Source organism: Gymnogyps californianus, chromosome 1, assembly GCF_018139145.2.
Source record: "Gymnogyps californianus isolate 813 chromosome 1, ASM1813914v2, whole genome shotgun sequence".
Classification (NCBI taxonomy): Eukaryota; Metazoa; Chordata; class Aves; order Accipitriformes; family Cathartidae; genus Gymnogyps; species Gymnogyps californianus.
The window spans coordinates 156,925,525-156,997,613 of record NC_059471.1 but is presented as its reverse complement, the minus strand read 5'-3'; positions in this window follow the sequence as shown (position 1 = coordinate 156,997,613).

Sequence of the window (72,089 nt, the reverse complement as noted above, 5' to 3'; positions counted from 1 at the left end):
CTAGTCAAGGTGACAAAGATCATTCCTAGATGCCTTTCTATAGTCATAGGAGATTTGATTATGCAGGAGTAGTATCTGTAGCTGGCACATACTCAGACATATAGTAATTATAATGAACAGCATATTTCTCATTGTGGGAGTATGTGGTGCAAACTCTAATGCTTCCACCTAGTTTTGCAAGCCATTAAGGTTCAAGACAGGTGAGCACTCAAATTGAAAGCGGTGATAAGTTTTATACTAGCTAAACTTTGACAAGATCATACTATTTCACATACTCCTATATATCCATGTGCTGTTACAGATCAATGGGAATGAGCAGGTCTTATGTAATTTAGACCACAGATCCCCCGCTGCTGTATATTGTCTCACCCCATGAGGATGATCTACCCCTATGAACTTCTAAAGCAGCATTGGAAGAGTACATCTGCATGGCTGCAACCCCTGCTCAGATAGCTGATGCTGTGTGGAGGTTTTCTAGGAAGTGATCCGCTTTAGGGTAGTTTTGGGCATGGAAATACAGCTCTGCGCTGAATGTTGGATAGGACCTGAGACCTTCAGAAAATATGCTTTGGGAAAGACCGTCTTTGATTCAGATGTAAAACTGGGTCCTGACTTTTTCTGTAGTTCAAATTTCGCTTGAACTTATCCCAGAGCAGATATGAGACTCTGCCCTGACCAAATTGCTTTCTAGCTAACAACATTCTTTTGTCTCTACCAGAGGTAGTACATTTTAACTTCTGGTCTCCATAACTGTTGTACGTTATGTTAATTCATTAGCACGATTGGTATCTCCCGCCCCAGTTGTGGCTGCATTTCGATAGATGAAACAATTCCTAGATGAAATTTCCTACAGTGAAATGTTTTAAAATGTTGTATTTTGACTTACAAGGGTTCGGTAATCCTGATTATGCTAGGTTATCCAAATGCAAACATGTGTATGTGCATGCGTGTACAGTGTCTTTTTGCAGATATTTAGAGATAAGTAATATTGAATAATATCTCTTGTCTTGCTTTATAAGGCTCTGCCTGCCAAAAAGATTTGGCTATTTGAAGTTATATGTCCATAACAACTAGGCTGTATTTCATATTTTGTTTTATAAAGCGTTGGCTCATCTTTGTTTGCTATCACTTCTGCCATGGTAACATGAAGGCCTGGAGATCCTAGGAGCATTTGAGCTGGAGCTATAGCTCTTCTGAGGGCTCAGGAAACAAAATATCTTGTATTGTTTGCATTGATATCCATCAACGGCCTTCCTGTTTTGCCTTATTAGACCTTTAAGGGACTTCACAAATATATTGAACAATAATCGTGATGAACATAGTCCTGCTGGACACCCCAAGCACAATGGCTCTTTACAGTTATAAAGAAATTACTCCTTATTGGTAACTAAACCTTGAAAGAACACATTTGCCCTAATTATAAATGGTGTGAAAAAGAGTCCCCAGAGTGACCGTGCAGACTGCTGTTTGTCAGACATTGCAGATAATTTAAAAAAAAAAAAAACCACAATATAGTTAAAATGTAATTGACTCTTTATAATGTTCCTGTCAAACAAATTACAATGTGAAATAAGATGAGAGAATTTATGCAATGAAAGACAGTAGATTGTATTTATTGCTTAATGAAAGTATTTAAGTGTCAGTGCTGCATCAGAGGACATTATCTACTCCCAGTTAATGTTGGTAGTCTGGTAGTAATGATGGTCAGGATTAGGGTCCTGTATCAGCATAACAGCTAAGTGTGTGTTACGTATGTTGTTTGATCTCTAACAGGAGTAATTAACAGTGCTTAAGGTCAGAATTATTCCCAAGAGTATATCTCATATGTTGAAAGTCGAATGTGTGCTGTGGGATTTTTCTGAATCATTTCTACTGACATCCCAGTTTTCATCAGCCCCCTCTCTGTCTGCTCAGCACTTTGCACGACTAAACTTCAATGAAAGTGCCGAAATGTAGACATGTCCTGGGGTTGCTCATTGGGCAAAGACAGCTGAAATGGCTGCTAGAGGCAATATGGAAAAGCGTTGTGGTACCTCAAGTCTTTTGTGGGTGGCTTTAGAACACACGTATGATGGATTCCTGGATTTGGCCTGGAAAGTGAAAGGTGAGCAATTAATACTGACATAGGGCTTTAACCTACTATAAGAATAAAAGTGAGTTAAGTCCCAGGTATCTGATTTTACTTATTTACAATTATTTTGAGCGGGTCAAGAATGTCAGCCAATATATGATGGGGAAATCTCATGCTTTGTCTTTCCAATGGACTTGGGGAGTGGAAATTGCAGTTAAGGCAGTCTGGTTTTAAATGATGTCTAGCCCTAGATGATTTAATTTCTAGTAAATTATCAGCTGAGTGTTTGACTTCAGAAACTGTTTAATAGTGTGACATGTACAGAGCTGAGAAGTCAACCAAGGAAATCTGATAATCTCAGATCCATACTGCCATACTGCAGACCTGCATGAGGCAAGACTAAAATATGAGCTAAATCCAGTTGGTGGCCAGTCACAAGTGGTGTTCCCCAGGGCTCAGTACTGGGGCCAGTTCTGTTTAATATCTTTATCAATGATCTGCACGAGGGGCTCAAGTGCACCCTCAGTAAGTTTACAGACAACACCAAGTTGGACGGAGCTGTTGATCTGCTTGAGGGTAGAAAGGCTCTACAGAGGGATCTGGACAGGCTGGATCGATGGGCTGAGGCCAATCATATGAAGTTCAACAAGGCTAAGTGTTGGGTCCTGCACTTGGGTCACAACAACCCCGTGCAACGCTACAGGCTTGAGGAAGAGTGGCTGGAAAGCTGCCTGGCAGAAAAGGACCTGGGGGTATTGGTCGGCAGCTGGCTGAATATGAGCCGACAGTGTGTCCAGGTGGCCAAGAAGGCCAATAGCATCCTGGCTTGTATCAGAAATAGTGTGGCCAGCAGGACTAGGGAAGTGATCGTCCCCCTGTACTCGGCACTGGTGAGGCTGCACCTCGAATAGTGTGTTCAGTTCTGGGCCCCTCACTACCAGACAGACATTGAGGTGCTGGAGCATGTCCAAAGAAGGGCAACGAAGCTGGTGGAGGGTCTAGAGCACAAGTGTTAGGAGGAGGGGCTGAGGGAACTGGGGTTGTTTAGGCTGGAGAAAAGGGGGCTCAGGAGAGACCTTATCGCTCTCTACAACTACCCAAAAGGAGGTTGTAGTGAGGTGGATGTCAGTCTCTTCTCCCAAGTAACAAGTGACAGGATGAGAGGAAACGGCCTCAAGTTGTGCCAGGGGAGGTTTAGATTGGATATTAGGAAAAATTTCTTCACTGAAAGTGTTGTCAAGCATTGGAACAGGCTGTCCAGGGAAGTGGTAGAGTCACCATCCCTGGAAGTATTTAAAAGACATGTAGATGTGGTGCTTAAGGACATGGTTTAGTGGTGGACTTGGCAGTGCTAGGTTAATGGTTGGACTTGATGATCTTAAAGGTCTTTTCCAACTTAAACGATTCTATGATTCTAAAATTTCTGTTGTGCCACCTGAGAGTCTCCTTAGATCTGTTATACCTTTGAAATTTCTTTTTGAAATCTGTTCTAGAAGCGATATGCTCAGCCTGCAAAAACAGAATAAAAATAAACTAAACTACTTTTTAAATACATTGCAGGCTGTCCCTTATTACACAGCCCATGTGAGTGCAATATCATGGGTTAGAGATGTTAACTGCTGTGCTGTACGTACAGTCTCACAACTGCTGTGTTGCATTCAGTATGGCTTTGTGTGCTCTGCTCTACTGGTACCAGTCCTCTGTTCACAGAGGGTTGTTTGGCTTTTCAGTGCTCTTCCCTGATGACCATCCTGCACAGAAATAGGGACGGCTTGTATTTTTGACCCTCTCATTCTGCTGCAAGGAGGAGAAAGACCCCCAGTAGCAAAAAGTGTAACCTGTAGCCATGCATGGTAACTCAGTATCATTGCTGGCAGCTGGGGAAGAGTTGGCAGGGGCAGGTAAGGGTGAGATACCAGGGCACCTAGAAGTCCTGCACTGAGGGACAGAGCTTGGCATGTAGCGCAGGGAACTCATGGAATAGCACAGCTCATCTCTGCCAGATGAGCCAGACCTACAAGCTGACAGCAAGCAAACATCCAACAGGAAACACCATCCTAGACTTACCTTTTCCACCCACAAAGTTAACCAATTTTTAACTCTTTTTAATAAGTGCTATTGCCACATCAGTAGTACACAGCATATCCAAAATCCCCATCATAATGGTGGGAGATGTTTTTGCTTATTTTTTGTGTATACTTCATTTCTTGTGTAGTTTTTAGGAATTTCTGTTCTGATGAGGCTTGGAGCAAGTGTTCTCATGCTGTTGGATGGCTCTTGATCTTCTGACTGATTAAATAACTCCTTTTCCACACACAAGGATTATAAAGCAACACAAAACAACAACAAATAAAACCTCACTTGGTGTAATCTTTAGTACTATTTCTAGTACTATCACCTTTTGCATTTAATGTGCTATTCAGATGACTCTGTGAAGAATATTTTAGGAATACATAGATGTTGAAGCATTGATTTTATTATTCATCTGCTGTGTAAGAATCAAAATCAGCTTTATAGGTGCAATTTTCTCTTCACTAGAGGTACAAAGCACAAAAATTACAAGAATAATTTCATCTTTCTCTTTCAAATAAAAATAAATAGATGAGTTCATCAAGGAAATTGCTGACCTGTTACATTTTTTTCTTTCATTTGCTAATGATCCCCTTTTTCAGTGAATGAAGCTTGAGCCTGGTGATTTTTCCTGCAATGTGTACATGTATATCTGGTAAATTAATGTCAGTGTGCTGGGGAAGATGGTAGCCATAGGCCAGGGCTTTCCGTTGCCATGGATCCATTGCAGACCTCTCTGATTGTAGCTTGTTAGGGCTTTGTTTAAACAAGTAGGAACTGGGGGAAAAAAAAAAGGTTTTCAGCTATTTCTGACATTTACATTTTAACTGTTCTAATTGTCCTAATTTCCTTCCTATTTACGATGAATTGTTAGGGGAGTAAGCCTTCAGTGGTGACTACTACACTCTTCAAACTCAGGCCACACACTTTGTCCACATTTTTTTCCCTGTGCTATTCTGGCATGGAAAGGATTTAGCCTGCCTCGGTCTGCCTGTAGAAGACAACATGCTGTACCTTAGATTCATACATACTCATCACCTATAAAATATTGTGTGAGAACTGACAGCGCTTTGAGCATTAGTTTTAGAAAATAGTGCTCAGTTGCACCATGCTCCCTGATTTGGTCAACTGTGGCACTTGCTTGAATTCACCAGAGTGTTTTAAATAGAGAAATACACCCTTTAATATTTTCCATTGCTGTTTGTATTGAGACCAGGTTTATGCTGAACACAGGTTGCTGCGTGTGAAGACCAGCGACCTGCTCTGAGCACAGCAGCGGGTACCCGCCTGTGCTGCAGCCGCTGCTGTTGTGCCAGTGTGGGGTACGGTCGTGGTGACAAAATGTCAGTCGGCATCTGGCCTTGTACGGATGGTAATAAAACGTCTGTGTCCGAACGTGTCCCCCAGCATGGCCTTCCCATGGGGTCCGCAGTGAAAGATGGGAAATGTGTGAAATTCTGCAAGGGTCTGAAGAATCAGATTTTTGGTCCATAGTCTGCTGCTGGTCTGAACTCCACCTCCACCAGAGGACCTGTGTTATCTCTGCATGTTTCCTCTCTGTGTCCATGTTAGCTATGCCTGTGCAGAAGTGCGTCCCATCTCTTTCTACAGACCTTTTCCTGTATGAATAGAGAATTATTGTGTATCAGAAGAGCCGCTAGACCTTGTTTTCATTGCAGCTAAAGTCCTTTTTACCCTACTAAATGAAGAAAATTTAAGGTGACTGCGACTGATGTACATCCAGTTTACTGTTACTTTAAAATCCTTTTTTACTCATCAAGTGGGTGTATTTGCTTTAATGTAGATGAATCCAGCTTGTTTCTAAATTTGAGAGTGGTATTTTACCCTGAGGATGAGTATTGCGACTTTGCTGTGGTTGGAGATGTTTAAGGTTGTTACCTTAGAAGCAATATTTAGCAATGGTGCCAAGATAAGGTTGATAATTATTATCCACTGACTATGCATAATGATATAATTAGTAACAGTGCTAATAATAAAAGCCAATTTGTTGGCTGGCTTTTATTTATTCAAGTCTGTGTGAACTGGCAAGTGGGACCCAATCTTTTTCTCCTTTCTTTTGTTCAGCTGTAACACGCAGCTCACTCAATGACAGCATCTAACCTTTTTAAGATTGCGTGTAATCCAAAAGACTCAGGCTGGCCACAGAAAGTGGTCCAATGAAGTGTCCCAACACTGTAGAAGGAAGAGACAGGATTAGGGCTACAGTTATGCCATTTTCTTCCTCTTTTCTCATGACAGTCCCAAACTGTGGTCACCTTCTGCATTTCTTCAGCCATGACATTTTTAAGGCGGAGGCAGTCAGGAAATAAAGCTGGTGGAGCAGCTGATGAAACATCACATAAGATGCTATTCCACTACCTTTTGCAAACATCACTGTTAATGTTACTTGTGATGGTGCTGAGGCAGTAGTTGTTCCTGGCCTCTTGGCTTTGGTGTTCCTTCAGCCTGGCCACAGACCTTTCTCCCTGGCTGTGTTGTCTATTTAGGCTGTGAGGGTTTTGGGGCAGGAACTGTCATCTGTTTTCTGTGCAATGTTGCGCATGGTAGATCTCAGTTGTTCTTGTCCCTCAAGCTGTACGGTTATAAAAATTGTAGTCACAAAGATGACAATCTGTCTGGGAGAGAGAGGAAAGTAGATGGACTGATGAAGTTTAGCCTAAGGAATTATCTAGTCAACATTTGCCTATATGAATTCAAATCGCTATTCCAGTGGGCTCACGCTTTTATTTGGCCAACATATGGAAGATTCCTCACTTGCCTTTCTGTCACCATACATTTTTTTCCTCTGCAGTACAAATAATCCAGGTGTTTGTGGCAGCTTCTTCACATTGCATTTTCCTCTGCTATAAATGGCTCTTAAAGCAAGACACATCGTTTTCCTCTTCTCTTCCAGATGTCTGGGCACGCAAAAGTAAAGTCTGCAGTCTTACAGCCCTGAGGTGTGCAGTGTGCTCCTAGAGTCAGCAGTGGGTGTGTGCAGAGGTTTGCAGGGCTACCTTGGTAATTTAAGTCCTGGCTGTCTAACAGCACCTAGGACAAAATAATTTCTCGCTGGCCAAGGTATGCAGGAGCTTGCAGGCTCTCAGCGCGTTTCTCCATAATGCAGCAGCTCAGGAATGTCACTCCGGCTGACTGCAGAGCTGCGGGGAGGCTGCTGGTCCCTGATGGGCAAAACCTGCAGGTTTTGGTGCAAATTCTGACCCTGGCAAGGGAAGAGGGGAGGCAGGCGGTGCTGGTGTGCCTATGGCAATATAGATATACTGGTAATACCCCCTAGTGGAGACACGAGGTCCGCCAGCGAAAGGAGAGGGTTTGCCAGCAAATTTAAACGCCAACTTGAACAGCTTCGGGACAGCTTTATCAAATAACTGTATGGCTGCTGTAGGTTTGTGTACAGGAAATATTTTACTAGTACATTTGCGCTAGTTAGAGAAAGTAATTTATTTCTGAGACTGAACTGTTATTAGACAGGCAGAGCTGTGTAGAGTAGACCAATCTTTCGCTACATCGTTCTTAGTGTTATACATTTACATGGGGCTAAAGCATTGTATTTCTAATTAAGTAATTTACACTCTGTATTGCATAACTACACAATATAGAGGCTGTCAGCACTTTTTTTTTTTAAGTTGTGTGTTCCTGATGACTGCACGTAGCAGAGGTGAGAATTTGTTGTGTGCTGTTTCTCGCTGCTATTACTCCTCTGCTTCTCTGCAAACTCCATGGGAACACTGAAATTTCTGCTGGTGAAATAGAAAGAGAAATATGGGAATTCAGCTGAATAAATAAGTAAGTAAGTGATCAACACCAAAACTTTCTTCTTTTCTCTAAGTCATTTGCATGTGGAAAGTTGCACAGTATGTTGTCAAGATTTATAGCAATGTTACACTGGGATGACTGGATATTTTTCAGTAATTATTACTCTGGCATATCTTCTGCTTCTGTTATAAACCACATTGATTTTAGTAGAAACAGAACTAAGACATGTTGCTCTTCTGTGATGTCTCTCTTTTGTTATGAGACAGTATCAGTGTTGTGGAGGAGCCTCAAGAAAGGGCCAGTATACATGAACCAAAAAATCTCTAGTCTCTGCCTTGAATAATTTATCACTTAGGTAAAGTATATTGCTTCAAATTGGAATATGTTATGTTGGAGGAAGAAAATATGTTGGAGATCTATGCTATTTTGCTTCTTGAGGAATTTTACAAGTTACCTTTCATTCACAAAAGCGACATGAGATTGTTTATTTAATAATACAATAAACATAATTTTGCTATTATTTTACAAGATTTTTGACAGTGTTGCAGATAGGGAAGCATTTTAACATAAAATATGCCAGTGATTATATTATTTTTTTAAAAAAAATGGAAATCAAACTGCTGTAGGTATTGCAGAATCAAAAATAATAGGAAAAGAGCAATGCTGATCATTTAGTATCAATGCTTAACATATCAAGGCTTATACTGTAATTAGCCTTTTGATTTGATTACCCAGTTAAGTGAGAAAAGTTTCCATGACTTTGGATTTTGGATGTCTTTTGTATGCAAAGACCAACCTTTACTTCTGCTTGTATCATTCTGTTTTGCACACAACTGGAAAGGATATAAAGTACAACCTGGTTGTCCACACCCTAAGATAGTTCAGTGGTCTAGAAGTTTGCTTTCCAAGGTGAAAGTACCCAGGATCCAGCTGGGACCTGGTGTAATTTTGCTGACTTCTGAGGAGTGACTCTAGATTCACACCTCTGTAAACGAAAAGCTTAATTAGGCCTGTTGTGCTGCCTGCTTAAATTCCTATGTGCTCAGCTTTTAAAATTGCTTCCTAGGGTTTTAGTCAAGCTCAGATAGGGTGGCATTTAAAGAAAATGCTTACTGTTGGCTTAACACCGCTTCCTTTGAAATTAAGTGGAAGTTTTGAAAATCCCATCAGCGCTGTCTGATTGCTGAAGCCAATGTGATTAATTATGCATAAGTGCGTTGGCACACTAGATTCGGCATCTTAAATTTGTGTGAATGCAACATAAAACCAGGAGCCAAGGTTACTTTCTGAACAGTGAAGCAGCTATGTCGGGTTAAGACGTATTGATTAAGACACGCTGCTGAATGAGACAACGGCACATTGCTGGAGCAGCTCTGGAGTGATGAGCTTGCAGATGGCTTGTTTACTCTCTGTGGAAAGCTTCTCTTCAAGGGAAAAATCACACCTCTAAAGATAAAATGATATGAAATTGCAGTTTAGGATTGTGTGAGGCTATTATATATTATAAGGTGTGAGGGGGATAAACGGCAGGGAACAAGAGGCACAGCGGCAGAACTGCGTAATCTTCCCTCCAGGTATAAGCAACTTAAATTCACCTACCAGGCAGGTCCTCTGAGGCACTCCCATTTGCAGTTGTGCTCTGGAGGGAATTATTTCGGCTGTGATCTGAAAGGCAGCCAACCTGCAAGGTGCCGGCCTGCTAGCGGTTCACACGTTTTTATCACAGATTTCCAGAGTTTGGTTTTGCGTTATTTTTATTAAGAACTACAGAACAAACGCCAGATCCTTGAAATTAAAGGACATTGGCAAATAGCAGTAAAACATTTGCCTATTTTTCATTTACCATTTTGAAAGGAACTCCTTTTTCCCCTAGAACTATACAACTTGTCAAGCTCAGACAAAGTACGAAGAAATTAATCTGCGGTGATTTTTTTTGTTTGTTTGTTTTAAAAAGCTGTTAAAAAATGAAATGGTGAGCAGAAGAGGAAGGGCAATTCAGCTTTCAGTGGAGCAGTTACGTTGTTTGCCCTGAATCCCTGTGTCCTTGCACAGAGCAGTCGTGGCCAAGAGCTAAATGGATGGGTGGAAATGTGGGACCGTCTCTCTCCTGTGGGCAGCACATCGCTCTGGTCTCCTCATCCCGCTCTGGAATGATGCTGGGCCTGGACCACGGCTGCTGCCTCGGGGAGCTTACGGTGCAGGACCAAGCGTGGGAGGGCAGTGCCAGGAGGCAAGGACACAGGGGAGGCAGCGTTTAGCACACCGCAGTTACCATAGCAAAAATTGTGAAACTAACTACAATATATGATTCAGACCAAGACACAAAAATAGCCCCAAATCCTTCTTTTTTGTATATAAAATTCTAAAGGAGTAGTAAACCGTGTTCTGTATGATGCCAGCTGTAGAGAGAAAAATGCAGTAAGTTCTCCTGGTGTTTTTCTTTCTCTGTATACAAAGGTATGTTTTCTCTCACAAGAACAGTCTAAATATCCCATTAATGCCTTACGTGTAATATTAGCAAAACCCCTTTCAAGATAGATTACAGTATTTTGATTCATTACTCATCAGTATGTATAATTATCGTTTAACAATGTTATGAAGGACTGATGAAGGGAAGCAGGTGTTTAAACATGCGATACCAGTAGTTTGACACAGCATTTAATTCTCTTTATTTGCGCTTTTTAAAGACATCTATTCAAGGAGGAAAAACAATGAGGCACTATATAGTCATGAGTGTTTGCAAGAGAAAGAAAAAAGATGTTTAGTCAATTTTTTGAGCAAGTATTTTTTAATTAGTAAGGGTGAGCTTTTAATGGTAGTATAACATTGTATGAAGATGGTGAAGGTAATGAGGTGTGTTACAATTTTAGATAGCAAGAAATTGATATCCTCAGATGGGCTTTAGACCCATAAAATGTTTCTGGGTATTAGGGTAATGAAAAGTACAGCTTGGTCCTGAAAAGCCAAGTATGGTTTTTGAAGTCCACACACTGGAGGGTGCTGCTGCCAGGAGGTGGCTACCAGGGCCACGAGGAGGGCCAGTGTGGCCCCACGGGTGATGCCCACCCTGCCTGCCCCACGCTGGGCTTAGCTGTGTCCATTACCTCCGAGGGGGTCAGCATCCCTGCTGGAGAACACCAGGGGGGAAAGAGCCACCTCTTCAGAGCTTTACGTGTCAGAAGTTGGGATCTTCAGGACCAAAGAGTACTGTGAACTTCTGCCCAACCATCTCCTTGAATGAGAAAACTCTCGTTTACCTCCAGGTAATGCTTTCTGGGAAGAGGTGCTTGAAAACCTCCATGGCTATGAGCTAACCTTTACCAGTAGCAGTGGTCTCCCTGGCCATCGCAGTTTGTCTTCTCATAATTTTTATTATTTAGCTACCAAGTTTTAATTAATATAGGTTAATAGAACCTTTAAAAATGATCTTTATTTGGGTTAAAAAGATGTGCTCTTTTTTTTTCTCTCAGCAGATTTTTGTCTAGTGTCCAAAATAAGCCAAAATGAACTATTTTGCCTTCTGAAGCAGCAGTTTTTGTATGGAGGTCTAGCAGGCACTCGTGTAGCCAGAGTAGGCTGTTTGAAACAGTTCTGTAATGCAGCAGTGCCAGTGATGATCTTCCTTTGAACAGCAGTGTAGCACACTTGGCTGTTTCTTCTTTGTCTGTGGCAGACAGGCTGAAGTCTTAGGAGGTGGTTCAGGACACCTATATTTAGTTTTTTGCTCTGTTTTATTGTGGAAGACCAGTTTCCACATCCTGGGTGAGTACGGTGTTAATGCTGCAGCCTGACAGTTCTTCCAGGGGAGACTTTCCTGCCTGTTGATGAACCGTGCCCCCCTCCAGAGAAAGCACAGTCCTATTGCTACTCTGGTGACTTCATTCTGTTTTTTATCATTCTCCAACTAATATTCATCTGGTTCTGTGGTGCTTTACTTGCTCTGTTTCCAAAGAACCATCCTCTGCATGGAAGAAACCTATGGTTACAAACCCAATGATTGCTCTTCTGAGAGGCAAAAGGATTTTTGCATTAGCAATTGTGCTATTGCCATCGTGACTTGCTTTAAAGGTGCGAAATCTATGCTCTGCCTTATGGTGAAAGTCATTGTAAGTGATCCTAATGATCCCTGTCAGCCATAAAATGCACACATAAAAAATAAACATAAGATGGTGTTTCATGATTATACCTGTGTTTCTCTCTGCCTGATAATTTTGTTTTCCCTGCACAATATTCTATTATTCATGACAATGGTGTCTTTTTAAAGTTACTTACTTTATAGGCAACCTTAATATTTCTTTTTGTCTATTTACTTTGTCTCCTAATTGCTGTTACATGTCATTAACAGAGAGGCTAGAATTATTGCACCTGCTGGGCCAAATAAGCTGACTTTTTTCTTTCATTTCTCATTGATCACCTTGTTCAAATTAGTTCTCAGCATGCTTGACAGGCATAGAAATCTTCCACCTTGCTTGTGCTTTGCTTTCATTAGGCAAATTTATTTATTATTTCAAGGGTAATGCTTATGGTGAACCGAATTGCAACTTTGAGCAGGTGTGACTGTTCGTATTGAATCAGGCCCTGGGCAGAGCCAGTTCAGAGACTCTGTGTCAGCTCTTATCGTTTGTCCTGCAGATTCATCTCTCCTAGCTTTTAGCATGACAGACAACCTGAGCAAGGTGTTATTCTGCTCAGCAATCAGTCCCTTTAGCTTTCAATAAGTTCAGCGTGAATGCCCTAAGGATGAGGCTGTAGGGCTGTAGGGATAGGGTCTCCCCCAGGTCTGCCCCTGCCAGAAGTAAAATGAAGTAAATATAACAGTGTAGGCTATCTGTGTTTTATAAATGTTCCCTAGTTGCTAAGGACTTTTCCTTGTTAATATGGGTGTCAAATGCTTTCATCGGGGAACTTCTTTGCTCTGCACATGCAGTTGGCTCGCTTTTCACCTCTAGCGTACATCGTGCCTAACCAAGCCTTTCAGCTATCATAAAGCACTCTACAGAATTTGCATGCGGAGGTGGCTGTGTAAATGCCGACTCCTTTAAAGGCTGTATTTGAGTTAAGGAAGGGGTTTGGGGATAACTACAGGTGGTCAGCAATGACTTTGTCCAAGGGACCTAACCCCTGGCTCACCAGGTGGCAGGTGCTTGGGGCTTGGATCTGTGCTAATATTTTGCTGAATTGCCTTCTATTTTTCATGGCAATTTGAAGACTTAAAGAGTGTATTCCTACAGACTTCAGTGTTGGTAGCTGGCCTGTTATTTCCCAGTGGGGTAGGTAGGGCCTTGCTGCTGCTCGGGCACAGAGATCCCCCCTGAAGCTCCTGGGGCTCATGCCCACAAGGTGCTCAGCAGAGGGTGGTTTTAGGGGAGCAGCTGCTGCAATTTCGAGCATCCAAGTCAGATCCCTGTTCTGAATCCTCTGCCAGAGATGTCTCTCTCTTTTGGTTTATATCATAGGGAGTTTAGGAAGCTAAGCCTCCTTATTTAGGCAGCTAAATATGCACCCTGCTGCTTAATTTCCTGAGGTTTCTGTCAAAGACAGACCCCTGCTACATGCATGTTGTGGGACCCCAGCAGGGTTGGCGTGGCTTCCAGCTCCCTCCCTAGGGTGCCCTGCCGCCTGCAGTGCCGGCACTGCCTTTGCCCGCCACGCTGCCTGCCCCTCCTGGCCAAGGGGCTTTTCCTTCCCCCCGAGTACCTTCCAGCCTGTTGAAGACAGTGAGTACGAGTTCAGGTCCTTCCTTCAGATGACATCCACTACGTTGTACAATGAGAAGTTATGAGGGCGCAGAGCTCGTTTGACACATCATGTCAGTGATGCGATACCCAGAAAATCACCAGCTTTTGTGTTGAAATATTACCATTTTGTCAGAGGGCTCCAACACTTAGAAATTAACTGGGCTGACTTCAGCGGGAGCGGAGGGCTTTGGGCACTCCCCGGACACTCAGCCCAAAAAGCAGATCCTGCAGCGATGGGCTCGATGTCGCTTTAATATGGCTTTTGTGTCTTCATAAAAAAATGTAACTTCTGGTGTCAGTTGCATGAGAGTTGATGTTTAACTTTTTGGCCTTTAAGAAATTATAGTTTGACATTAAGTTTAACTTTCCTGGCTAATGAAATTATCATGATGGAACAGCCCAAGTAAATAATAAATACAATAACTCTTCTTTGCCTGTTGTGTGCTTTTACTATTCATAATTTTTAGGACCATAGATATTAGATACACTTACGTAAGACTTAACGAACAGTAATTATCTTTTAGCTAAAGAAAAAGCCCAAACGAATGCTAAGCTGCATTATCGCTTGGCTTCTGACATGAGCTGATAATCAGATTTTCTTGCTTAAATCCATGGTGCTTGAACAATGCTACCCACTGTCTGTCCTTCCCGATATTACCCTTAATTAGAAAGAACAGAAACACAAATCTGAATTATTTCAAAATCTGGTTTCCATGGTCAGTGGTTGGAAGGGCTTAACTTTATTACAAATAAACCTGGCTTTATTTACTAATGAAATCTGAAATGCTAGGCCTGTAATAGTAGATAGTCTAATAGTATGATGTTTACATGCTGAAAAATCTTGTGTGGGCGAAGTATTTTGTAATAAATCATTAAGTAATTGAATTATGATTCTTTTATCCAATTAATAAAGCAGAAAAGGAGACCCATATGAAGCCCTATACCATAGTTTAGGGCAAGCAATGACACATTGTTCTCTAGCCTTGCTCTTTGTATGTCAGACTTTTTTTTAAGATGCATTTGGCGAATGCCTGTTTCTGTCTTTCCATGCATTTGAGATTTTGATTTGTCTTTTTTCCTAATCCTTTGTATTTACTGGCTCCTTGTTTCTGAACACTTGACACAGTAAAAACTTTTTTATTTTTTATTTTTTATATATGTAGCTGGGGAAATCATTGTATTAGGTTCTTTTTATTTCTTTAGAGGATTGGAAACCCCTTTTTCACCACTAAATACAATCTTTTAATTTGCAGCGATAACTTTTATTCTCTGTAAAACACCAGAAAGGTTATTTTATGCTACCTGATCTCTCTTACTCCACTCTGATATAATTGCAAATCTGCTTCCATAGTTACTGTTGTGGCAAAACATAACTTTAGCAAAATGTGACTTTAAATCTGCCACAAAACCAGAAGAGTAAGAGTACATACATAATTTATTTAGTGCATGCTTTTTGTTTCATAGCATATATATATGTCACACTTTTTAATGTACCAGCATACATACAAACCTTATATCAATAGCTGGAGTTTTCTGCAGCGTTTTCAAGCTATCTTCCTTTTCTAGTAAAATACTGTACATCTTCAATAGATATTTTGTGCATAATAAATAGCTACTTAAGAGAAATGCCAGGAAGAAAACCGCAGTGTTCTTGGCAAGCCAACAATTGAAAAGTACAGGTGCTAGGAGTGGGTATAGGCCTAAAGTAAATAGTTATGTTGGTTTTTTTTTTTTAATCAAAAGAAGGTACCTTTCATTCTGAGAAATTTATTTCTTTTAAATATTTGCAATCCACAACCGATAGCACATAACGCCACTTTTCTTTCTTCCTTGACAAAGGGAATAGCTTGTGGTAACAAGCAGATGCTTGAGTGGGCTGTGTGGCATGAGGTGTACCATCAGCCAAGAAAATCAATATTTACTGTTCTAGTATCTTTGTGGTGTGGGAGTTTGCCTTGTTTAAAAAGAGGATTGTGTATAATATATAAGGCCTTGCTTTTAGTTAATCAAAAGAGGGGTATTATTGAAAAGGGCACGTTCTCTACAATGAGTCACACTTAACCCTCCATGTCTTATAGTCCTGGTCTGTTCATTTATTATGCAAAAAAAATCAAACCAAAATCAGCTGAATGGTTAGATCCGAGAGGTGTTTGCAGTCATTCTCTTATTTAAAAGTATTTGTTGGGGCATTATAAATATTCTTAATAACAACGGTAAAAATGGTATTTGTTCATTAGCAGGGTGAGTCCCCAGCTGCCAGTGGAGACCCCCGGACCACTGCCTCATCATGGTTTGCGAGAGCGCAGTTCTCCTAGCAGGGATTGCAGCAAGGGCCAGCGGAGGATGCATCCAACCCGCGGTACAGAGAAGTGCTGAAATACAGGTCTATGCACTACTTGGGGAAATAAACTTTTCCCCTCAAGGAAACACTTGTTATGAATAATACAATTAAGAAATCTCAGAAACAGTTTCCCAGTAATAACGGTTTACTTTTCGAGATTACATTTTACTGGAAAGACTCAGATCTCTGTTTTGCATTGATTTCCCTCCCCCTCCCCGCCTCTTTTCACTCTACATTATGAAAAGAGAGTTTAATCCATTGTGATAAATTCTCATGCTACCTTTTCCTGCACTGAGCCTTTCATCCGTAATTTTTTAATTCATAGTGGGGCAGTATAAACAAGGAAAACAGATGCTAGAGATGGCTATAGGGAAGCTATGAAGTTTGCGGGCCAATTTGGTGAAACGGAAAGGTACGTACTCATGGAATGGAAATTATTGTTCATTTCACTGTTCAGCTTTGCTCTTCTCTCTCTTCCGTGGTTTGTTAGGCAGATGCTGTTTACGATGCCACACTGTAACCTCTGTTTATGGGTTTCAGTTATGCAGGAGCATAAACCTCTACTTTGTAAAACTCTTGATCCTGTGGAAGGCTTTCAAATCTGTCAGAAACTATGAGTGCTGCTTATACTTTAATGAAACAAAGGAGTGGCGGAGAGTAGACAGAGTTCCTAAATCAGCCCCCTTGCTGCTTTTCACTGCACTCACTTTTCTTTTGTCTTCTTTGCCAGGATTGCAGGATTTGGGAATCCAGAGGGGAAGAGGGAGTCTGTATGCAACTGAAGGGTGGAAATGTTTTTGAACATGTTATACACAGAGAATGAGAGCCTGCGGAGAAGGGTGCTAAAGGAGCGTGTTCAGTCTCCCAGGAGCTCGGGAGCTGCGTTACCCCAAGTCCTGAACCTGGCTCAGAGACCAGGACTTGGCTTTGGGGGCTGGTGGAGGGATGTCTCCCACTGAGCTACTTCTTCCCACTAACTCCCTGTGAGGCTCACCCCCTGATGCTGTCAAAACCTCCTCCCTTGGCTTTTCATGGGGTTCACTGGCTTATCCAGGAGATTGGGGTTAAGTGCCCAGGGTGAATACTGTAGAGCTGCCATGCGTAATATAGGCAAGAAATTTCTTTCAGTCATTGATGCCTCTCTTGACAGCTGGTCGGTTGAGCAGCACGGAAGGATGCGAGGGGAGGTGAAGGGCCAGGCTAGCATGCACGGGGGACTGGCCAAGGTCACAAATGCTCACCTGGGTCCCAAAGCTGTGGAGGAAGGACTCGGTGAGAGCTGTGGCAGACACAGGAGGGCTGACACGCCAAGTTAACTGCACAGTTACTGTGCATCTGATAAACATTAGTTCTGCATAAACCAAACAGATTCTCCAGTAGTCATCATGCTGTGATGTTTAATCGATCTCTGTGTAGCTCCTGGGAGTCTGTGGGCCTTATCTTGCCCAGCTTCTGCTGCTTAGCCTTAAAAAGCCCACCTTAAAAAACAAAAACGAAGTTACTTGTTTGAAAATGAATGTGAGAAAACAAGAAGCGAAAATGAATGGAAAAGCCCATCTAAATTTCAAACTGTATCAAAGCAATATATATCTCTCTCTTCCTTCTCTTTATAAACTGTTCATCTTCATATGCCTGGAATTTAAAAAAGACAGATTATGCTGGAAAATACTTCCTACACCTCCACTTCAGTGCTGTTGCTCTGGGGTAGTAGAACAGTGTCTCATGCAACATACACAGAGATGGGTGGAATCTCACTGCTGTTTCACTTTACACAATACTCACAGAGGAGGAGCCTTTGCTGCCTGGCCCCAGACTTGCAGCACCTTTGAGGATGTTGTGTGGTCCTGGGGTCAGCACTGAGCTCCAGGGCCTTCCAGCTGAACAGGGGAGTCAAACCCGCAGGGGGGGTGTGTGTCCCATTCTCAGAAGAATACATGTGAAAAATCCAGGCAAAAAATTTGTGTTTTCAATCAAGGGAGGCTTAGGACGTGGAGTTGTCAGTGTTATAATTGTGAAGCTTTGCTGTTTGACTGTTTTTAAGAAGAAAATAGAATATCAAAGAGAAGTTCAGATGTGTGCTGGTAGTGTGGGCGCACAAACACATATCATACACAAAAACATTCAGTGTTTAGTGTCTAATAGGACTCAAAGTGGAGAGGAGTTATTTGGTATAACTACACTTGTACAATAAAATTATTCTTGCATTGCATGTGGTAGCATCATCTTGTGACATAGACATACAGTAGAATCAGACCACATGCCCTCTTTATGGTAAATTTGTAATTTTCATCAATTGTAAGTGGGTAAAAAATATCATATGGCAATGAATTCCTCTTTCTTGCTTATTATTAGCAGCATAAAGGCATCATGTGTTGCTTATTGCATTACTTTCTTGCTGCAGAAGATCTATTTCAATTATCTGGCTTAATCTTCCTCATAGTCCAGAACAGGTCACCTGGTGGATGGCAGTAGCATTGAAGCAGAGCAATCCAATCTCTGTTTAAAGAGTTCTCGAGAGTGAGGAGGCTGCTCACTCTGGAGGTATTTCCCCCAGCCCAACTGTCCCAACAGCTACATCATCCTCAGCACCTTATACTTTTCTACATCCACCTTCCCACTTTTGGATAATACTGTGCATTTATTGCTCTCTTCAAGACAGTCATCTTCAAGATAATTTTTGCAGGTAGAAATTTTGGCCTTTCGCTCCTGCCATGTTGCAGTCCACAGGTGAAGAAAGCTTTCATTGTGGTTTCTCTTTTCTGTGTTTCTGTATGATTCTGACGCAAAATTCCACTTTTTTCCAAGATGGGCTGGAAGTGCACCAGAAACATGTCATACTGATTTCCATGAATACCATATTCTGTGTCTTGGAAAGAGCCATGACTACACCTTGGCATGCAGAACCTACTTAAGAATATTGCCTTGAGTTGTTAGGACTCAGCAGGAGGGACTGTGTAACCTTTTAGTTTACCCTGAAAAGCAGAAGGTCCAGTTTGTTCCTTCCCAGTAGTCTAGGGTCAAATGTTTACTCAGTGGGGAGCAAGACATTTTCTGTATAGTCTCCAGCTTCAAAGGAGAATTGGTGTGAGGCCAAATGCCAAGCGCTTTGGAAATTTCTCCCAATAGACTAAGGGCTACAGTTTATCTCAAATAATTGCTGAGAGAGAGCAGAGTTTCATCACGGGGTGTCTTGATAAGAAGCTCAAATTTAGGAACTGCCTCAAATCCTTAGCCATAGGTGTTTGGAAAGATATGCTGAGAGTAAAGGGGGGGAATTTCTCTGGATTTTTGTCTTCTAGACTTAGAGATTGGAGAATTTTCTGAAATGTATTTTGAAAATGACAGAGCAAGTGTGACCTAGGCATATAACTTCCAGCAATATATGGGGCAAAATCAAGATATGTTCTTTGTGTTAGGTTGCAAGATTGTTTGGCATTAATTCATAATGTATTTAAGTGTTCTCAGACTGCATCTTTGTATAGATTGCAAGTTGAATGTCTGACACAGAGAAGACTGACATAAACAGATATGAAAAATAGTTGATTTATGGACATCAAAAAGAATATTGGGAAAATAGACAAGTTGGAGCATTCTGAGCGTTTTTCAAATTTTTACATGGACTAACTTCACCCTATGTGTGTCTGTAAATAAGTTGTAGTTCCCAGAATAAGAGGGAAAATATTTTATTGATATATAGATTATTGGATATTGCTGCTGCAATTTTTAATCTTTATTCATTTTTATAAAGTATGGACTCCTACACTTAAAGTTGCATAGTATTATCAGTGATTGAAGTCAACAAGGACACGTTGCCAAATTTTAACTATTCAGGTTTAATTTTTCTGTATTTGCTGTCAGCCTCAGGCAGAATCTGTTCTTTTTAACAGTTTCAGCTGCAACAGTGATGCTGCTTCTGAGAAAAGTGTCAAGGAAAACAACTTTAGCTTGCTAATGTGGAAAGATTTAGACTGTTTCCTTGAGAAACAGCAGTGCTCCCTGGGAGCAGGGCCTAGATCTCAAGCAGGATTTACGCTTCTATCCGAGATTTGTCTTTTGCCAGAGCCCTGAACTTTGCCAAGTGTATAATTTAAAAAAAAAAAAAAAAAAAAAAATTGTGCTTAGAGAACAATTAGGCAGCTAAAGTCTTGGAAAAGTCCACAGACTCTGAGAGCTCCCTCCTTTCCCCCTGCCTGTGCTGTGCCCTTGCATCCCTCTGAACCTCCGTCCCCGGGGCTGCATTCCCCAGGCAGAGCTGCGGTGGTGCAGGGCTAGCAGCCCAGGGACTGGCGATGTGGTCAGGTAGTCTCTTATTACAGCTGTGAAGCACAGAGGAGGCTGAAGATGCTGCACAACCACAGAGGCAACATAGGAAGTTACAGAGCTTCGGATCAGTTGCTGCTTCTCTCCACTAGCTGTGACCTGGTCACTCCCTGTCCAAGTTGCATTCCTCCCTTTCACTGCAAATCACCCAAAGGCACAGCATTTCTTGTAGTCATGTGTGCCTGACATTTATGCATTATTATTTAGAGCTGAATTAACAGAATTGCTCCTCTCGGTTTGGGCTGGTCAAGTTAGCCTTCGCATTTGATAGCATGTGTTTCTTTTCCTTATTCTGAGCATAAGAAGGATGAAAGTCAGCTAATTTCCCAAGAAAAAGTTCACCTTGATTAAAACCAGCAAGATTAGGGAGTAGTAGGGAGAAGCTAGATCCAAGAGGTAGAAGAGAAGCAAATCACAAGAGAAAGAAGAGGGTGTAAGGAAGCCTGTAGGTAAAATTCAGAAATAGAAGTAGAGACTACTGATGGCTTTTGAGCATGGCAAGGCAAAATTTAGACACTACCATAGGAAATGAGCTGCTACAGTACTGGATAGAGTTTATAAACTCTTTCATGCTTCTTCTTAGATGCTTAGCAAATAAGTGGTCCTCTGAATGTGAGTGGGATGGCTCACTGGAAATCAGATCCTGAATTTTTTGTCAGTTAGGCTAAAAGGTTGTCCTCTGGCTTTTAAATCCGGTCTAGTTACAGGGAAACTTGCTGTTGCAGTCACTCTCAGTTCAAACAAGGGGAAATTCAGGCTCTGTACAGCAAAGCATTTGAGCACCTAAAAAGTTAAATGCAAAGCGGTTAAGTCTGGGTTTGGCTTTAACCCTAAGTGTAGACTTAAGTATTTTGTCAGGTCCCATGTACGATGCCTGAATCCTTTGCTTTGCCAAAAAGAAATCTGCTGAATTATGTTATGTTTTTTTCCTCCCCTCCAACATAAATTTTCGATATAGCCAGTGTTTCTAATTGTTGTCTGGTTACTTTACACAGGTATGTGCCTGATTTATAGAAAGCCCGCTCAGCAGCACGACTGTCATTCAGGATTTGCCAGAAACAGCCTTCTATTATTTGGTAGTGGTTTGGTTTCTGGAGGGCAGGCCGTAGACACAAACAAGAGACGTAGCCCCCAGGAACGTTCACGCAGCATCCTTCAGGAAGGGAGGGGAGGTTATCCAAGTCCCCATGCTGCTGTACTCATATAAATGCTCCCTCTTTTGTTGCTGCTGGACTCCAAAGAATAAAACCAAAACACAAAGCAGAGGCGGCACCACTGAGCGAATGCCACAGTGTTCCCTTAATCCATGTGGATCAAAAACACGAACGTTTTGATTCTGTAAAGAATCTTCCTCAGCATGCTGGATTAATCACATGGATTAATAAAACACTGTTGCACTCACTCAGTGGTGCCTCCTCTGCTTTGTATTTTCTTTTATTATTCTTTGGAGCCCTGCAGGAACAAAAGACGGAGCGTTTATAAGAGTACCATAGGCACTGGGAATTCTATAAACCTCTCCCTCTAAAAGGTATGCTTCTTGAATTTTTCCCCATGGATCATGCACTGCAGATTTATCTGTGTTCTAAGCACTGTGCTAGTGTTCCTATCTGCCTGAAATACACCGAGTTTAAAACCCATGCTTTTTTCTTTCATTGTGTTTCTATTTATTTCTGCAAAGAGAGCGGCAGGCAGCACATGTGGGACGCTCTCATCTAGCTGCTTTTGTGGAGCAAACACTTTTGTGTATCATTTCAGTCACTGGCTGGAGAGTGGAGCTGGTGGGCAGGGGCCAGCTTCAGAGGAACCCTTAACTCTAGCAACTTTCATACGCAGGAGTGACTCAGTACAGACTCGCACTTTTCATTAATATATACTCACACATGAAAATATATGCTAATGTTAGCCTTTGTGAAGCCATGTGATAAGCTGCCAGCATCCGGCACCTGACTGTTCAAGTCCCTCTCTGTGCACTGATTCCAGCTCTGTGTATTTTTTCCAACATCTGCTTTCCAAAAAGCATCCTTTTCTGCCTTGTAAATGTGAGGCTGACCTGTCCTCTGCTGTAGGCACCCACTTCTTTTCATCGGTGCAGGATGTAGGATGAGTAGTAATCGATCTTATATTATAGGTAGGTTAAAGGTCTGAAATCTCAGGGTTTAGCAGAGCTAAAATTGAAGCTTTAAACCTTGCAAACAGGACACGTTAGGGTCCCTGGATGACCCTAATGGAGTTAATTTCAAAGATGCAAAATCACTTCTTTTTCATGAGTAGAATGTACTTGAAGTTTTTTTAATGCATTTATGTTTATCACTCATAGGGTTAGGTATACAGTAATAAAAAGAGTCCTATTCAAAAATAATTTGAAGGCTTTCTAAAATATTCTGCTTATGACTTTACATACCCAGGTTTTATATACATACAAGGAGACCCTATAAATGTTCCTGTGTTTATTATTTATCCACTGTAATTAGAGATTCTGGCCTTTATCTGTTAGTGCAGTCTCACAGCCGTTCCACATTTGAGGATGCCTGGGTTACATTGAACCTAACAAATTACAGTGTCATGGTCTGTTATAGTAACTTAGCATGCATATGAACTGATATCCTCTATCCTAGGCCTTCTGGACACTAAGTTATCTACTCTGTGGATGAAGATCTGTTATAAAGGATGTAGGTGCCATAACAAATCAGTCCAGCGTAGTAATTTTCTCAAATAGTGAGTTTCCATATCCTTATGGAGACAGACATTTTCTCACGTGGCCAGGGGAACATCTTTTTTGTTATATTCCTCATTGTTTCTCAGGCTTCCTAAATTCTTTCTGTTCCTACCTTCCTACCCACACCTCTGTCCTGGCACACTACTGCAGCGTCCCATTTAAGCACGCATTGCTGCAGTGCTGGACGACTGTCATATTGCACCCACCACTTACAGAATGCTCCAGGGTCCAGCCCCACTGATTTCAGTCCTCCAGCATCCCCTGACCTTCATGAGATACAGCTCTTCAGACTCCTTTTCTCTCTGTGCTTCCATTTACTTTCTCTAAGACCAGCTTTCCTCCCCTCTGCCAGAGACTGGTACTTGATTGACTGTAGCATTACACCACCAGTGACCTGACTTTTTCTTTTCAAATGCTGCTCTGAAAATGAATCTCTTTTAGGCTGATAAGGCCAATTTCAAGCGGCAGGACATCCTGCAGTGAGCTCCTCCTTTACTTTCATATTGTATCTGCTTTGCCTAGGATTTCCTTTTTCATAACCTGCTTTATTCTTTGAGTTTTAGAAATTCTCCTATGAATCTTGTTGTACAATTGATTTGTACTACATAATATTCATTTTTCTACGATGCATTGCAGAAATTGTGGCACTTTGTTCTGTGGTTTTATTGTGCTGAGCACCTTCTGCTGTCGTTTTTGTAGCCAATAGTGTTAAAATATTGTTTGGGACTATTATCTATTGGTGATAAATGATTCCAGGGTTGTGCAGCATAATTTTCCATAGAAATTCTGAAAGCAAAAAGGGTAACGACATGGGAAGAATTGCTCAATAAACAGAATTTTAAACATATGGGGTATAAGCTCTTTCACTCTGTGGTAAGTGCCATTCATTAATGATGAATGTAGAAAAATTTTCCCCTACAGACTGCTGTCATCTAAGTATCCACTATAAAGCTTCTTACATCTTCCTTTCTTTTTACATCTTCCTTCCTTCTTACATCTTCTTTTCTTAGGTGCTGACCAAAGTCCTGTGGTGAAAGGAGAAGTAATGTCCCTGATAATATGGTAAGGCTACTGACATATGTGATATGTTGCAAGGGAATCACATATAATATCTGAATATGTATTACTACTACTGCCAACATGAGCAACAACTGTAGAGTTACAGTTGCCTGAAGTGGGAGCAATGACTGCTAGGTACTGCAAACACCTATACATTTTCTTGTAGTGTTTCCTTATTCAAAGGTATTTCTCATCCACCAAGATGAAAGAAAACACTTCCTTCCCCAAGTGTTTGCATGATAAACAAAATGTATATATTCCTTTCTATTGCTGGATGAGAAGTGTTAGACTTCATATGTTTTGAGCTTACTAAGGCTTTAGACAGCACCTGATGTGACACTCTCCTAAGCAACTAGAGAATTATAGTCTAAGTTACTCTAGAATAGACTGAGTGCAAAACTAACTGCATAGCTATTCAGCCAGGTGAACGGCTACAATTTGCAGTGGTGGAGATGATGACTTAAGAAATGTGGCGTACCCTGGCAGACACAGGGCAGAGCCTGTCTGTTCCACTCAGCCCTGATCACTGGAGTGTTTTATCGACTTGGGTAGCAGACCGCAGGAAAGATGTAGTACCCATTTTGGAGCAGAAGGGATGATAAGAGTCTTGGCAAATCAGGGAAGAGTCTTCAAGAATATGAAAGGCTGTTGCGAAGAAGAAGGGAGTAATTTTTTTCTCCCTGTCCATGACTGATAGGGCAAGACATAGTACTTTTAAACTACAGTCTCAGAATTTAGTTTGGACTTTCTTTTTTAATGGCAAGGACATATACTTTGAGTGCTCATCATTTCTCAGAATAGCTTTGATAGAAATCTGTCAGGACTAGGACAGGTAAAGCTGATCTTGCCTTGGAGCAGGGGATGGAATAAATGACATCTGACCTCCTGTGATCCTGTACAGATGCATTTAGAAGTGTTTCTCTCAATACTGTTGTCACATTTCTCACCAGTAATGCAGTAGGCATTCTGCCTCTCATCAGGCAAAGCCTCATAAACCCAAGGTTTAATGTTTTGGAGAACTAGGGCTTCTTTTAAGACCTGGGGTCTAAATAAAGTTATTTTCTTAACTGACTGCCTTGAGTTAGGTTCTAAATCCATATTTCAGCATCTGACTAGAGACATGTTTCACAACTGCTGAGTGTTTACCAGTTAGTAAGTTAGTTCATACAAAGAAGACATAAAGGTTTTATTCTAATATGTCAAAGACATTTCTGGGTGGGCTGGCAGGGGAGTGGTGAGATAAATTTTTTTCAATTTTTTAATACTAATTTGACGCATTACTGTAGCTGAAAGAGGCAATAGCAAAATCATTGCCCCAGTGCATTCTTTCAGTGTTTTTCTTTGTTCTTGTTGCCTGAAGTTAAATGTTAATGTGCTCAAGCACAGAAGGAACAACATAAGCTAGCTTTAGGTCAGTCTCATCTCCCAAAATTGAAAGGACAGTCAGTTTAAGCTGGCTCCACAGACTTCCAAATTATTTCCTTGGTCTCAGACATATTACCTTCTGAATTTTAGATTTGTTTTTTGCATACTTCAGGGCTTTTTCCTGCTGGTCCAGGGCAGTTAACCTGGGGGCTATTTGTGCATTTTTAGTGTATGTATGCTGTACAGTCTGCAGATTTTGTACATAATGATTAGAATCAGGGTTTGCTCCGGCTGTCCTGATTGCTTGTAAATGAAAGGATAACATAATACTTGCTTTTCACTCTGGTTAAAAGAACTGTGGATAAATTTCTGGTGTATATTTGGAAGCAAGTGATTGTGGGAGAAACATAGCTTTCCTTTTATAAATGCAGGTTTTAAAAAGGATCAACCTTCAGAAAACTTCTGCTAGGAAGTCACTTCCTAGCAGAACTAAACTTGAATATGCAGTCCAAATGTAAATTGAAAGCTCAAAAAGGAAACCAGCCCCCAACTTTTTATTATTAGGACTATTTGTTTAATGTCAGTTGTTTTTAACCTTCCTCATAAATCTTGGGAGCGTAACACATGATTTCTAGTATATGGGGTGGATAAAACTGTGGTTTAAAGACTGCATACCAGCTGGGCTCAGGAGGAAGAGCTGAGATGGGAGGAGAGGAGCAGATACACCTTACAAGGCTGTCCTCATCATTCAGCCAAGGGTCTGACATGTGGTGATTTTGGGCCTGCCAGCAGAAGTTTTTGGAAGGACTGATGGGTCCCATGTCTTCAGCTAATCAGGTAAGATTTGGGGTGAAGCGCAAATCTATTCTACAAGCAGAAAGGAGAGAATAGGATGACAGGTAAACCACTGACCATGTGGTGGGTCTGGAGAGATCCCAAGTGTCCTGGTTATGAAAGACTTGAGTAAAATTCCCCTAAGGAGCCCCTCACGATGGAATGAAGAGGGCCAAAGTGACAGGAAAAGCAAGAAAGGAAAGGATAGAGAAAAATCTGCTTAGAATGAGGGGCTGTGGAGGATTTGTGCAGCGTTTTGTGGCAGAGAGCGAGCTGCTCCAGAGCACAGGGCACGTGGTGGGTCAGCAGAGGGAGAGCTCCTGTGTACACTGCAGCAGCCCTGGCACACAGCTCCACTTGGCAGAAGACACACCAGAAACACCAGTCCAGCAAGGGGAGAAAAAACCAAGAAGCTGCATGTCTGCAGAGTTATATCCAACAGCTGCAGGACACCATTGTGGGTACGTGCCTATTCCTAGAGGAGTCCTACAAGAAAACATGATAGCAGAAATCAGTAGTTGCTCTGTCTTGTTCCATTAATTTCTCTAGATTAATGTGTTATTTTTTCTCCCTGGACTTTAGCTATGTAGAAGTCAGCCAACTAATCTAAACTAATCTATTTGTCCAAACTCTTTTTGTAGACAGGAGAGAAAGATGAGCACCTTCTCAGGTGATCCCGGTTCTCTGCTTTAGGTATCTGCCTTAGAAGCAGGAGTACCTATCTCTGCCCAGTGACCCTACATGTCTGCCTTGTCCTTCATCATTGGATGAGTCCTGAAATCACAGAAAAGTAGCAATGACTCTTGCAAGGTAAAGCAGGATTTGGGTATCTGGTTAGGGCTGGATTAAAGCTATTGCAGATTCGGATATGGAAAAAAGAGAAGAAGAGAGAGGGGAGTGAAGGGCCTTAATCTAAGTCACAGGTAAGATGAGTGTTCCTTTAATAAAGGAGAAGCCTCACACCCTCTGTAATACATGCCAAAAAGTGAACAATTGGCTGTACTGTAAATGATCTCTCTTACTGGAGCAGTGATTGTTTTCAGTGCAATAGCGAGTACTGGAGAAGCTAATTGCTACAGCCAGGAAAGAAAGGGAAGAGCGGGATTTTGCTGGGACTTTGTTCTGAGACAATATGTGTTACAGGAGTAAGGGACCAACCCATCCTCTTGAAGGGATGTAGCAAGATCAAACTGACAATAAATAGAACTGGCTGATAATGCCAGTCCTGGTTACTGAGAATTGCAGCCTGTGTCCTTCTGCTCAGCATTTGAGATTGTCTTTGTGCATTTAACTTCCTGTGATGTACTTGTCTGAATGCATCTTCCAGCATCAGTCACTAAGCAGGTTTTTAGTATTTCTGAGAGCCAACCCAACATTGTGTAGGATGAGGAGTATGATGAAAACCTAATGCAATATGTCTTTCCTCCATTGCAAGTCATAACAATAGTACTTAAGTTATTAAATTGAAAAATTAAGCAAACACAGCAGTTAGACATCTTGTAGAAATCTTGGAAATAACATGAAGAGGTTATTTTATATGAAGAGCATGAAATACTGTCAGTATGATCAAACTAATAATAACCTGATGCAATTTTTCAAGAGTTGTTCAGAGCAGATGTGCAAGCATCTTGTATCCAGCTTCAGTGATTCATGTGGTCCTGAGCACATGTCCATGTGTTGATGGTGACAACAAGGAATGACTAGGAGGAGTTTTTTGAGGCCCTGATTAAGGAATTTTTAAGTGCTTTTAAGGACGTGTTGAGTTGTATTCTTTTCCAGAAGAGTATTTGAATGGGATTTAATCCTATGCTCAAGCACTTTTTCTGAAAGTGGTTGTCTTCTGGAATCAACTTTCATTTCCATTTGTGGTCTAGTGACAGCCCCCACTTGGATTTGAAATGAGGTCATTGGACCTGAAAGGTGGGGGTAAAGGTATCTAAGTAGCTTTCATGGAGACTTAATCTGTTGCCTATAGCTACTTTCATCTTAAATAAGGAAGTGTGGCATGTTTGTATTCACAAATCCCGTTGTGCAATGTTCTGTCTCAATTGGGGCTGTCTGTGTCTCCATATTAATTCTGAGGGCAGCTGCAATTTCCTCCATTTCATGCAAATTAGCTTCAGCCTTAAATCTCCTGGCAGGTCGCCAGCATAGCCCTCTTTGGCAAAATTTGGATTCATCTGGGCAAAGGTATTAGCCGTTTTGTTTCAAAGGCCTTTATTCGGGCAAATATTTCAGTATTTTAAAGGCAAATACTTCAGAAAATTTGTATCTTTTAGACAGATGCATTCTTTAACTACTAGAATGGTCCTAAAGATAGATAAATAAACCCAAAATAATTAAAATAATGGTATACATTCTTGCTGTTTATCTTGAACATTACTGTAAATGCCACCACACCAGTGCCATTAAAATACATGTGAGGAATTTTCCTTGGCTGCCTCTATGTGGCCTTTTAAGATTGTTCAACTGCATAATGACTTTTAAAGATATTCTTTTTGAAATGGAAGTACTTTTTTTCACAGACTAGCTGAAAAAGATATTCCACAGATTTTCAATGCAGGTTTTAAAGACATCTTTATTCCACCTCTCTGATTTTTGGAAAACAGTTAAGCTTTTTAGCTTGCACAATGATTTTGTGTTTTTGTGGTTCATGCAATTATTCTGAGAATATTTTTAACTTTTACATCTTTATAAATACTCTAGCTGTTTTTTGTTTTATTCTGGGTATATGCTATTCTTTTTAAAAGTCAGATTTAATTTTTTTTTCCTGTAAAGATAAAAAAGGTACTTAATTCTTCCTTCTTCTATTCTTTTTACAAGGATCACATTCATAGATTTCCCAGGCACCCATTATTTAAATTCTACTTCTACCTGAACAGTGACAATAAAATAGCATGAAAGGTTCCATGTTCATGGTGTCACACTGATTTTGAATTTAATTAGCTAACAAATAAGATTTGTCTTTTCGCAATAGATATCTTTGCCATATAGTTTCTTGCCCTCTTAGAATCAAGATGTGTTCATCCTGTATGGTTTATGATCAATAGAAGTGAAAATCCAGCAGGAGAAAATTGGAGCTGTGGTTCCATTTGTGCAAACATGTTATTTTTACCTGATATCCTCATGTCTACAAACCCTCTAAAGCACAGTGGAGTACCACAGGTGTTACCAAAACCACCATCTCAAGACATTGGTTGTCATTGAAATGACTGACTTTTCTCTTTCCTAATACTGTTGACATGCAAGGTGATAATGTCGCAGGCGGTTTGTAGCATCTCAAGTGTTTTCCAAGGCTGGTATTTAGAAAAATGTCACTATATTTGCACTATAGTAACTGGAGGCACTTTGCAACTGACTGTCCCCTTGTTCTTTTAGTTATTGAGCCAGCATTCATAAAAGCTCCCAATTTTTAGGCTGTCTATTGTTGTATGCACTTGTGTCATATCTGCTGTTGTCTTCTCTCTAAGATATGCCAGTCGTTTCAGTTTCTGTTTAAGAGCTTTTCTGTGGCCTTCTCCGGGCCCCTGTAATTTCATGCAGTACCTGGTCAGCCACGTAGAGCCCTCTCTGCACAGAGGGGTGAAAGCACCTGGTCTGTCTTGTGCTTTTCCAGGGTGATAAAAAAAATTATGTAGATATTAATTCTTCAGGAATGGATTGAAAATTTGAGAGTAATACAGGAAAACATGGTTTATTGTTCAGTAAAATATGGTTAGCTTTTGTAGCTGCTGTAGCTGGTCTTCTGGCTGGATGCTTTAGGTGGTTAAACTTTTAGAAAGATTTCTATGACAGTGGGCAGATAGTATAGTCTATTGTTTTACTTGTGCTGGAAAACTGGCTGTGTCATGAAGTGAAGAGATAAACATACCAGCTTGTTAGGGACACTGAAATATCCATTGTGACCAGTCACAGCCAGCGAATGTGACATCCACAAGGTGATGGATGTCTCTTCTTGAGCAATTTAAAAAAGGCTAAAAACTTTCCTTGTGTTATTTAAAATCTTGTAACTCTGGGAAACATATTTTTGGCTGAAGAAGGGAAGAATTTGATTTGAAATACTATCTCAACCACAATCAAAGCTGGTGGATCATAAACTTCTTGAAGCTTCACCTTCATTTAATCATAATCTGTATTTTAAAATGGACGTTTATTTACCAGGCAAGTAATTTTACAGGGAATTAGGTAGTGGCTTGGGTACAAATGTTATCGATTTGATCACAAAGAATCAGAATTTCATTTAAATAAAATACAAAAGTTCTCAGACCTTGGAATACTGAAAGACAACTGTTGATGTATTTTCTCAATGTATTTTGTGTATGTAAAAATCCTACTAATGTAAAGAATTGAATAACTGCCTAACGCTTTGGCCAAATATGTTGTTATTAGTCATGCCTATTGGCACAGCTCACCTTTATTTTGAATGCTGGTAATTTCCATAACACAACTTGTGCCCCAGCTAATTACTGGTTGGGTGGAGTTCCAAGGTATTTTGGTTTTTTGAAGTTATTTTTTTAACACAGAACGTTTCCCTGATCATGCACAGCTGAGAGTGTGGTGGAAGCAGTTTGAAGGCAGTAGCACAGATAAGCACGGAGGACAGGAATGTCTTAAACAGCTTTGCCTGCCCGTTTGTGAGTCATGAAACTGCATCTTGGAGTTACCAACCTTGATTTCAAGCTTGGCCTGGAAACTGGACCAGAGCTTCATACTTGAGTCCTGGCACTGCACCTCTTGCTGTGTTGAGATAATTCTACTCTGTTTTCTTTTTATGTCACTGCTACCTGTTAATCAAAATTAAAATACTGTCCCCAGAAGGTCCAAGTCACTGAACAAGGTCCAAAACACTCAAAAGGTCCACTAAAAGAAGCTGGCCATATCTAAAATATGTGAATGTTTGCTATAGTGAGGTGCTACCAAGGAACTTATGGCATCAGTTAAATCACCTTTATAATTCTTTAAACTCCTGCAGGTAGTGAAGAAAAGAGAATAAAAATAATAGTAGAAAGGAAATAGATGCCTTAGTCTGTACAGATGAAATCCACTTTTCCATAGGCACTACCACTATTTGAACTAAACAGGATGAACTCCTGCTTGTGCTAACAACTGTTATCAACAAGATTTAGTGGAGCATTCAGTTGTCAGATGATAATTTCTCCATTTGACATTCTCACACAAATTAAATGGAACAATCAGTGCCTGGGACTGCACCAAAAGGAACTAAATCTGCAACTGCTATCTGTTCATAATAAGAAAAACCAAAACCATTGACACTGCCCATGCACATTAGCTGTGTCCAAAATTTAGGATAGTCCTGGGAAAAAACTGCCTGCCTGGTGGACAGGCTTAACACATGATAAAATAAGAAGTGCAGATACAGATTTCAAGACCTGCCTGCTAGTCAGATCTGGAAAGTGAGTTCAGACCTGTGCACAGCTAGCCTTTGTGGTCCAATAGACTTCTGCTTGCTCCTGGCCTACCAAGGCCAAGAAGATGCTTTGGGGAGGGAAGTGGGCACCATCGGTACCATGGTCCAGCTGGGCCATGTGATGCAGAGAGGCTGAACGACTTGCCTGAGGTTTGGCAGTGACAGTGACAGGATCTGAATGGGGATCAGGCTGCACACCTGGGTTTGCTCTGTGCCTTTCACCACTGAACCTACGTGAAGGAAACTGAGGTGTCTTGGCTGCCTGTACTATCGCCTATGTTCTGAAGAGCAGTTTTTGCCTACTATGTTAGAATTGTGATGCCTATTAAAATGTGCATTTCTGTACTACACACAAGGTATATGCCAGAGTTGTAGTTGTTCTCAACAGCAGTAGTTAATTACTTACAGGTCTGTTTGTAAATAGTTGCTTTTATTTTAAAATGGCTTTGGGCTGCATTTGGGACTTTATTAATGACAGGCAATACCTAGAATCATCAGCTTTCCTGAATGTGATCACCAGTTCAGGATGCCTGCACAATATGGGAATATTTCATCCTATAGAGGAATGTAGGTAAGATCTCCTTTTAATTAGAGGGCTAGAAAAAAAAAAAATCACTTCAGGGAGTGAAATGTGCTTAGCTGAGCTTTTAAGTCCATTTGATGGAACCATCAGACATATTTACCAGCCTCGGTCCTTGGAGGTGAGTGTTTGCTCAGAGGTCTGGGACCGACTCTTCAAGGGGCTTGCACACTGCAGGTATTCAGTATAAATTCATATGCATCAAGCACTCAGACAAAGAGAAGTGTGGAGGAACCTGCGTCCCGGCTATTTACACAATGCACCTCAATTGCCCGAGAACAGAAGACGTCTGTTTGAGAGCTCTACATTGCCAATCCTTTATGTGGGTCGAATCCATCGTTTTAAGAAAGGGAGCGGCAAGATGAGAGGAGCAGGATGGTTTATTGCAAAGTTGCTTTCATGTTTGAGAAATGGAGAAATTTAGTTGAATTGTACTTTTCAGCCATGAGTTGCTGCCGTCCATCACTTGGTGCCTTAAGAGTCATCAGGATTCTTGTGGTGACCGCAGCTTGCTGCCAGAAAATCTCAACTTTTGTTAATGTATAGGCATTCATCATCTGCTGTTCATTAACACACATATTGCTAATGCCTGGCAATGGAGCGAACATTTTTCTAGAGTGGGGTCGAAAAACTAATTATTCACCATATGGTGGCCGGCTCAGCAACAATTGCTGAAGCCATGGAAGCAAAAGGAAGTTGGCTGGTTGATTTCTTTGGGCAGTTTGCACAGTGATGACTCTCTTGACACATGCCATTCATGTGGCCGCTGCATAACAGATGGGCTAAGGCTGGGAACTGTGGAAAAATCATGGCAGAGATCTGGTGGCAGCCTCTGTCTTTTTATCCTTCAGAATGACTTTGGGTCACGTGGGCTGTGAAAATAACAAGTAGGGGATTGTGCTCTGAGGATTTCCCTGCTTCTTTCATAAAGCCAGAGCGTAATTTTGACTGCCTTTTCGTATTTTGTTTATTAAAGGGATCAGGGTTTTAGATGAAAGAGATTACTTGGTTTGTGGTAGGGGGCTGTGCTGTGCCCATGACACTCGGCTCATTGTTAGCAGGAAAAATGCTGGCAGTTTGATAAGGGATAAGAAAATGGAGGGGTTTTAAATTAAAATTTAAATTACTCCTTATTTGTTCTTTTCTCATTTGTAAATCTCACATAGGCAAGTTAAGATAAGAGCTGTTTTAGATTCAGAATACTCAAACCTGAAATGAGTTAGTGTTTTTTCCAGAGGAGCTTAGTAAGGGAGGGTAAGATTAATTTGAGCATGCTGCCTTTGCAACTTGTATGCTTTCTGGATTTCATATTGTCCCGACAGTGCCTGAATGGGGAAGGCACTGAAAGTTTCCAAGCAGAGATTTGCTGAGCTTTAGTGTCATTTAAAATTAAATCAGGTGAGTTTGAACTGTCTGCAAATTAAATTTTAATTGATTATAGCAAATTGTGGCAGTTGAGAATTTTCTCATGTCTCCTTTCACAGGAGTTGGGAGGAAAAGTTGACAGGTGAGGAAGGTATTGCCAGATCCCTTCTGAAGCTGCGCAGCCTTCCCAGACGGGTGCTGGTCAGACTGGTCACAGCGGACATAGGATGGGAAAGGAAAGGTGAAGTGAAAGCAGGGCTGCGTGTGAAGTTGCCCTGCATGAGGGAAAGTTTGCAGGTGAATCAATTGGGATTTGGGTCAGTCTTGTCAGGAACAAAACACGAAGTTTCTTAGGTGAAACGTGATATGTGAGGTCTTGATTCAGGATTCTCATTCTGTAAACATATCTTACTGTCGTATTTTACCTAAACATATACAGGACCTCTTCCCCGCCCCAACAAAAAGGCAGAAAGAAATGAAAATCTCTTACATAGCAAACTTCAAGCAATATTTTACAATTTACTGTTTTTGAGATTTCTCTTTATAAGCAAATGGGCATGTGTGGCTTATCATTGTGGCGTTACACTGTTGGCTGTTCACAAGCAACACTGTCATTTCTGTAGCTGTGTGCCACAGAGACGGCATGGCGACACTGAGCAGGCCATCGAGTGAACACCATGTGGCTTTCAGGGTCCTCACATCAACCCTCATGCAAACCCCATTTTTCATTCTTCCATATCAAAACTGGGTTTCAGAGGTAGGATCTGCTGCTCTTGTGGTGGTGCTCACAGGGAGCCTCTTTGCAGGCTGATGTTCGCTGTGTCGGTGCAAGTACACAGGAGAGATTGAGCAAAAAGAAAATAATGTGTTTTTGTCTTGAATTGTCCTGTTGATATTTACCGCAGGCAAGGGGGTAAATAGCACTAGTTTTCATTAGGGCATGATACTTTCCCGTAGGTGATCGGGGAACACATTTTACCAGCTCTATCTCCTCTGTGAGAAGGAAGTTCACTAGCCCATAATGCTGCCGGCACTGAGTATTTCTTCTGGAGAAGGAGTAAACCAGTGTGTTTTATTTGATTAACTTTCTCATCGGCTTTTTTTCCCTGCAGTGATCTGAGCAAGCACAATGTGGGGATACGCTGCATTCCCCTTAGCCCCGTTGTGCATCACCTGCATTTCTGGGCTCTTGTGATCTCCTTGGCCTGTGATGGCTCTTTCGCTCAGCCAGTGCATACCCCACTGTCATGGTTTAACCCCAGCTGGCAACTAAGCACCGCACAGCCGCTCGCTCACTCCCCTCCCCCGGTGGGATGGGGGAGAGAATCAGAAGAGTAAAAGTGAGAAAACTCGTGGGCAAACTCGCAAGCAAAGCAAAACAAGGATTTCATTCACCACTTCCCATCGGCAGGCAGGTGTTCAGCCATCTCCAGGAAAGCAGGGCTCCATCATGCGTAACGGTTACTTGGGAAGACAAACGCCATCACTCCGAACGTCCCCCCATATTCCTTCTTCTTCTCCCAGATTTATACGCTGAGCATGACATCATACGGTATGGAATATCCCTTTGGTCAGCTGGGGTCAGCTGTCCTGGCTGTGTCCCCTCCCAACTTCTTGTGCACCCGCAGCCTCCTCGCTGGTGGGGTGGTGTGAGAAGCAGAAAAGGCCTTGACTCTGTGCAAGCACTGCTCAGCAACAAGGAAAACATCCCTGTGTTATCAACACTGTTTCCAGCACAAATCCAAAACATAGCCCCATACAGCTACTATGAAGAAAATTAACTCCATCCCAGCCAAAACCAGCATAGACACCTTCCCTCAGTGGTTTCCCTATCAGTGTTAGAGAGGAATACTTCTGTTTTTAGCAAGAAGTGGGTCCAGCAGAAGATTAGGACCATTATCCTGTAACAGTTGCCGGAGAAAATTTACATGTCTCAGTGCACTGCTAGGGTTAGACTGCTAGAGGGCTGGATTTTCAGATCACTGCTTCTCTTTAGTTTTTTGAGGTAACTCCAAACCCCCAGCGCCTATTCAAGTGTTCCTCCATGTGTGCTCCACCTGCTCACCTGACCTTGCAGACCTCTCTGCTCACCTGGCTGGAAAAGTCCTCAAATTTTGTGTAGAGATTTGCAAGGGATTCTTATGGTTGCAATTTATAAATTTGAATGCCTGCCAAATGTGATGGCTAACAGTCTCTTTTCTCATGAGAAAAATCCAGAAGAGGATAAATATTTATTAGGAAAATTCAACACAATTCCCAAGGCCTTATGTGACGTGTAAAAGCATTTCGCAGATTTGAAGAGAGGAGATGGCATGAAAGTGTGTCCATACACACATTTACACGTAAACATACAATATACATACATACATGCTTCCATGACATTTTCCAGACATGCACACATGTATACAAGCATATATTTAATAGCAAAATCATTTATTTTAAAAATAAAAGGTACATATTAACAATACTGGGTCACAAAGAATGAAGCCAAAGAACTTGAACCTAAGAGCGGTCCTTTTTTAGAACGCCAGATGTTGCTCTAAGACAGTGATGGAAAAACATTGCAAACCAGTTTCTTCATAAAGTGCTTCTAATCCAAAAGATGATTTTGTAGTGATTTCGCCATACACAACTACTCATCTCTCTGTCTATTGTTAGACTTTTATCTAAGTATTTTACTAAAAGTATGCGTGTTCTTTTTTTTACAGTGCAATTAGGAAAGTGTAATCTGTGTTCCTCCCCTGCTTATGAAATACATTAAACATACAAGGCGATCTTTAGACTTTAAAATCTAAAAAATGGTTTGGTATGAAGGAGGTGAACAGCCCAAGTATCTCTGTCGGGGTCAATACCCCAGATTATGTTCCAGTTACAAAAGACATAAATTAATTTGTCTCTGTGTTAATAGCTGGGGAGACTTCAAATGATACAGTTTTTCTTTTGTAATCAGCTGGAATACCACACATCGTGGGAAACATAGAGTTTAATATGTTGACTGTTTTGCTTGAAGTGCTTGGAAGACTGAAATTTGGCAGAAATGCCTCTCAAATCAGAATTTGCTGTTGGTTGCTCAGGTTCCTACATGAACTGGAGATGGGGATGGGTTATACAACGATTCCTTGCGTGAAAATTAATCTCTTGCTGTGCTTTACTACTTCTGCTGCTTACTGAACGGTTTTGAAGTTTGCTTTACAAGAACCTTATCAAAGTGTTCAGGCTTTTAAAACAGATCATAGATGAGCATAATGTTTTGTTTTATGAATGAAGATGTGTTGCAGGAAGAAGTTTTGGTTTTGTTTTTTTTTTTAATTGAACTAAATACCAGATGTTCAGACATTGAAGTATAGGGTTTAAGTTTAGCTTTTGTTTAACTCCCCCTTATGCAACCAGCAAGAGAAGAGCTTTGAAGCCCCAGATATAATGAAAAGCTCTCTTTTTGTGTCAAGGCACAAGATCTGTCATAGGGAACTGGTGAATGCTTGCCTGGCAAAAAATCTCTATAAGTTGCCATAAATTATGGTTACAGAGCAATGCAGCCATTTCTGGCTAAGCCCTGGAGCCCAGAGTTTGCTCCTTTATCCAGTCCTCCTAAATCATAGCACAGTCCTTTGCTGAGCTGATGGACTCACCCATTTGGACAGGATATGCTGTTTATTCTGTTGCTAGGCTAAAATGCCTCTTTAAGAACAGCTGAATTATGTTGCTCTCATCCTTGTTTAATACACATCTTATGTAGATTATATGAACCAAATTCATTTAAATGGGAGATTAAGTGAGGGATGTGCAGTGATTATATGTGCCTCTAAGTGTTATATTGGGTATTTAAAACTTTGTTCTGTATATTTTTTGTAAGTCTGTTCATACAGAGAGTAATAAGAAATCCCCAATCAGAATATAGGGATTTTTCCAAGAAGAGCATCTTAAATACTTCTTGAACTAGCTTCATTTCAGCTTTGTCAGCCTTATTCACTGAATCATCACAAATGTTTATTGGATGTTTTGGCTTTGCTACCATCTCCACCATGCTGAAGCAGGCCATTAACTCAATATAGTTTGGGAAATGCTCTACTGCCATTCTCCTGTCACACATTAGCAGTTTCAGGGTCATAAACAATGAAAAGAGAAAAAAAGAGAAAGAGAGGATGGATATTTCTTTCTATATTTCCCTGTGTTTTATTTACAATATATGTTTTTGTCCTCCAGCAGTCGAGTTCAAGAAGATGGTTTAAATGGGAGATTAAGCGAGGACTGTACAACCCCTTTTTTTGGAAATCTCAGCCAAAACTCTAGTGTCCATCTCCCATGAAGCAATTCAACCTGAATTTGATTTTAATTAGATTAGAGAGCAAACCTCCCTGCTGTTAGTTATAATTTTTCTCAGAAGAAAATTTATCGCAAAACTAACACTAACCACTGAACTTGATGGTTGGGGGGGACCTTAGGGTGTCTGGAAGCCCCCGATGAAGCAAAGATAATCTATAGTTGTGCGCTTCCCAACTAATTTGTCTCACGGGCTTGTGGAAGCCTCCAAAGGTGGGGTCTCTGCCACCCCCTCAGGCAACGTAACCCAGTTTCACGTCCCTCTCTTGCATGGGACTAGGTTTCATGGATTTGCCGCTGCACTCGAAAGCGTTTTAACTTGGAGCCCTGGAAGACTTTTGGGTTGCAGGCGGCAGTGTCTGGTGGTCAGAGTTTAAAGCAGGTTGCTTCAGATTAGCTGCATATGGCGTTGCACGTAGGGATGGTTTTTTTGACACAAATAAGGTGAATCCTATTACTGTGCTGTCAATACTCCTGTGGCCTCATAAACCTGTGCTCATCCTAATGCCACAAAATGCCTTGCTTGTTATTTGATCTGGCCACCTTTATACATATTCCATTTGATGTCTGTGTCAGTGTCAGCTTTTTGTATCGCCTGTCAAGTGTACCTAAAAAAGATTGATGGTAAACAGGTCTTGTGGTTTTCTTCTGTTTGCCGGAGAGTGTGTAGTGTTATTCCATTTACGATAATGTTCTCTGCATTTTACAAAGACTGTACAATTAATTATCTATGGAAATGAGACCGACTTACTCTGTATGACTTTTTGGCAACGTGCTTCAACGTTGCTGAAAGTTGGCAAAAACACAAGCAAAGTGACTGGTGAGGAGATTGCTTTATGATAAGAGTAAGGGATGTCAGAAAAGATGTCAGATGCTTGTATATACTGTAGGAGTCTAAGTCTATACATATTCACACAATTAAATAGGATAAATATTTGTAGTAGGTTGATTTTATTTATTGTGTTGGTAAACTTGCCAAACACGTGACGTGGTGGACACTGGGATTGACACAAAAATGACAAAAGTGATAGCAATGACAAAACCAGGGATGTAGTTTCCTAGTGGCTTAAGTGATAGTAGTACCCTTATGGCACAGCAGAATGAGAATACAAGTATTTGTGGTCGACAGATTTTGCATATAAAAAGACTCAGTTTTCATCCATCACAGTTTAGCCAAGAAGTGTATTTTTTTCTCCATGTAGCTTTGGTGTCACGCAAATTTATAACAGACCTGTAAATGTACAGATGTGGACACAAGCAAGCATATAGATGCTATTAGACTCAATAAACTCTGAGCTTATTGATATGGCTGTGTGATATGGCTGTAGCTGCAAGACAGGATTCTTATTTTCTCTGGTTGCTTAGTGCAGATGACAGTTTTCCATAACCCAAAAGTTGTTTCTGGCACCTACCATCTGCTAAGGAAATCCTCATGAACTGTATTGTGGAAAAAAAAGCAGAAGCTTAAAGATAAACAATGGTTTTGGAGGGAGGAAGTATTTTTTCCCCATCCTAATAATGAAGATTTTACTAAGCCCATGTTGTTGATTGGCTTTTTTTTTTCCAAAAGATGGGATTTGTTGGGAGGGGAAGAAATTGATCTCTCTGAAAAAAACTATAAAAAGGAGATATGTGTGTTGACAGCTGGGATATGTTGATGTGGTGGCTTTTTTGTGTAGCTATCTAATTTTTGTTCTGAGAACATTACACAAACTCAGGCACTCACTGATTCAGCAAATAAGGACCCACTGCCAAATCAAATTCCAGCCGCGAACATGCAATCGGTTCTGTGGCTCAAATAGGAAAGTACCCTATGCCTAAATGTAATTTCCATGCATATTTGTCTATTTGGCTGCTCCTTCAGTCTTTGAACAAGTGCAGTTTTGCAGTCAATGCAGAAGCTGACCCCGTCATTCTAATAGTAATGAAAATATTTGTTGCGTGGGATGTTTGTGTTTGCATCTGGGTTTTCATTAGTGTTACCTGAGTGAAAGCCAGATCCTTGTGTATGACTGTGCGGGTGTAATTTGACTGGCGGGAGGGTGTCCGCCTGAAATGCAGGTGGGAGGTGTGTGCAGCCTTGGTAGGGGTGGCAGGGACCGACTGCTTACTGGCACGTTGTCCCCACCTGACGTCCCCTGGGTGTGAGGATGCACCTCCAGAGCAGGTTGCTTGTCAGGGGCCGCCTGCTTGTAAGATGACATTAGTCTTCAGTGCTGAAGCGCTTGCTGGTTAACGGGAGGTCCACAGCAGGGGTCCCTTCCCACTCTGTGGCAGAATCAGTGACACATACTGGCTCAGCCGTGGCAGCGGCGTTGCTTCCCACACACCAGCCCTTCTTCTGGGCCCCTCCAGCAGGACAGTGCTTGTGCCTGGTTAGTGACCAAACCTGTCCTTTGCTCCCGGCAGGCACTCAGGGGATAAGAACAGCAATGATCATGAGCAACATATCTTCTGCAAGGTTTTAGGCTTGGAAGAGAGCTTTTGGGAGCAAGGAGCCATAAGAAAAGGCCCACTTCGTGGCTGTGCTAAGGCTGGGACATGCCAGCACTGTTGGGGGGAGCCTCCAGGAGGGGTGTGCTGGCTGTGCCCACGTACGCTGTGGCAGCCCTCTTGCCGGAGGGGCTCAGGGTGTGAGCCGGGTTCAGCCATGCTCTCACGAAATCCTTGTGAGGTCGGGAGCAGGACCTGCCTGGAGAGCAAACCACAGTATCTGCTAACCTCGCCTCCTTTGCTTTGAACTCACACTTCTGGAGATTCCTGGTTTTGCCCCAAAGTTATCTGTGCAAAACAGGCATCATCAGCAGAACTTTTAAGTAAGTTTGAATTGACCAATTTTGGTTTGTTTCTTTTTAAATGGTGATGGAGATTGGATCGGATATATTACTATTTAGTGCTGAGATGCAAAATTAGAATAGAATAGACTATTTCAGTTAGAAGCGGCCTACAATGATCATCTAGTCCAACTGCCTGACCAATTCAGGGCTGACCAAAAGTTAAAGCATGTTATTAAGAGCATTGTCCAAATGCCTCTTAAACACTGACAGGTTTGGGGCATCTACCACCTCTCTAGGAAGCCTGTTCCAGGGTTTGGCCACCCTCTTGGTAAAGAAATGCTTCCTAATGTCCAGTCTCAGCCTCCCCTGACGCAGCTTTGAACCATTCCCACGTGTCCTGTCACTGGGTGCCAGGGAGAAGAGATCAGCACCTCCCTCTCTGCTTCCCCTCCTCAGGAAGCTGTAGAGAGCAGAGGTTGCCCCTCAGCCTCCTTTCCTCCAAACTAGACAAGCCTAAAGTCCTCAGCTGCTCCTCATAGGAGATGCCTTCCAGCCCTTTCACCGGCTTTGTTGCCCTCCTCTGGACCCATTCAAGGTCCTTCACATCCTTCTTAAATTGTGGGGCCCAAAACTGCACACAGTACTCAAGGTGAGGCCACACGAACGCTTAATACAGCGGGATAATCACCTCTTTTGTCTGGCTGGTTAAATTGAATTTCACTGAGCAGTCAGACAGGAGAAATACTTTCGGACAGTTAGCTGAAACATAACAGATTAATTAGAGTTAAGGTCTAGATGCAGTTAGTGTACGTTACCTGTACCTGATGTTACCCCGGAGCCAGCCCTAGGCCTTACACATATGGGGTGGAGGCTATAGGAATATAGTTGCAGCTTTTTGTGCTCAAGTCCAGGGCTGAGGACACAGTGGGATGGAGCCGGACTGTCTGCAGAGCCAGAGCGTGCAGCTAAACAGGCGCAGAAATGTTCTGCTGAGCTGAAGTCGGAGAGCTCCTTGTGTTTTGGGGAGTCCCCCTGAGCCATGCTTATCGTAGAGCTGAGGAGTGTATTTCTTGAAAATGTCTCAGGAAGTTATTTCCCATTTTGTTCTGCTGTGGCTGTTGCCATTCCGTTTTGCTTTCCTGTGGAGCACTGTGGATTCCTTACCTCCACATTACAAGTATGGGGAAAAAAAAAAAAATCTTTCAAATAATCTTGTGCTTGGTGTGCTGTCTGAATTTTATTACAAAATTCACTGACACTTGCTGAAAAAATAAATTAATCTAGCCAAAAATCTTGGAACAATGTTATTAAGAGCATATAGGCTTGTAGTTGAGTTTGGTATTGCTTTAACTAAACCACAGACTTCCAATTCTGATTAAGTTGTGTTTCAGCCTCTAAACCGAAGGTATTTAACACTTTTCTTAGTTTATACTCTTTCTGAATAGGCTGTGTAAGCTATCGTATGGGTAGGATAGAGCTATAACAGCCTTAATAAACTATTGCTTTCTGAACATAAGGATTAATTCAGCTTGGCTCCCAGTGAATTTGAATCTCATGTTTGTCACGTTTTGCTTAGGGCTGCAGTTTGCCTTTCTTGGGAGCACCCTTCCCCCAGAGCAAGTGTTAAAGTATTTATTGGAGCAGAGGGGAGCCGCTCGGAAGGAGCCTTGATCAAAAGTGCGGGTCCTCTGGTGCCTGGGAAGCCACAAGCTCGGGCTGAATCTTCGCCGTGGTGAGGAGAGAAGCAGTTTCCATCCAGCCTTCAGCCTCTCCATTGAGCAGCGAGTGGCACAGCCGTGTGCTTTTTCCACCTGAGGCTGGTGGAAACCTGTCCGTGTCATTCTTGGTGCCTGCCCAGGAATCCCTCCTGGGCTGCTTGGTGTAGGACTGTAAAACTGATCTGGAAGCAGAGTGTTCTCCTTCCTCTTCATTGCTCAACTGTTAAGTAAACAGTCTTCCCAAATTTAAAAAAGAAAAAAAAAAAGGAGATTTTACAGAAATGTGTCATATTCAGATTTTATTTTAAATATGTATCTGTACAATTCTGCTGTACATTGAACAGCTGTTAGAACCAAAGTGACCAATAAATAATATTATTTTTCTGGCTTCTAACTGTTTAGTGGGGCAGAAAATGATTGGGAAGCCAGTATTTGTTCAGTGAACAAAGGAGTGAAACTATTTAATTTAACTAAATGAATGAACACTGATAATGGCATTTTCCTGTCATCTATTAATTTTACTGAAGAGACCTCTAAAATGATTGTAATGGTTTTGTCCCTTCCATGCCATCTAAGGGCCAGAGTGTGAATGTCATATACTGAGAAACAGTTGCTGATATAAGTAATACAACTGGCATTTAATTGATGTAACCTCACTGGCATTATTTTCATGACTACCGAAGGATCGGTCAAAGATTTTAGCCCACTGTGCTATATCCTTTTTATTTTGATTTTCAAATGCTTTTACAAGTGAACCTCAAAACCAGAGCATTGTTGCTGACTACCCGTTACTAGTTAGCCAATACAAGAGCTATTGTGGGAGCTCTACCTTATGGGAAGAACTGCTGTTCAGCCTAATTATTACAGATTATTAGATTAATTTTTTAATTGAGTAGCCTAATTAAAGTAGCCCCCCTACTAGCAATTAGGAAGAATATATCTATTATCTTGTGTTCTCTTTCTCCACTGCCACTGTGCATTCAGCCCCTTGCAGAATTGCTGCTGAGGAGGAGGAGGACTGTTCAAAGTGGCCGTTATGTTTGCATCACTTGCCAACTTTCAGACGTATTCTGACAATAACAGGTTTTGACAGAATTTTTAAAGCGTTTTGCCCCCCTGTTTTGGGGCAATGATGAATGTGCCATACAGGTGACCTTTACACAAGGCCGCATGCTAATATTCAGAACCGTGCTTTTGTTTGTCTGGCACAATGGCTGTCATTAAGAAAGCTGAGGTTGCCAATATGCCCCCCTGTTTCAGCGCCGGACCCTTCCTGATTGGGCACCGGGAAGCATCATGTGCCTTTGACTGAAATGACATGGAAGATGTATGGTCCGAGTGCCGTCCTCAGCACCACTGCTGTGATGGGAAGAAAACCACGCTGACCCAAATAGACCTGCGCTCAAACAATGTCGCACCAAACGAAGACAACATATTGGGAAGAAAAATGCTTGTAAACTGTGTGTGCTGGAAGATGTATTGGCCAGACGGCCATAGGGCAATCTTTGAACTATTGAAATCTTTAGAAATATTGTTTAGTTCTTGAACAATACTTACAAACCTAATTAATCAAGCATAGATGGTTATTTTCACTCTTTACATACTGCATCATTTTGGGACAAGAATAGGGCTGTCACATTTATTTTGCTGACCACTTCCCAGGTGCTTGCTGGCAAAAACAGGGTTTGAACATGCATTTCCACAGCAATCCTCAAATAACAGCGTTAAGAGAGCTCCTGGCCTTCTCCTAACACTTAATGTGCTTCAAAACTTCCTGTGTGTTTCCATTTTTCTGTTTGTGCATGTCTAGGGCTATGACAATTCATTTTCTTTTTGGTTTAGTTCTTTTTATATTGAAGTATTGCTAGAAGAAATTTGACATCTCCTCCAGAACAGTATTTTAAACTCACATGAACTTAGTGAGTGATGGAGCAGCTAACGGCATAATTTTAATGTCAAATCAATTGTATATGTACCTCTCAAAAGATGTGCAGATAAAAAGTTCAGTATAAGACCTGTTATTACTATTTTCTTTTACTACTGCTTCTACTATGATCTTATCTGTAGAAGCTCTTGGGAAATACTTATGCCATGAATTCTTCTTGAATTGGACAGAAACTGAGGACTTCAATCTCTTTCCAGAACATAGATTCTTTGAATCCACAATCCTACTGATTTCCAGATTCTCTATTCTCTACATTTAGATTACTGTTATTACAATAAATGTTTACTGGTTTCAAAGTTTTTTACGTACACCTTGTGGCCAAAGCCTTCTGGACTACTGAAAGTGAATAACTTGACATTTTTAATTACTTTTAAAAGTTTCATCATGTTTACTAAGGCTTGAAACTAATTTGTACAGGCAGTAAACAATTTACGAAAATGTTAAAAACTTTAAAATTCACCTCAAGCTATAATGTACAGAAAGATCCATAAAATATTGTCTCTTGTTATAATTAAAATCAATGAAACAACATTTTAATAGTTTAATACCAATGATTTATACCAATTTAATACCAAATAGTATTTTTATGTGTATTATAATATAATAGTCATACTAATACATTCAAGTGGCCTGCTAAAGTAAGCTATCATTCAGAAGAAAGTATATTTTAAATCACTTCTGACCTTGGACTTGACTTTAAATGAACAGTCAGGGTTAAAAGCATGTGTGTGAACTGCCCTCAGAGGCAACACTTCCCCAGTTCAGAGCTAGTTTACTATAGGAATGGGCATCCTTAAGCATATACTTCATTGTATTTGAAGGCAGTGCAGTGAGATATGCCTGTAAAATATGGAACTGTTGAATGCACCCAGGAACTTTTTTGCAGTTCTAAGTGCACATGCTAATTAACATGAATTGCATGTTTGTTACTCTCTTTTTTAAAAGCACTGTTTTTAGCCTACCCCCCTAGTAACCTCATGTACGTGTATTGAATATAATAAACAGTCCATATAAAAGCATGTCCCTCCCAACCAGGCTTGAGATGGTGTGGGAAAATGTTCAGCCGTTGCTTGTCAAGGTCTGCTGCACAAGAAACAGGAGTGTCCAGTGCTAGAAATCTTCCCATTTGCAGAAATGGATGGAAATAAGCCATACAAAAAGCTGCTTTGATCAGGCTAGAAACACTGAACTCATGTAAAATTAAAAGCAATCCAAGGTATGTGAATCTTCAGGGTTTGTGCACACAACCTGATTATGAAGTAAGGATAGCTGTGTGGATCTATGGGCTAATTTTAAAGATGCTGAGCTGCTAGATCTAAGCAGACAGCATTCCTGTCTCCCAGCACTCAGATATCATGAACTGAACCACCTCTTCTCTTGGCATTTAGAAATTCAGGATCTTTGTTTTTATTCTACAAAGATGGAAAGACAGTATTTTCATGTAAAAGGGAAGGAGAGGTGGTGAGTTAATAACTGTAGCTTGGTGGTTGCTGCTCCACTGTATAGTGTTTTAACTTTTTTCTTCATCTGTTTCAGTCCGTTTTAGAGGAGAGGACAAACAGGTCGTGCCATCACGGCATTTCCAAGTCACCCCCACCCAGAGGGACTTCCCTACCAGGCTGAGGGCAAGAAAGGACCCAAACCTCCTCGGATCCTGCGGGCCAACACAGGTGTCAGGTAAAGATGCTGCTGTGCTAGGTGTGCTAGCAAAGCTTCAGGAGGCTGCGGCTCGTTGGTGAGAGCAGAGGTGAGGTGGTCCCTGGGGCTGCAGCAGTGCAATGTCCAGGTTAATCAAGCAGTGCTCAGCTGCGAGAGAGGGGCTGCCTGGCCAGGTAGATGTTACCTCCGTTCTACCTCCTCCTTCCCTGTGTGGACTCATTCGCTCTGTTTTACTGTCAGTCTCGTCTTCAGCAGCACCAAACCAAGCCTGTCTGAGATTTCTTTATATCAGCTAATATTCTGTAGCGTATTTCAGAAACCTGTTACACCATTCATCACATTTTAAACGCAAACCTATTTTTCGAGTGCACTTTCCATAGGTTGGAGCTCCTCTCCCTTTCCTCCAAGACTAATTTAAATACTGATTACACTGGAAAATGGAAATTTCTATCATAAGGAAGCTTACGTCAAGGTTAATGCAAAAGAAGAGGAACTGAGCTGTAAACCTAAACAGTCTAATTGTGCAACGTTGCTCTGGCTGTTCAATGATGTAACATGTTCGGGTCCCCGATGACCTTATGAGTCAAATGACGTTTTGGTCACTCTCTCAGTATATCCATCCTCAGGTGAGGATGGAGGTGATTTTCTGGCCCCACTATGGTAGGAAGATAGTCAGCCCACGTGTCGGGTGGTCTGCAGGCACCGCTTCATCCTCCTCCATTATTCACAAACCTTCTACCTGCACCAGTTGCACAGGTTTTATGTATCTCTGTATGCATGCAGTGAGAATACTGTATAAGTCTTTCTGGGTCTTTTTGTGCGTACATCTATATGTTAGCTCAGTTGCTGAGCAAAATCCTCACTTACGTTTTTTTTCCAGAAATCTTCTCAGCTTTTTCTCTCTGCCAGGGTGCCCTTGGCTGCGGGCATGGAAGGGGGCAGGAGCAGCATCCAAACCTGCCAACCTGCACCGCATACAGGCTGTGTCTGGGTGGCGGAGGGTGGCGGCGGCGCTGGCAGCCCCAGCAGCCCCAGTTACCATGGCACTAGAGACATTCTCCAGGCTTCTTCATATTCCGCGAAAAAAATGCTCGGGGCAAACACCTTCTTTCGCAGAAATTCGGCATGACCGTCTCCTTCGCCGCTGGCCTGTTCTTCCACCCATCTCCCCACAAAGAGGTTAATAAATGTTTACTTTTTTTCCTGTTTCCATATGGTTTGTTCACAGGCTTTTGCTTGTGTGTGTATGAATGCTCACTTGCATTGACTGCTGTGAGGGAATTGTTCTACTAATGCTGGCCATCTTCAAATCAATGCCTGCACATAACAACAGAAAGTGCCTCAGATGTAGTGGTTTCCACAGGACTATTGTTAGGCCTTTGTTAAGCATTTTTGAACCTAATAAATAATGTCAAAAGTCTCTATCCTAGCCAAAAATGTTCCTTTTGAAGCAGTTCTAATAGTATTTTTGTTCTGCGATGTCTCCCAGTGTTGTGAAGAATTTGTGCCTCACAATAGGAATCTGGTATATCGCGTGCCGCTTTGCCTTTTTTTTTTTTTTTTAATTTATTTTGAGATGTGAACCCTTCTTTTCTGGGCAGGCATTCCCATTTCTTTACATAAATGTTACTTTTTCATGAATAACCATATCACTTGGAACTTCAGTGCTGTAAATGCTACTGAATTTCACAAAATACAGGAGGATCAAATCTTAATAATGATGGAATGAAGGGAAGGAAAACAAACCGCTGAACTTAATTATATGCTATTTCAGTGAACCTCCTTTGTGAACGTTCACTTTTGTTGCATAACTCATAATCAAATTAAGTCTAAAGCAAGGTTTTAACAATTGCTTTATGCACTGAAAAACAATGATAACAATGGTCAAAGATGATCACGGTAGTCCCCTCTGGCTGTAATATCTATTAATTTAGACCTTAATGACTATTTATTCTGGAAAAAACTCTAATTGAAGACTCACTGTGATTCATTATACCTTATATAGTACCTATTAACAATAAATTTGAGCTGTCCTTAATCTATAGTTTAATTTGTGGATAATATTCCCATTTCTGCGGTGCAATAGCGTGTAGCAAATCAAGCTAGGATGAAACATATTTGCTAGAGATATTTTATTTCTGTGCATTTTACTTTGCTTATTTTAATTGGGCTCTGGGGAAAAATGTTAAAAATCACATTTGTGTGCATTCATTTTCTCTGTGGCACCAAAGCTGTTGGATGCTATCTGTATTAAACAACTGTTTATACTGTAGGGTTTTTTTTAGTGATCTCATTTCAGCTTAGTGCTAAAAGAGACATTTTAGCTTGTTTTCTGGCTACAGTAGAAATCTTAGAAGATTTACAGTAGGAACTGCTTACTTGTGGTGTTACGTGGGAGGGTCTAAAACAAATTTCAGCTCACTACAATTGTAGTAGAGAATGAAACTCCATTTGGAGCTTGATATATATAAGCTTCTAATACTCCTGATGGTAGTTCAGTGGACTTATGTCTGTGTTCACTTTCTTTTACAGCAGTCTGACGTCAGCAGAACTGCTACCTTGGACTTCTGAAGGGCAGACTTTGGCCTGTTTAGGAGCCTGGTTGACAGAGTCCCTTGGGAGGCAGTCCTGAAGGTCAAAGGAGTCCAGCAAGGCTGGACGCTCTTCAAGAAGGAAATCTTAAAGGCGCAGGAGCAGGCTGTCCCCATGTGCTGAAAGATGAGCTGGCGGGGAAGAAGACCGGCCTGTCTGAACAGAGAGCTTTGGCTGGAACTGAGGAAAAAAAAGGAGAGTTTATGACCTTTGGAAGAAGGGGCAGGCAACTCAGGAGCACTACAAGAATGTCATGAGGTTATGCAGGGAGAAAATTAGAAGGGCTAAAGCCTGACTAGAACTTATCTGGCTACTGCCATAAAAGACAATAAAAAATGTTTCTATAAATACATTAGCAACAAAAGAAGGGCTAAGGAGAATCTCCATCCTTTATTGGATGCAGCAGGAAACATAGTGATAAAGGATGAGGAAAAGGCTGAGGTACTTAATACCTTCTTTGCCTCAGTCTTTAATAGTAAGACCAGTTGTTCTCAGGGTACACAGCCCCCTGAGCTGGAAGACAGGGACAGGGAGCAGAATGAAGCTCCATAATCCAGGGGGAAATGGTTAGCAACCTGCTATAACACTTAGACACACACAAGTCTATGGGGCCGGATGGGATGCACCCAAGGGTACTGAGGGAGCTGGCAGAAGTGCTTACCAAGCCACTTCCCATCATTTATCATCAGTCCTGGCTAACCGGGGAGGTCCCAGTTGGCCGGAAGTTAGCAAATGTGATGCTCATCTACAAGAAGGGCCAGCAGGAGGATCTGGGGAACTACAGGCCTGTCAGTCTGACCTCAGTGGCAGGGAAGGTTATGGAACAGATCTTCTTGAGTGCCATCACGTGGCATGTACAGGACAACTAGGTGATCAGGCCTAGTGAGCATGGGTTTGTGAAAGGCAGGTCCTGCTTGACTAACCTGATCTCCTTCTATGACAAGGTGACCCGCTTAGTGGATGAGGCAAAGGCTGTGGATGTTGTCTACCTAGACTTTAGTCAAGCCTTTGACACCGTTTCCCACGGCATTCTCCTGGAGAAACTGGCTGCTCGTGGCTTGGACGAGTGTACTCTTCGCTGAGTAAAAAACTGGCTGGATGGCCAGGCCCAAAGAGTGGTGGTGAATGGAGTTAAATCCAGTTGGCAGCCGGTCACAACTGGTGTTCCCCAGGGCTCAGTACTGGGGCCAGTTCTGTTTAATATCTTTATCAATGATCTGCATGAGGGGCTCAAGTGCACCCTCAGTAAGTTTGCAGACAACACCAAGTTGGGCAGAAGTGTTGATCTGCTTGAGGATAGAAAGGCTCTACAGAGGGATCTGGACAGGCTGGATCGATGGGCCAAGGCCAATTGTATGAGGTTCAACAAGGCTAAGTGTTGGGTCCTGCACTTGGGTCACAACAACCCCATGCAACGCTACAGGCTTGAGGAAGAGTGGCTGGAAAGCTGCCTGGCAAAAAAGGACCTGTGGATGTTGGTCGACAGCTGGCTGAACATGAGCCGACAGTGTGTCCAGGTGGCCAAGAAGGCCAATAGCATCCTGGCTTGTATCAGAAATAGTGTGGCCAGCAGGACTAGGGAAGTGATCGTCCCCCTGTACTCGGCACTGGTGAGGCTGCACCTCGAATAGTGTGTTCAGTTCTGGGCCCCTCACTACCAGACAGACATTGAGGTGCTGGAGCGTGTCCAAAGAAGGGCAACGAAGCTGGTGGAGGGTCTAGAGCACAAGTCTTAGGAGGAGGGGCTGAGGGAACTGGGGTTGTTTAGCCTGGAGAAAAGGGGGCTGAGAGGAGACCTTATCACTCTCTTCAACCACCTGAAAGGAGGTTGTAGCGAGGTGGATGTCAGTCTCTTCTCCCAAGTAACAAGTGACAGGATGAGAGGAAACGGCCTCAAGTTGTGCCAGGGGAGGTTTAGATTGGATATTAGGAAAAACTTCTTCACCGAAAGGGTTGTCAAGCATTGGAACAGGCTGCCCAGGGAAGTGGTAGAGTCACCATCCCTGGAGGTATTTAAAAGACATGTAGATGTGGTGCTTAAGGACATGGTTTAGTGGTGGACTTGGCAGTGCTAGGTTAACGGTTGGACTTGATGATCTTAAAGGTCTTTTCCAACCTAAATGTTTCTATGATTCTATGACGTTTGAAAAAAAAAAAAAAAAAAGAAATGTCCTTGCACGTGAATGCAGCATTCTTGGCCCCCAAGCTATGGCAATGGTGCAGCAGCGGGAGGCAGGAGTGAGGACCGGCAATTGTCATGGCTTCTCCAGGGAGCAGGGGATGCTGCTGGTCCCAGCTGACAGGACACCGGGTGCAGGATGGCACATGGTATCCCCTTGGAGTGGGAGAAAAATGAGTGCTATCAGCACATTTTTAAAGTGCTGATAAATCCTGGAATATCTTCACTTCTTCTGTTGAAGTAGGAAAAGGGGATGAATTTTGGGTTTTGGAAAAAACACCTGAAGAAGCCTCTCTGAAAACAGAGATGCATGTTACCTGTGCTGGGAATAATAAATTTTAGCAGAAACTTTAGTAATAGAATTTTTGTAGATTTTTTTTTAACTGCTGTCTTCCAAATTTAACTTGTAAGCTGAAACCAAAATAAAAGATCTCTCTGGAGAACGTTTTAGCCAGTAATAATGGTTTGCTGTCAGAATTTAAATAACAATATTATCAAAGTGTCTGCCAGAAAGGAGAAAAAAAAAACAAACCACCTTAAAAGCTGTGTGAAAGTTCAAAAAGAAGCATTAAGAATTTAGTTTTACTATTGAAATTATGAAGAGGAGTACTGGATAAAACAGATCTATTAGATAGGATAGGTACAATAATAGTTTTTGAGTATAGTTGTGGTTTTCTTTTATCTTAAAACATAAGAAAGAAATCACGTTGAACTTTTTCCTAGTATTTGAAAACTCAATGTAGTTTTAAATAGCAGAAAGCTCTCTTTCTGAGAGAGATTCTACTTTTCTTGTAAAATTAGGTGGATCCAAATGAGTTTTAGAGTGAGGTTAGGGTTAGCTTAGAATTATTTTGAGTTTCACTAAAACAATAATTCTAATACCTCCCAGTTTTCATTGTATGTTAGGTTCAACAACACTGAAACACTGCTGCAAGGCATGACTGACCAAGTCCCCCAAACCACAATAAAAATGCTGCCATGGGTCTACTGTAATAAAGTGAAAAAATAGTTTTGTTATAGATGAATGAAAAAAAAAGGTTAGAGCCAAATAAAAGAGGCTATGAACAGCACCATTCTCGACACTTTTATATATGTCTACAGTAAGATAGACATATCAAAATAATAATACAAAAATAGTGGAATAGCACTTAACTTCTTAAAATACACGAATTATTAACCATTGTACCAGAGTACAAAGCTACTGTTTTTAAAATGCAGGAGAATTCTATCTTCTGAGGCTGAAGTTTGCCGCTCATCTTGTCGTTGCCTTTTTTTATCTTAAGGACTTTCCTTCTCAGGAACCTGTCCCTGTTGTCAGGTAGGACTGCCCTGAGGAAGCAGCTGTTTTAGAAGCTTTGGAGGCTGGTGGCAGAGGCTGCCAAGCTGTGACATGTGGTGGCTTCTCTGTCACCAAAAGTAGGTGCCAGGCAGAGGCTGTGTTGCAGTAGGTAAATTGCTGGCTGGGCATGGGGACGCCTGGCTGTGTCATAGAATCATAGAATAGTTTGGGTTGGAAGGGACCTTTAAAGGTCATATACTCCAACCCCCCTGCAGTGAGCAGGGACATCTTCAGCTAGATCAGGTTGCTCAGAGCCCTGTCCAACCTGACCTTGAATGTTTCCAGGGATGGAGCATCTACCACCTCTCTGGGCAACCTGTTCCAGTGTTTCACCACCCTCATTGTAAAAAATTTCTTCCTTATATCTAGTCTAGATCTACCCTCTTTTAGTTTAAAACCATTACCCCTTGTCCTATTGCAACAGGCCCTGCTAAAATATTTGTCCCCATCTTTCTTCTAAGCCCTCTTTAAGTACTGAAAGGCTGCAATAAGGTCTCCCTGGAGCCTTCTCTTCTCCAGGCTGAACAACCCCAACTCTCTCAGCCTTTCTTCACAGATGAGGTGTTCCATCCCTCTAATCATTTTTGTGGCCCTCCTCTGGACCCGCTCCAACAGGTCCGTGTCTTTCCTGTGTGAGGGCCCCAGAGCTGGACGCAGTACTGCAGATGGGTTCTCACCAGAGCAGAGTAGAGGGGCAGAATCACCTCCCTCAACCTGCTGGCCACACTTCTTTTGATGCAGCCCAGGATACAGTTGGCCTTCTGGGCTGCCGGCACACATTGTTGGCTCGTATCCAGCTTTTCATCCACCAGTACCCCCAACTCCTTCTCCGCAGGGCTGCTCTCAATCCCTTCATCCCCCAGCCTGTATTGATACTGGGGGTAGCCCTGACCCAGATGCAGGACCCTGCAAGGGTCCTGCCAAGGGGCAGGCTGGCATGGACCTGTGCAGTAGTCTTTGGAAAGGCTTCGGGAGGTCTTCCCCCTCCTCCTGCATCCTGGTGGCTAGTGCTCTGGGGTAGACTAATTCCTATTGTTTGAATAGTACTAAGGCAATGGGGCTCTCATCCCAGCTAGTGCCAGGGGGTGCTCCAGTTATTGAAAAATTGAATAATAACGGTAATAATCATCTAATGGCATTGTCCTTTTTTCCTCAAACAGACTACCTGTAGCCATGTAAGGCTGAGACACTTTCTGGCCATTGCTCTTGCCAGTGCCTTGGGCGAAGGGAAAGGGGTGATCCTTAGCCTCCTGATGTCAGACTGACCTGACCCAGCATCTCTGCCTTCCCCGCACAGCATGCAGGAGCTGCAGCCTGCTGAGGTCTCTGCTCTCAAGGAGAGGAAGACATTTAACCACAATTCACCTGGGGGTGAAGAGGACGGTGGGTATGAGCTTGCTTTAATGTAGTTAGCTTCAGAAATGCACTGTCACTGATGCAAAATGGGCCTCAGTAAGTGTTTTGGGCAGGTAGGCCGTGCACAAGCTGGTGTTTCATTGGTACCTGAGGTGGCTATCTTGACTCTAACATGAGTGTGTAGATACGCAGTCATTACTCCGCAAGGTATCTTAAGTCTTTGCTGCCTGCTTGCTCAGTTACATTGGTAACAGCTATGGTTTTCTGAGTTCACATTTAATTACTGTAAGAGATAGCCAAGAAGGTCAGAGTTTGAATGATTTTTTTTTTCTTAGAAAATCTCAGTCTTTTTTTTCCAACATATGGGATTTTTTACAAGGTTTCATCTGGTTTTTTTTAGAACGGCTGGAGAAAAAAAAAGAAAGGTTGATATGGTCTGTACTGAGACTCTCTCTAATAAAATATGTGTGGTCTGAGAAATTAATCTAAGAATCCTAGGAAGGATTCAAAGATGTTCATGGTGTGGATTGTCTAATACACCTCTAGTATGTTAATATACAGGGCACTTGTCCATATAAGTTACGCTGTATAGTTTGATTTAGATGGTTCAAAGAAATAAAGCGATCTCTTGGACATCCTAGATAATTAGAATACATACGAGCTTTTTTTCCTTTCACAATTGATTGATGGAATTGTTATATTGCTGGAAGAAACCCAAAGTACTTATCTTAACCATGAAACATCTTTCCTTTGACTTGAGAGATCTGTAGATTTCTACCTCTCTATACCGCAAACAACACACCTAACCTTATTGTTCACATTCAAAGAAAAGCCCCTGTAACACAGATAGTAAATGCAGAACAGTCCTTCTGCAGTGGGCAGAGGCCTGGATTGGACCTACAAGTCGGGTTTAGCTCAGTAATTAAAAACATGAAGGTTACCTGGTGGGCTGGAAAAGCAAGAGAGGACACACAGAGGACAGGGAAGAAATCTGTTCATTGCTCTCAGGCTTTGGCAACAAGTGGAAAAGAGCAACAGATCTGAGCAACCTGCTTAACTTCCAGCATGATGCATGTGGCAGCATCAGGTGTGCTAAGCAGTAGCTGTGAGCATTGCTGAGCTAGTGACAGTGCTGTGGGTGCCCTGAATGTCATATGCCAAAACCCCAGCTGTGACTGCTGATACATCTCTGTGTGTGCACTGTTTGAAACTATACAAATGTGATTTGAACTAAGACTCACTGCCTTTCAGTTGCAAACATGATATTATATTTCCAAGGGCAAGATCATACATTTCACAGTAGTTTTCCTTTATATGAAATATAATTCCTGTGGGGAATCTTCATTGGTTCTGGTGAGATATTTTTTCTTTTAGACTATGTTTCCTTAGTGTATAAAACCCAGAGGAAAAAAACTAAATAAAAAAAAAATTACAACTCTTGATGATGGTAAGAAGATTAAAATCTTAATATTAAATTGACTGTGAGAGAGAATCTAAAGACAAGGATTTTTGGAGATGGGAGTTCTTGGTGATTGATATTTGCTGTTTCTTTTGCTGTGCCTATTCCTGCAATTTCTATTTTCTCTTTTCCTGGAGATTGTGGAACTTCTCAGAAGAAATCAGGAATTCAGCTCTTCTTGCCTCACCTTGCCTCGCTTCTCTCTTCATCCCTGTAGAACGAATACATTTGAATGTTGCATTAAGCAACATGACTGTCATCTGTTCGTGGCTGCTCTCTTCCCCGCTTGCACTGTCTTACCAGTGACCTCTTCAGTTGTTCTGGTTTTGAGAGCCTTTGCCTTGCTGTGATGGCTATTAGCATCGCTTGCTGGCAGAGCCCCGAGGAGGCGCAGCTGATGCCGTTGGGGCTCCTGCGACATAGCTTGCTGGTCCTGGCCCGGCTGGGCAGGCGGCCAGAGCTCCCCTCTGACAGCGGGACGGGAGCCGCATGAAACTCAGCTAGGAGTTTGGCTGGTGTTATGCGTCAGCTCTTGGCTGTGTGCTTTTCATACGCCGGCTGCTGTGGCTCGGCTGGCAAAACTTTGCAGTGTGCACCTGGCCTTGCTGCCTTTTGGACCTCACCCGTGAGGGCAATTATTTGGAAAGATGAGGAGGAGACTGTATGTGATTCCTTGTTCTCATTAGTGGACAGAAACAAATTTATCATGAGGATAGTGGGGGAAATTCCCTAGCAAATCGAAGGGTTTGATAGAGGATTGAATGAAATAACTGGGATTCCCCAAAAGGATATATTTTAGCCATAGAGCCTTTCCACCTGGAGCCTCCTCCTGTCCACCATCAGGCTTTTCCAAGAAGGAATCCAGCTTCAGGTCAAATATCAAATGTTTATGAGCTTCTTGGAGCCTTAAATCAGAGTAGGAGTTTTCTTCTGCTCCTTGAAATGGTGCCATCCACTCCACTGTTTCATGTTAAGTAAATACCTCAAAGCAGCCTCGACCACAGCTTTTACAGTAGGGGCCAAGATGAGTGAGAATGTGTGACCCTCCAAAACCAGTTTTCTTGGACCCCTATTTCTTGTAGACAACCTTGCAAAGAGCAAAGCTTACTTGTGAAAAGTTACAAGAGCTCTGTCTTGTCTGGGGTCCTCACAGCACAGTTTAAATATTAAAAAAAATAAAGAAGTGTTTTCCTAATCACCACCAGTACCGTGTTTGATGGAAATTTGAAAATCAAGGCACAGTCTTTTTGCTGTTAGAACTTCACCTTTTCCTAAAAATTCCTGAAATATTAATTTAGCTAATCAATTTGATGGTGACACATTAAAGAGGATGAAGCTATATTTGTTCTACTAATGACAGAAGTGAATTGCATTGTGTCAGTCAGGTGTACACTCCTGAGATTGGAGGAAACAGGCTTTTTTAGAGAGGAAAACCCCTGATATCTTATGAAAGCACTGGAACCAGCTATCTGAAGGTGATATTTTAATTCTTTTTTTTTTTGACTTGTCATCCTCAGAAGTGTAGCTGAAATGCACATGTGCACTAGCTGGCTAAATGATTCATTGCAAATATATTATCAGGTGCATTTAGCACTTTTGTTCTTTAGTCATTAATTGAAAGACTTTGGATTTTTGAAGTTATTTACTACCTGCAACGATTTTAAGTTTGTTTCAGAAAACTTCCACCTGTGTTTTGTGTGAACTGTTCCTTCTGATCCACAGCTAGTCGTTATTCATGGAGCATAATTGCTTTTCTAAGTCATGTGTGATTGTCTTCTTCCCCTGATTTGAGGACTGGGTCTTTCTAAAAAGAAGAGTAATGAGCTGTGATTAAAGATTGTTCTTGGGCACATGTTCATACATGAATACAGGAGAATGGAGGATATTGGAGAATTTGTCTGCCTTAACACTGTGCAGACATATATGAAAAGCACATGATTGTAGCCAAGTTAAAAAAAAAGGACAAATTTGCTGATTGTCAACTCTGCCTTTCACAGAGACACACCAGCAGAAAATTTGACCCAGCATTTTCGTGTTATCCACAGAGTGCTATCAATCACAGGGAAATTTAAATCCTAATGGTACTCTAATTAGAAAAAAAAAAGTAACAAAATCAAACCCACGTTTGTCATGAAAAGTCTTTGTACTTGATACTGCATTTTCAGTTTATTCAATTTATGGTGCTGTTAGTGATGTCTATACATATTTATCATCACAAAGTGTTTTTTCATGTGTGTCACTTAGCCAAGCTAATATTAAAGCTGAAATTTTTCTGCCAGGTGTCAACGCTGGAAGAAAACTTTTTGGAAAATTTCAGCAGGTATTATTTATCAATGTCTGGCAATAGAAATAGAAGTAGGCAGGATATCGTTTTTCTTACAGTGAAAAAAATGTACATGACCATGATAGTAAATAGAAAAAGGGAAAAAAGATTGTGACTGTATTTATAACTGGAATCTTATACAGAATGTGAACTTAGATTCAGTCTTAGATCCTGAAAGCAAGATTTGCACATGTGCACTGTGGCTGTGTTAAGAGTTTGGCATCTCAGTTCTCCTGAGATGCCACTGGCCCTGAGCGTGCACAGGTTGCACATATCCTGAGAAGACAACTGTGTGTGTAGCATCCCCATTTCATGGTCTCCAAGGCTGAACATAGCTTTCCTCCTCTTTTGCCTCTGGCTCCAGCAGCCTGCTCTCATCCTCAACATCAGAACCCAAGAAGGGGACAATGGTTTCCTTATTCTCCGGACACCCTGTCTACTGAGACTCGTGAGCCATGGAGGGGAAGAAGTTGCCTGAAGGAAATGCAGAGGGTGGAGAACACGGTGTTGTGGGGAATGGAGGAAGAATATGAGAGGGAATGGAGGATGGAGGAGGAAAACCAGAATAATGACATAGCCTGAGTTGCCCCACGCTCCTGGTGGGGGGAGTTTTGTACTTTGACCCCTGCCAAGGCATTTCTTGTGAAGCTGGGTTAGTCACATATGTCTCAATTGCACAGGAGGCCAGCAATTGTGTAATGATAATTTTCACCACAGTTTTGAATGGTCTAGTTTGAGACTGCTTTTGCAGCAAGCCTAGAAATCACAAGTGCACTTGAAAATAGTTAATTCTGAAAGAGACACTGATAATACTACTGTGACTCCCATTACTTTTTAGTACTGGGTAATCACTCACATAAGGCCATAAAAAGCTCATGAAAAAACTAGTTCTGAATTCAGAGGCAAAGGACGTGCAGTAGCAAGGTACAGGGCTTTCAACTCAACTTACATTCATAGAAATGTCTGGTGCCAGATGAACACTGAGACATCAACATTTTTAAGTATTCAATTTTTTTGTTGGAATCCAGTGTATGGGTGTGAAGTAAAGAAACTGAGCAGATAAAATAAGAATTTTGTCATATCTATAAAAACTGACCAGGGCTTGCCCCAAGACAAGTTTCCAGTGCTATCTGAGATGAAATCATTTGTCAAAGAGATGGTTGAAAAAGATTTTATACCTGAAAAATGATCTTGCAAACTCTTGAAAATGTTGAGCTTCGATTAGCATTTTAGGAATAGCTGGCTTTGATTTAAAGAAAATACAGGGAAAAAAAGAAATTTTATAGAAGTTTTAAGTGAGTGAAGTTGCTTTTTTAATGGGAGGGCAGATAATGGTAAATAGTGTTTGTTACATTCATTATTTCTTGTAGAAATGGGCTCCCATTACAAATCTGGATTTTGAAATTAGATGTGAATTTGAACTTCCTCAAGTCTCATATAATTTCGTTTTTCATGGCCTTCTTGCACTTAGTGTCCAACACCATTGGTGACTAAAAGAGAACACCCCGGACCACGTTTTCAGCAGCTAACATTGGCCTGTTGATTTTGGGGAGATAAAAAGTTGCACCACATCAGAGGCCAGTTCTGCATCTTAGCAGATATAGGAAGATGTAAGAAAGTCCAGCCCCAGATTTAAGGATTTTCCAAAATTTGAGGACCCATTCAGTTTGGTTACACAGTTTCAAAGACGATTTTCTGTTCTCATTGTTGTCTTGCCTGAAGGTTTGAAAGAGCGAAAAGTTGTCTAATAAACAACATATGCAAGACCATCACTGACCTAGTTCAGAATTACAAGCGTGTGAAAACAGAGCTGACTTCTTGCCCTCAGCGATGTTACTGGAAGTTTTGCCACTGACTTCAGCAGAGTGGAAATTTCAGGCATTTTTCCTGTCTGAAGTTGCTCATAATGGAATGTCCCTTTGCTGCAAATGCAGATGCAAATGAATACACTTCATGACTAGTTCTGCTGAACTGAGGCTTTTTCAGGCTTGGTGCCTATATTCCTATGCAATGCTGCATTTAGGAATCAAAAAGAAGCCAAAATTTGATTAATAGAGAAATTAGATTTCTAATAATAAAAATAAGAAGCAAGTGTAGCTAAATAAATGGCTTTGGATAAATCTTTTATTTCACAGAAGATTTACCTTGGGAATTAAAGTTCTGTAAATTAAGTCTAGAAGCTTTTTTAAAATGGTAATGTCTATCTTTCACATAAGCGTGAAGAGAACATGCTACACAAAAAGGTTTCAGTAGGCTGTATAAGTATTGATTTAGATAATCTGTATGTAAGCAAAAATATTTTTGCAATTTTCCATTTTTTTCCTTTGAAACAGTTGGTATTGACAAATGAGTAAGTCCATTTCAGTACCTAAGATGCACTCGTTCCATCTATCTGTGCAACACACAGTGATTCCCAGGGAATGTTGTGAAAGTTGGAAACAGATAAATGAAAAAGTCATGGGAAAATTACATCTATTTCTCTCAGGGCTGCTGTTGTTTTTCCCTTTGTTAGTCAACCTGTATCTCTCTTGTCTTTTCTGTGCTTTGGATGCACATTGCTAAGAACTGCCATATCTAAACTGATATTCACGGTTTGTCCACTTGTACTGCCAGGTTTTTTATCTCCATTTCACTATGAGATTACATCAGTATTTTGTGTTGCCCCCCCCATACTCCCCCAGCTTAAAGATGTGCTCTTTTAGATTTTTTTGTGTGTGACTTTAACAATGTTCTGTTCACATTTCCTTGGATAGACCCAACAATTGCTTGTTGACCCATTTTAACCCCTTTTGAGCATCATCTTCAAAGTGTAACTGTCCTTGACAATGAAAGAGACCTTCCTATTGTCTGGTCCTTCCAGGCAATCTTTAGCATTGAGTTAAATGGCTTTCAGATGGAGGAGTTGGCTGGAAGGAAGGAGACAAAGTGGTCTGTTGTTTCTGAGTGACTTTGCTAGTTTCCCTTTTTTCTTTTAGAATGGTGCATTTCTATAGAAGATGACAGACGTTTTGACAGGTGCAATATGCTTTGAACTGTTGTGTCAGATAATTCTTTTGTCTTGGTTTTTCCCAGCAGAGTGGTGCGTCTCCTTAGGATGCTGATATGCATGTTGTTTGCTTTTCATTTAGTGTGGTGAAGCCTTCCATCCTCCTTTTCTCTCTCCCTCTCTCACTTTTTTAATGGCTCTTTGCATATATGTAGCTAACCCAGATGGGAAGGCGGAGTGACCATGACTTAAACCTCTCTCTCCAACCTTTTGATCGTGTAACTGACAGTTATAACTCAGGAAATTATAATGGTAATAGAGAAAGAGCTGGCAAAGACACACAAAAGCATGACCTCAAATAAAACCATGTTATAATCTCATTTCTGGCTGCAATGAACTATGCTCATATAAAAAAAGATGGTTTCAGGGCTGTTACTTCAGAGCAGGAAAGATTTAGCTTTGCTCATCTGCGGATCGGCCTAAGTGAAAACAAACTGCAGTCCCATCACATAATCAGAACTGGTTTGAGGAGAAAAGAAGAACTCCAAGCTGAAGTTTTAAAACTTAAAAAATGTTTTATCTTACTCCTAGTAAGGATGTTTTATTTCTTTCTTAATTCTCTTAAAGTTACCACAGAGAGTATTTCTCAGTCAGGTAGCTTCATTTATTTGGGGTGTGTAGAGCATGTTCTACATTTGTGGTCAATGTTTTTGCAGTGTCAACTCTGTGGGTTTTTAGTCCTGCTATGAATTACTGTACTGTAAATAGTAGCACTGTTAAACTGGTCATGCAGAGAAGATGTCGGGATTTGTGCCTGATACTATCTTTCTATATCAGTCCCTGCTTCTGCCTGCCCATTTTGGACTTAAACAGACTTTCCTACTATTACCTTTGATGTTTTCTTTTTATTTTCAGAGTTAACATCCCTTCTTTTGGTGGCCTGGGTATGACTCTTGTTCATTGTGTCTTGAATGACATCCGTGTTACTGAAAGACAACCTGACCCTGAAAAATTGAAAACAAGATCTTCTGTTGCAGTTGCTTCACATGGCATAAACTCAATGGGGAAGAGAGATTTAAAGGCTGCCAATCAAATAGAGGAATGGACAACATAATTTACTGTAACAGGGAGAGGTGGCTTGGAAAACTTTGCTTTATGAATCCTTCCAGAACATCTGAGAACTTGATTTAATATCTCATGGCATACGTGTTTAAAATATTTGTACCAAGATTTTTGAAAATCAGGGACTAGCGGCTAAATCTCTGTAAACCATAATTGGGTGACCTGGTGGCCTGACTTCCAAAAATGGCAAGAACCCATCAACTTTTGTGTTTTTCACATTCATCTGCTCCACTTTGAGGAATGCTTTAGAGTATCTTACTCTAGCGTTTTAGCCTACAGGGCAATTTAAAAATTGTATGTGTTATTATGGTATATAGTGGGTAATCTTGCATTAAAAAAAATATAATTACTTCCTCTAAAATGATAACATTTATGGGAAGCTTTTGACTGGTGCTTATGATACCCTGAACAGTGAATGGCTATATTTGTTTCTTTACTAGTAGATGCCTCAGTGCCACAAAGTGTTCTACAGCAGTACTTAAGCATGTGAGATCAGTGGATCTGAAATACATGGCTAAAGCATTGTCTGAAATGCTGTCTGCTGCCATAGAAGGGTCCTAATAATTGTTATACTTGATTGTAAAAGTGCTTCTTTGGAATCACTGAAATTTTCTGTCCCTTCAGTTACTTTTTTTCAAGTAATTCTTGTTTATATTGTAACTCTTTCTTTTGTAAGTCAGTCATGCAAACAAGATACAAAATCTCTCCATTTTAGTAGCTATTCTTCTGAGCTGAAAACACAGTATTTTTGCCATCCATGTTCTATGCTCACCTGTTACCACTAGTCTTTGGTTGCAGATTTATACATGTATTAACTCATAACTCGTTGAAACTCCTTATATTACAACAGTAGAAAATGTATTTGCAACACTGGAAATTTCAAAACAGATTTTTGTAGTTATATGTTGTAGGCAGCTGAGAACAGGTTCTTATGAAGATTGTTGGATGGTGCTAACAAGAGGCCTACTTACTGACACTATCTCTAATTGGTATGTGTCATGGAAAGTTCTCATCTTAAGAGATCTGACATCGTTCACAGAAGAACCAAATGGATCCGATGTTAAATTGCTTCAGGCTCTTTTGCAAAGTAGAGTATTACTGAAGCTGGGAGAATTTTGCCAAGGGACTCAGAAGGCATGAATTTCTTGGGACGATGTGCATCACATTCAGTTTTATGGTTTCCCTTTCACTGTTTGAGGATGTTGCGTAGCTGAATAGGTTGAAGGGGAACCCATGCCTTTTTCACAGGAGTCCAGTGTAAGCATGGCAGAGTCCTTGTTATGGTCATCAGTGAGATGGTTATTTATTACTTGATTGGTATCTGAAATTTCTATAGCGTTCTGATCAACAAAATGAAGGTGTTTGCTCTTTTGATCAGATCTAGTAGGAGAATATGCAAAGAGTTCTCACAGGCTGCTGATGTCTCAAAATATGCCCACTGTAACAATTCACAGGCTATACAAACTTCATGGTTGTCAAATATTCTACTTGCCCTTGCCATATAGACGTCATGGTTGTCACTGGAGATAGAGCGCTGTGCCTTCTGCTCCAAACACATAGGCTCCTACTGTCAGGATTGGTATCGTGTTGCGAGCATGGGCAGGCTATGCAAATTGGATAACATCATGCTGCTCATATGGGAGCTGACTGTGCTAATTCCCATGTTAATCCTGTAGGCGAATGCAGTGTGAATGAGACACCCCAAGGCTGGTTGAGGCCAAGCCGTGTGTTCCCGCCATTGAGAAGAGCTGTGCCTGCTCTCCAGGTAATCAATCTGACTCCCGGGTGCTCACTAAAAGGTGCACCTGCCACCTGATAGCATTTCCCATTACCGTAGAAGTGTTGAGTGTGGAATAATCTGTAAGAAATCCACTGATGAAAAGCCATTTAAAGTCAGCTGGGCATCTTTCCACCAATTTGGTAAAATTTGGATCACACTATTAGCAAGAAAAACATGCTGGGCACATCCTTTCCCACAGGAATAATTTCATCTGTCTGGCAGAATACCACCAGATTGATGCAGGCTTTCTCAGAGTGACAGAACATGAGAAATCCCACTTTTTTCCATGATTGATGTTCAGGAACCGTTCCAGGCCCATAGGGCAGGAAAGGGACTACTACTGAGTCAGGCAGTTGAACTAGATTATTGTTGTAGGTCCCTTCTAACTGAAAACATTCTATTCTACTCTATTCATTTCCACGGATAGGAGTAATTTGTCAGACCAGCTCTAGAGCACTGACTTAAGCAAGAGGCAACAGCATCAGTGTTATCACTGACAGCTGCTTTCTGGTCAAAACCTTTGACATTTCTTTGCTTTATGAAATTTTGAATACCATCACCTGAATGAATTTTTGTTTGAACACAAACTTTAACCCAATGTGAGTGTTTCATATATTTTTGCTTTCTTAGATCCCATGAGTGAGATGGCAGCTTGAACATCCAAATTTAGTGGGTCACATGAGGTCTTTAATGAACTTGGAGAGCTTCATCTATACACAGGCTCCTCTTTGTCCCAGCACAAAATGACTCATCTGACAAGACAGAGTCATACCTCTTAGGTATGTTTTCCTGCTGATTCCTACTCATAACCACCGTGATATATTAGCAGAGACTATAGCACTTTATGAGTGCATTCGTCACCAAGGTTTAAAATCAACCAATAAAAACTTAAAATTAAGTCTCTAAGTCCACATTTACTTATTCAAGTTTCTACTGTGTTTCAAAACATGTTAGCATGCTATAAAAATTATGGTGATAATGAAATCCCCATTAAAAAGCATAAAAAGTTAGGAATCCAAACCCATTATGTTTAGAAGAGCTTCTTGCCAACAAAATGCACTTCTATGTGACTAGATTCAAACAAAAGGATCGACTCATAATTTTTCATCTTCTTTATTACGTAGGTCAACATAAAATTCTCTTATCAATTGTCTCAGTTCAGTACTGATTTGATGCTGCTGAGATATGCTAAAACTGTTAAGATGTCCTTCTAGCCTTGTATCCAAACATGCTAGTCAAAAGCTTATCCCTTTTTCTAGGTAAGATTAGTCTCAGATGTTGTACTCTGAAATGTTTTATTAGTTGTATTTGAAATATTTAATCGAATTGAATGTGTAAATTAATAACTACAATAAATAACTACAATATTCTATTCCATAGCTATAAAAAAGTTCATCTATGCATTGACTTATATTGCCTGTGTAATGAAGAAAATTCTGAGAATGAATTGCCTCTGATCTCTTCTCTCCATCATACTGATGAAGTTTAATCATTAAGATTTTTCATTTATGGATGGTTTGACTCATGTAAGGATTCAAGGATGAACTGAAAGAAATTATGCACAGAGGCCAAGCAAAGTTCTCCTCATTACTTTGAATCCTACTGAAATATTTTATGTAGGAGTTAGATGATTTCTAAAATGGTTCTGAATGACTTTGCACTTTTTATTTGGGCTGATTGAAAATTTCCTGTTTTCATGTATTTTCCTTCTACAGAATGTTCATTTTAGAAAAACAATATGTTCCCCAAAATCATACTGATTTTATTACTATTTTAACCAAAAATTCCCAAGTGATTTTTTCTTTTCAAGTTCAAATTATTTTGTTCCAGGTTTTCTTGCTCATCATTGTTTTATAATTTATGTTATGATACAAGATAAAAAAAAAATGGAAGGATAAAATATCACTGTGAAACATTTGATAATATCAAAACAAAATCCATCACTGAATAGATCTCTGCAACAAAATTTTTTTATTCTGCTTCCATGGGAAATATCAACATAACATATTTTAAGTTAGAAGTATAATAGATGCTGCCCATCACTTTTCCAGTATGTTTTTCTTTTCAGGTTTCTCAGACTTGAACATAATATAAAACCAATAAACAAGCAATTGTTGCTTTCTCTTTGTTCCACTGAGTTTAGTTTATGTATAGGTTGCTGTTTCAGGATTTCTTGGTCTTCTTGCTTGACTGAGAATTGAAATCAATCGCTTGGCTGGGGTTTAATCTTCCTGTTTGTAGTCTTGAGAGTGACCACTAGCATTAGTAGGGTGACTGATAGGTAAATTGAAGGAATTAAGTTCTTACTATTTAACTGAAACTTATATTAATAATGTCATTCATTTAAATGAATGCTAGTCCTGATCCTGGAACATGACTTCAGCTGAAATACATTTGCTGATGTTGACCATAGAGAAAAGGATCACAAAAGGCATCTTAGTACTATGTTGCAAGAGGAATACTACAATTATTTTCCTAAAAAATAAAGATGAATTCATTTGAAGATGCCTTTTTCTTTCTCCTCGTATCAAAAACTTACCTGTGAAAAGTAAACAATTCTTGGACACTGTCTCTTCCCTATTTTACCTGCTTTGAGTCAACACTTAGCAACTCTGGAAGTCAAGCACAACCAATGCACCTACTTTGCATAGACTACATGACTACACATGCAGAAAGGCACTGGAGAATCTGGATACTATACTCATTCTTTAACCCCTGGTTTGCTGGAATTTAATTTTGTGGCACATTCTCTTTCCTTCTTTCTTAAGAAGCCAGAACAGAAGGGATATTTCTCGGGAATTCTCTTAACTCTTCACAGCAAAATCAGCAAATCACTGCAAATGCATTTTTATCCTTTCAGAAAATTTCAGTGTAATTAATAGCATTGTTTTCCCTGTTTGAACTGAGTTTTGAGCGTTGGTTTTGTATGCAGCAATGAATGAGTGGCTGGTATTAGACTTTCTTTGCTGGAGCACCAGAAATAGGAAAAGATGCATCACGAAAAGTAAAATTAGAATGATCTGGGAACAAAGCAAAGTTTCCGAAGATGTTTCAGGATATAAGAGGCAAAATATTTTTGGACCTACTACCACCAACTTAAATGGTAGGAAGACATTTACATCAACAGGGCTTTAGTTCGGAGTGACTCTGATCTTCACTTGGACAGCAGTTAATATATTTGTCTGTAAATACGCTAAGTCCAACTAGCTGGCAGGGCAGTCTTGTTGAGGATTTTCCTTCAGCCAAAGGAAAGAATGAGGAGGGGAAAGAGACGGAGACATAATCCCAGATCAAACAGTGACAGCAACTGGTTCCAGTATGTCATAAACAGGTTATGCTGGTTACCAAACACATAGAAGGCATAGCTGAATAGAGACTGAAAGGATGCAATGGCCAGGCTACAGAAACAGGGGAGGAGAGGGGCCGCAGAGTAGAACCCCAGCCCTTGCCTATGAGGGTATGTGTGTCAGCTGTACCAATCTACAGAGACCAAAGGTGTTTTCACTGAGCTCAGATGCCTCTTCCTTTTAGCGAAGCTCTTACAAGGCCAGTCCTGAAGGCTGCCTTGTTATTCCCTTGTATAGTCCCTGTGGTCAAGGATAACACCTCAGTGACTGAGGATGTAAAATCATTCATGCTATTTAGGAATATGTATTTGTTTTCATTCCAGCTATCATGACATGTTATTGACAAGGCTTATAAATTGGAAATCCTGAGCCTGGGAACTCCTCATTCCCTCAGAAATGCTGAAATGCAAACCCATAATTCAGGTTCTCAAGGCCCAGTGCTTTCCTTGGTTATGTATATGCTAATGGCATCATGAAGATGTTTGGGTGTAACTGAGAAGGGAATTTGGTTATTAACTAGCACTTGTGCCTCTCCTATGGTGATGGGTTACCTCCTTTATGGTACCATCACATTCAGTTCCCAGGCATCAGCTCATTACATTAACTTCAGGCACAGGCATGTTTTTCCTCAGATGTTGCCACAGCCTTACTCTCTCCCTTCTCTAAAATGTGTCATACTGGCTTGACATGTATTTTGAGAGTTTTTGCTGTCTTTGGTTTCCTATCGTGTACACTATGTGAGAAACCAAACTAATCATGACATAGTCACATATGCAAAGAGGAAATTTGCCTTTGGTAAGGTAAACTGAGACACGGACAGACACACTGCACATGTAACAAGTAAAGCTAGAACTTAATCTACATTTGCTAATGAATTGTTTCAGAGGGATGTACAACTTGAAAAATCAACACGTAAATGGTGAGCTATCTTTCTCTGTCCCGGCATTGCTTTGTCTTGGTGGTATGATGCATAGTTCTGGAGGAAATGCAGATGAGATTAAATAGCACACAGCTTTTCAGCTTTCATTCTGAATGTCATGCACTTTTCAGGACATAATACAGATGAGAATATAGATCTTATGCAAGCTTTAAAAAAATGTTCCTTAAATGGTTTTCATCTTGATAGCTTTAAGGTAGCTTTCCTATATCAAGATGAAGATTTCCAAAGATGAAATATTGACTTATGGCCTAATTTCAAAATATAAAGATTACTGTAAGTTATTGTGGTGCAAGAAGAAGAATGACATTGATCATCAGTTGTTCAATTTAGTTTTCATTTTAGTGATGGATGAATGTTGAAAACAGCCCTAGTTAGTTTTTGCGTGTGTCAGCATTCCAGTAAAATGCTGATGTGGGTTTCCCTAATACTTACTGATTTGGTTAAGGTTGGGGTTGGATGCTCCAAAGTGATATCTGTATTTATATTTTAATTATATGCAGGGGAGGAAGGGAATCCCAGATCTATATTTTCCATAGCTGACGAAACCCAGAGTATTTTTAAAAGAGCTGGTTTGAACAGAGCTGCTTCTTGAACTGGCTTTATATGAGCAGGACTAGTTTTGTTCCCGAATGGTGGGGAACAGTGTAGCATAGCATGTCTACAGTGCATTGAAGCCTGTTTCCCTACCAGAAGAGGGTCTCTGCTTATACATATAGACCTGATCCTGCACCACTGCCCAGACCAAATAAACCAGGGATCATTCCAAGACCAAGTCTTCCAGTTATCTTCTGGAATACCTATGACCTGGCTACTTAGGAAAGAACACACCAAAACAGATGGGCTGCTTCAGCCTGCAAGGAGCATCCTTGTTCCTGGCAGAGTTTTGTTCCTGGGAATCAAAATGCCAGCAGAACATCACTGCCTGTCTCTTTGGCTATAGCTTGGCCTTAGCTGCCTCAGAAGTCAAAGTTTTTAAGATCTGGAGAGTTCGCAAACTTACCTTTTCCCCACATATTCTATTGTACACACAAAGGAGAAGTAAAATATGTATTTGTTTTGGTTTTATTTGCTGGCTTAGGAAAGTGGAAGGGGTGTGTGTGTGTGTGTGTGTGTGTGAAACTTGACCTTGGACTGATATTGATATGATGGCTGGATGATCTCATTTCTAATGTCAAATTGTTAAGAACCCATTTTTCATGAAACGTTTTCTTTATTTTCAGTCAATACGAATGACAAGCTTCTCAATTAGTGTTTTGTGCAGTATTTAACTCACATGTAAGTACCCAAATGCAAATTTGCTACAAGGCTTATCTTTGTTTCTCACGTAAACTAACGTCAATCACATGGAATTCTTTTCAAAGTTATCTCATATTAGTCCAAATTCAGTGCAGTAAAGGATAAACAGTAGACAAGGAAATTTGGGACATTCTGGGCTCTCTGTCACTTCTGACTACACCATGATCTGGTTACTGAATGAGCCAGTACACCCAGGGAGCACCACTTGCCAAAATGGGTAAGGATTTCAAAATCTAGGCTGTAGTTCTTTGCAATTATTTTTCTGTATAGTTTTATTTGAACTTGTTAGCTTCAAGATTACTCCCCTAGCAGAAAAGCAGCTGGTATCATTATTATATAGTTCCATAGCTTGTAAGTCATAGGATGTTTTCCAAACCTATTTTACTTTGCTTGTAATGAGACAATGACAATGTTTTGTTTTAGATATACTAGAAATTATAATGGATAAAGAAAATGGAGCCAATCTGTTTAATGGGGGATGAGAAGTTATTTTCTTCCTAGTTTCTTATTACTCTACTGCTTTAATTCCTGGCAGCATTGCATTAATGTTAAGCACTGGTCCCCAGCACTGAGTGGCAATTTATCATCTTTCTTGGCAGGCTTCCTGCTTCATCCTGCACCTGCCTCCTTGAAAGAAAACAAGACATCAGATACTTATTCAAATAATGCAATAGCTGATCAGCAGAGTATCTACACAATGGTAAGTCATCCATGATAAAAGGACAACTTTTTCATGCATTATTTGTGACATATGTGTCCTTTCTCTTAAGATTTATGACATTCATGACGGTTAGTATTGTTACTATAATCAAATCTTTTACAGCCTAGCTGCAAAGGTTCAACTTATTGTCAATAGATTTCTATATAAGAGTCAGTCAAGCAATTTCATAAATGCTTTGAAACACCTGCACTCTCCTTGGAAGTGTAGAAACAGCAGTATCATGGTCTCGTCTTTCAAGTCATGAAGCTACTATGTCTTAGTAATTCCCTATAGGCAAACAAAGTGGAAGAAGAGTCAAAACTATATGTTCATTTGCATTTGTTCCATATGATACATACATCTGTTACATATATATGTGAGTGTGTATATTTATATATGTATTCACACCCACATATATATGTGTATGTGTGTGTATATAGATAAACTTTCTGAAGAATAGATTATAGTCTTAATGCACAAATAAAGAAGAAATCAAAGGAAAGCTAGATCTACAAGTCAGGATGTGAAGAGAATGGTAGAAACTATTCATAAAAAGGATACATACAATCTTATTCACAACTATGAAAGGAAAGGCCATGTGGTTTACCAGAAATTTGCATTTTACAAGCCTTGCTGGAAGCAAAACGTGTAACTGCTAGGAAGCAGAATGTCATGTTCCTGCTGGCATGGGAGGTGAGTCTTTTGGTTAAGGCATTAGCCTTCGGTGTGGAAACCAGTTCTTTGCGCTGCCACTGGTCCCCTGGGACTGGCTTCTAGCTTCTCTGAGTCTCACTTCCCAACTGTAAAACAGTTAATCGTAGCCCTTCCCTATGCATTGTCCGTATGTGTAGTTATCAAAAATACACACAGGCACCAGTCAGCTTCTTTTATTTGACCCAAAGCATTTAAAATATTAGAACAATACAGCTGCATATGGCGGCATGGTGGTCGATAAAGCCAAGTTATGTTCCACTGAGGAATACGGTATTTTGATTATTAAGAATCCATATCAACAACCCACTGTGTTAGGAGCTGTAACTAACGATAATTCTTGCTTGAGAGCTCTCAATCTAATGAGAAAAACAAAGAGGGGGTAGAAACACTTAGCGAGAATGGAGCAATTAAGAGAAAAGTGACAAGAGTATGAGCATATGTAGACAAGTGGTTCATAGATAGACATTTGTGAGCTTTTTAAATATCTTAATATAAATGCTAAGAAGGAAATGAGACAAAAATCTGACCTCAGAGAATTCTCTCTTTGCCATAAATTTGCTAGAAGGAGAGAGACACATGGATCCTGATGGAAAAAAAGTCATAACTGTATGGAGGAGTGCAGGGGAAGGTGTACCGTGTAGAGGTACCTTGCTCAGTGAAGAGGTACCGTGCAGGGCTGCTCAAATCATTAAAAGACCAAATGATTCTTCCAGGTACCCACCCCAAAACAGGAACTTGAACTCAGGAATCCCTGTGCCAGACAAATGCCCTGGGGTTGGGGAACAGCCCGTCTCCCTTTCTTGTCAGAGCTGTTGCAGTTGTGCATAAAACTTTTGAATGTGGCTACAGAGAAAGACTATTATGGAGACAACAAAGTATTTTAAGGCAAGCTGTTTATTTAAAGCTCCTGTTGTGAAAGATTTTCGCTCAGAATGTCACATTTGCCTACTGAAATACCATTTGCAAGAGCTGTTTGATCCAGAGGCTAAATCTGGTCTCTGTCTCCTCTGAAAGAATTCTTCATATTGATATTCTGATTAGGAATTTGCATTTATTCGTACCCTCGTTGTCAGCTGAGATCCTGTTTTATCTTCTGCCCATGCAAAGGGAAGATTTGCTAGTTTTCTGCAAAACTAATTCTATAGCTATCACACAAAAGGGTTTCTAATTTGTCCTGGTGTGCTGAGCATTAGAAATACTTGCTTACCTCCTGAAGATCTGCAGACCTGGTTCTGCATTTACCCCCAGAGTTAGGAGAGGGTGCCTGTGTATTTAGCAGGCTTCTTGGAATACTTTCCCCTGTTGTAGTGCTTGCAGTAGTGCAAGCAGCTGTGCCAAAAGGCTGGTGGAGGGCTGTCTTGCTGTTGCAGTATGAGAGCTTTGCTGGTATATCGAATATGAGCCTTTTTATTGCTACTCAGTTTTGACTAGCAAATGGGTTTTCACCCTCGCAGACTGGAAAGATGAATTTTGCTACATTCATGTGACTTTGGTGTTTGACAGAGGCCACCCTTCCTGCCAGGAGTGCAGACGAGAGAGAAAACTAAAGCATGCTATTCACAGTGGCAGTGCTCTTACGTTATGAAACCATCCTTTAAAAAGAGCCAGGGCCAAGTACTGTGGACTCCTGGAAGCTGACAGACAGTACTAATATAATACTTAAACAGTACTACCAAAGTTCATAGGTCTCCTGGGTGGCGATGTGTTGGTTTTTGGTTTTTTTTCTTTATGTTCTCCTGTTCTTGCTATAGCACTGGTGCAGCTCAGTAGCGATGGACAGGTTTGGTAGCAAAGGCTTTCTGCAGCATATCATCCCCACACAAGCCAGAGTCCTCCACTCCTCATAGTGTGACCTAGGTCTGTGCTGCTGTTG